The sequence below is a fragment of the Vicia villosa genome, linkage group LG2 (assembly GCF_029867415.1).
Source record: "Vicia villosa cultivar HV-30 ecotype Madison, WI linkage group LG2, Vvil1.0, whole genome shotgun sequence".
Lineage (NCBI taxonomy): Eukaryota > Viridiplantae > Streptophyta > Magnoliopsida > Fabales > Fabaceae > Vicia > Vicia villosa.
The window spans coordinates 58,833,327-58,905,415 of record NC_081181.1 but is presented as its reverse complement, the minus strand read 5'-3'; the positions used below and the strand labels follow the sequence as shown (position 1 = coordinate 58,905,415).

The window sequence follows — 72,089 nt, the reverse complement described above, 5'->3', positions numbered from 1 at the left end:
TATACCGCACCCATCAGTCACACACACACACACGCAGTAATAATTTATAGGCATTGTTCAAGATTCTGTTTCAAACACACATGCGCATACAATCATAAAAACACATGCTTAAAGAAGTTCATACTCTAGTACACAACCCACATATCAAAATATGTTCAGCAAAACGGAAAACATTGTTAAGAGTATTAGTTATTGGGCCACAAGGCCATTTGTGTACATTATATATGAAATCTATAATAATATTCGTTGTTAAGTAATAAAATTTAATTTCTACAAGCATGTCATAATCGTCAACAATAAAATTTAAGCTCATACTCTAGTAACGCACATATCAAAATACATTCAGCAAAACGGAAAAATGTTGTTAAGAGTATTAGTTATTGGGCCATAAGGCCATTTGTGTACATTATATATGAAATCTATAATAATATTCTTTGTTAAGTAATAAAATTTAATTTCTACAAGCATATCATAATGGTCAATAATAGACACAAGGATCATTTCTGTGCCAGTTCATATAAGTGTCCCTGATCCAAAGTTGTAATCTTACAAGGACTAACGTTAAAATTGACTACTTCTCTATATTCAGTAGCCAAAATACTGGTTTAGGGCCATAGAACAAATAATCTTAATATCCTAACTCACAACAAAATGTGGTTCCCAATCACTTGCCATAGGAACTATGGTTGAAGGTCGGAACAAAATAAGAGATTGTTCAAGGAGCCAACTATCAATCCGACTGATCAAGAACACAACCTAGATTCTTGTATTAAATATCAATTCATTGGACTGCAATCAGGTATCCTTCCATGGTTTGAGGAAATATCTTAGACATATTACTGTGCTTAAAACCTGTTTCTTTTTGCTTATACAAATCATAACCTTGAAAGGTGAACACTCAGTGTACTGGTATTAGTCTTAATCAAGTTTTTCAGTTACTTATCAAGGAAAAGTAAAGACCAGAAGTAGACCTGATATTATTGTCACGGTTTGACAAGAATCTTCCAAGGATATTGATGGCAAGTACGCGTAAGCCACCGTTATCTTCAATGCTCATTATTGTTTGAACACATTCATATAAAATGGCATTCCCTGCAACTTTATTTGACTCGGTTTTTGTAGCCACCTAAAACAGATAGCAAATTTGTAATTATTAACCTTAAATTTCAGAAAAGATGGCCACTTATAAGCAATAGAACATTAAAATTATTGACAAGTTTTTACCTGCATTGCATAGATTTCACAAGTAATAAACAAATGCAAAAAATATTGATGGAGTGATATAAATCTTTATGACTACAATAAGTGGTTAACACTATTCATGAAGACAATTTAATTGGTGAATTGGACTGTTGGAGCTTCCAAGTTCTAACAGAAGTAAATCGTACATATAATAACTAGTTACTAGCCCCACACAATTCACATTTTTTCCAATTCAAATTTTATAAATTTACATATAAATTTAAGAACTTATATCGATCAAGACTTGAAATTTTGGATAGTTTCTTAGAATATATTATAATAATTTGGGTTATTTAGTGCTAAATTACAGAGATTATCAGAAATCGGGGATGTAAATTGAATTCAATGAGAAGATATTAGGAATAATTAGTTTAAATTTGAATTCAAGGGGGAAATTAGGAATTTAGGATAGACTCCAATTGGGATGAATTTTATATAAAAAATGGGGAAAAGGGAAACTATTATTAACTAAAGTGGCACTAATGACTATTTTACAATAGCCCCCAAAGGAATTAAGATTTGGTCCCTGAAGTTACAAGGATGAGCTCACGTCTCATAAACATAGAGAACAAGAGAGACCGCCTAAATGATCATTTAAATTTAATATATAGGAGCAAGTTACAGGTAAACAAACATTTGAGTAATCCCTGACAAAAATAAAACTTCATTTATTTGAGTAATGTACAACTAGACAAAAATAAAACTCCTGTTCCAGATCCAAATGCAACAACCTAGCCTTACCCATTTTTGTTCTATTTCAAAGAATACATTTGTAACAACCTATGAACTTAATGAATTACAACTTGAGGGGGGAGGGAGACTGGTAAATGATATGCAAGTAACTTATCATATCTTGATATTTATTTCGCGCATCTTAGATTACCTCATAGGACTAGATCCTTATTTTAGAATATCGTAAGATTATATCCTAGGACTAGTTTTTGTACTTTGTTATTATCATGATTTGTTTTCCTATTAAATTAGGATTTCAAGTCTTGTATTAGTATCTTTCATTTATCAAAAACATAGTCATCAATCATGTCAAACCATATATGAACAAACCGAAGTTTTTATTTTCTCTCTCTCTCTCTCTATATCTAAAACCCTATAATTGTAATTTTAACGCCAAGGTTAGCCATAACCAAAACACATGGAAGTGGAAAAATATCCTGAAACCATGTATGATTTTTAACATACAATGTCATTTACACTGCAGAACTGTGCAAAATGACAAATAAACAACCATTGTAGCATAAGCATTATAATAATATTGTGTCATTAAAATAACAACTTACACATAACTGACCTGGGCAAGTATGTCATTCATAGAGTCACTAGCATCTACATCACCTTCACCCAACACTCTCAAAAGTTTAAGCAACCTAATATGGAGAAATGGATCTGTGATGCCAGCAATATCATACTCTGGTGAATAAGGACTGTTCGCAAGATCTTTGAGAGTTCTGACCAAACCATCTGTGCATTTCTGTAATAATTGTTAAGAATATTTGTCACAACCAAAGCTGGCCTACAGTCAAAGGTGTTTCTCAAACAAAAATGCCATGAGAGTAACTGTAATATCATAAAGTCGCTTTTACAGTTTTTATAAACAAATGCTATTTATACAGACAGGTTTGCTTGCAAACTAAAACTCAGTGGTGTGCTCATTGAAACGATAAGATAGTCACTGAAATCACGAGTTTTATAGTGATAATTAATGATGATGATGATGATGATAATATTAGTGATAATGATGATAATATTAGTAATAATAATGATAATAATAGCTCATGACTCATGAAAGTACCTTAAACACTACATTAAAAATTAAAAACATTTCAAATTATATTAAGTGGTCAAATATTGACTAATCATGAACTCCAGAAAATAACTTCATTAAATTTGAGACAAACGTTCCCAAACCCCAACATCATTTCGGAAGTAAACATGCAGAAAAACATATTTTGTGTCATTTGGGAGTACTATGTCGTCCCAAAGCACACTTCTGAAATCATGTGCGGTTTTTCAAAAATGTGAGGGGTGGGAAAGTATCCCAAAAGCTATACCACCTAGGTGAAGAGACATGAATAGTTTGGTATTATTATTGGTAACACACCCTTTCACACAAGAGCCCGTTGAACTTGAAGTGGGGATAATGAACAGGCACCACCTACTTTGTGTATAATATTATTAGCCTACTGCCCCAAATGCCCGCGCTAATAGATGAAGACATGTGAATGGTTTCATATTATTTTTTCTATCACAAACATTTTCAAGAAGCAAATTCAATAATTTATGGATGCCTTTAACTGACAAAGAAGTAGAAGAATACACAAAAATATAAACGATTTGATATTGTAGAGCGCAGAATATTTATCCAGGGTTATGCTAATAGTAGGCAAGTTTACTTTAATTAATATCCAAAGTGGGTTATGGAGAAATACACTATGTGATTGACAACATAAATCATAAAGAAGATGAAAAACTACCTTCCTAATATGTTCAAGAGCTTCAGTGCTAGTTTTACACAAATCTGTACAAAGCTGAACCCCAGTGATCAAAACTCCATGGTGTTTCTCCCTAAGTAAGGAAGTAGCAGGATTGATAAAATTTTCTGCCAAATCTGGAACTTTCCTTATGATCCTTATAGAGCATAATGCTGCCTATATGACAGTGGGCATAGTTAATTTATGAGATTTATAAATGATAACTCAAGCAGTTAAATGGAAAAGGTTTCTTAAATAAAACAAAAAATCAAATTACATAACATGTAATTATTTAGCAAATGGGAGTAAGGATATAAAAAAAACGTGAAATGACAACTATATTAGGCAATGCAACCAGCTTGTTGGATGTCAAGTTCTTAAATGCGTGCTAATAAGTAGAATTCAATTCAAAATGAAATAACATGGAACAAGAAAACAGCATTAAACAAAAATAACAAAAATCATGAAGAAGAAAGATAAAGGTGATATCAACAACCACCTTGCTTTTTCATATTCAATCCCACAACTCCAACATTTTTGCTGTTATATGATCATGCACTGAGGTTTATTACGCATCAGAATTTTTTATGTTTGTTGGAAATTCTGCCTTCATTGCAATCCGCCCCTGGTTGCCTAACTGCAGCATTTGGCTTGCCATCATTGTAAGCAGTAAGCACCAACACCTAAATTGTGTTGGGTTTGAAGAGGTGGATTTAGTCTCACATTGCTTAGAGATAAGACACGTGTAGTGTTTATAAAGCTTCGGCAGTCCTCACCCTACAAGCTGATTTTGTAGGGATGAGTTAAGCTCAACTCACACGATCTAAGATGGTATCAGAGCCTATACTATATCTGTTGTTGGACTTCTCACATCGTCCACGCTACGGTCTCAGTGAGACCTAAGTGTGAGGGGGTGTGTTAGAAACTCCGCTTTCATTGCGGTCCACCCCTAGTCACCTAATTGCGGCATTGCCTTGTCTTCATTGTAGCTTCCAACACCTGCACTGTGTTGGGTTTGAAGGAGTGGATTTACTCCCACGTTGCTTAGAGATATGGCATGTCTAGTGTTTATAAAACTTGGACAGCCCTCACCTTACAAGCCAGTTTTATAGAGATGAGTAAGGCCCAATCCACACTGGTAGATTTGGAAAAGTTTAAAAAAGGACACGCAAGAGAGAGAAAGAGGCGATAGCTGTCAAATAGGACAAATTCTGTTAGTGCAGCACATGGCAGAGCCAGGTGTCAGGCACTGAGTGGAGAGAGGATCTTAGTGAGTGGAAATAAATAGAGAGGAATGATTAGTGTCAGTATGCAAGATTTTGGGTACTGAATCCTAGGGAGAGAATAGGCCTCTCGAAGCTCCCTAACCTATTTTCTTCTTTGTATTTTCTTCTTTTCTGTTGCTATTTTCAGTACTGCTTCCTTGTACCTACTAGATCCCATTTGAACTCTAGTAGAATCTGCTTCAATAATCAAACAGTTTCCTTATTCTTCTGTGTTAGTTTCTATTTATGCTGCATATACTAAATTGAACCTATCACACACATTCTAAGAATATTAAACAGTTGTTGGCACAAACCACCATAAGGTGAGGTTATCCCACTATCCGCTATCCCGCTATTCCCATTTTTCCCATTTTTAGAGTCTGTCGCTCCGCTATCCGGGATTAATAACTCTGTATCACAGTTCACGACCATATAATGAAACTGCAAACTCTTTAAATGGGCACTCAAAATAAAGCATCATAGTTTGTGTGTATGAGAATTACTCCCTTGAGCAAAATAAATTGAAAATTTATCTTCTCAAAGGCATAGTTTTAGGAATGATTGAAAATCATATATTAGCCAGAAAACACCAAAACAGAACAAGCATTCTTGTTTGACTGGGAGCCTTAAATATATGGCAACTCATGTCTTTCCATTATTTTCCTATTGGAAATAGTTGGGTAGATGAAAGCTGTCCCATGCATCTAGACTCTTGACAATTTAAAAAAAATATATAGAGATCACACCAAGATGGATGCAAGTAACTTCACTATTGTACAAGGATAAGGATCATCGTCTAATCTTATGGGATATTTTATTCAGTAAAACCAAAATCCAGTATTTGTTGGTTGCTAGATGTAAGTAAGAAAATTAAATAACATGGGTTGTTAGATGCACAGCAGTTCGAAAACTAATCCCTATAAGTGGAGAGAAGTAACAAGTCACTGTCTTGATGAAGCATCCGAGACCACTTCTTCCGCAATATATAACAAACTAAAAAACAGCATCTATACTGTAGTATCTAATGAAATGTATGAAATACATTGAAAAGTTCACCTTCTTCCGAATATTGGGGTCACGAAATTGTAGCAATCTCTCAACCTCTGGTGCAAGATCACGAGCCATTTCTGCTGAACAAATGTTTCCTAAAGCACAGAGTGCAAGTCCCACTATATACTGATTTGTGTGATTAAGATCTCTGCAGTTTGGTTAAGGCTTTACAATATAAACAATTATTAACATTATCCCCTCGTTTTGTTTCAGTAGAAGACCAATATCAATAACACTTTATAAAGTAGAATAGAAAAATCAGGGAATAAAAAACAAATGAATTAAGAAAAGGATACTGTTTCAAAGAATTGGTGACCAACATTAGAACTTCTTGTCTTTCATCAAGAAGTAACATGAGGCCAAGATAACCTATTCTCTTTTCCGGAAATCCAGGAGACGCGATCAACTTGAGGCACTCCATTTGACCAAAATGTGTCGGGTATCCAAGCATGTGGATGAACATAAGCTTAGCCATATTCCTGTGCCTATAATCTTGATCATTTTCATTTATTGAAGCACGGATGGCTGCACATTCTTTTCTTACAACACCACGCTCTTCTGCTGCAGTCTTGCAAGCACGTATGGCCCGAATCATGTCCCTAAATATTGAGGATATGAACCAGATAAGTTAAAAGCGATTATTATAGTTTAATTCCAAAAGAAACTCAATGTCAAACATTTATCATCTGTAACTTTCCAGAAAACATATTAACCATATATGATTTGGCAAACAAAAGGTATTTTGAAATAAAGTGTCAATCACAAATTACAATTAAACAAACACACATAGCTGCAGTAATATGTGGAAAATAAAAAATCCTGCTTGATTCAGTGGCGCTATAGTAGAATTGTAGTCCCAATTCAATAATGCAATTCTTTAAACTTATCTGATTGGTTGTGGTACTTAATACATATATCGGGACAACATTGGTGACAATCTACATATGAAGGAGAAAATAATAATCTATTTTATAATGTGTAAGTCAGGCACTCTCTTGAATCCAAATCCCGCCACAAATTTCATCACAACACTCAGTTTTTGACGATATTAGAACATGTCTGTATGCTAAAGCGAAACAATTGACATAGTAGCATCGTTAATGAATAATTCATATAGTTGACCCCACCTAGTGCAAAAAAAATCTGGCTTCTTTTATAATATCCAAAATATACAATGTTTTAGAGATATAAATTAAAACCTCTGAAGATGTACAATATTAAACTTAAGTTTAAGTTCAACGGTACATGCAATAGTTGAATAACTGCAGCAATATGTATCGGTAGACTAAGCTGAAATTTCAATTTAAAGGTCTGATTCAGATACTGTAAGAATCCTAACCCAGCTAAGCAAGTCTAAACCAGAAACCAAGTAAATTCTCAACACACATCACTAATTTTAGCTTAAAATTAATAAAATCTAGAAGCTAGAACTCAAAAAGAGACATAAACTTCAATTAGATACAAAAATACGGAGATAATCGAAGATATTCCGAAACTACTCAGCTACAAATTCAGCATGAAAAACAAGCATCTAAAGCCATTGCAGATGATAAAAGAGTGTGACGCTGATCCGATTCCAAGAGAACAGAAGAAAAAGTAGGATTCAATTGTTTACCTCAAACGCGTCCCTGAAGAGAAAGGATTCATGATTGGTGGTTGTGTTCGGCGGGAAGGTTAATCGGATCCAATTGCGGAGGGAATGAATCGGTGAATCGAGTCGTCGGAATCGGAGATCCGAATCGAAGAAACGGTGAAGAAAGCGAAGAGAGATTCGGATCTGATACGAAGAGACTGTGTAGTGAGTCTCTGAGTTCTGTGAATTTCGGGGAACGACTCAACGCCAACGCACTTTTTTCTATTTTGCAATGTTTTTACAATTTTAACGTTTCTTCCTCTGAATTTCCGAGAGAAAACAAAATGAAATTCAGTGTGAAAAAAGGACCGAATAATGAATAAAGTTAGAAAAATAGGGACTGTATCGTAATAATTATAATGTCCTTGCCAAATTGAGATTAATTAATGGAAATATTTTCCTCAGCTGGAATATTGTAAAGAAAGATAATGATAAATGCTCCATTCTTATAGGTTTAGAGTTTTAAATGATAAAAAAATTTAGTCAAAATTTTAAAAAACATATAAATAAATTTTGTGTGAAATTTCATTAAAATAATTAACATTTTTTTTTCTAGAATGTTGAAATTCTTTAATATTTAATTAAAAATTTTCAAACTTATAAAAAATTCAAAAACAAAAACTAGATTTTTTCATGAAGTGAATTTAGATAAAATTTTTGAAAGTTTCTCAACCCCCACCTATAGGTCTTTTACGCACCAAGTAAATTTTCATTTTTACTCCTGTTTCGTAGATGTATTTTCGAAAGCACTTTATTTTTTTAAAAAATTGATTATTTTCGTAGATACATTTACGGAAGCGTATAAATAAAAGAAAACATAGTTAACTTCACCTTATTTTCATTTTAATAATACTTTCGTAGATGCATCTACGGAAGGTGGTGAAATAGAGTGTTCCGTGGGTGCATCTACGGAACAGGTTGTTTTTTTAATTCATGTCCTTTTCATGACGAAACTCCATGTTTAAAGACGTACATTTTCAGATTCAGTAATGCAATTTAAAGACAATAGTAGGTAGACCAAAAAAATACAATATATAAATAATGTCGCTCAAAGTGTAGAGTACATCATAAAATACGAACAAACATAAAATATAAATACACCATCAAATAAAACTACTGAGTATGCCGAGCATCCTCCTACGTACCATCATGTGCATCTCCTTCGAATCCACTAAGGGATCTGCTGGCTTTATCCCTAACATCAAGCGTCTCATTGGTCTTGGCACGATGAAGACTGTACAGAAATACACTCTTTGCCATCCTGATCATATCATCCAGCACACGCCTAGAAGCAGTACCCTCAGGGAATAAACTCTCTGCAATGGCTCCGATGCCCCTGTCAGCTATCTGCCGACACAGAGGAAGAAGATCCTCAATGTAGTCCAATTGAGCCCGATGCGCACGGAGAATCTCCTCGTGGGCTGGTCTAGGAGGACCTCCCTCTGCAACTGGAAGCATGTATAGATGTAAGACTCTATAGTACCATGTGATGTACCCCTCGGCATAGCTCCAGTCGTGCTCTGCTAGCGTCGTCCGTGCCCGTGCTCATCATAGCAGTGGTATCTGATGTCCTCAGCGGCCATGCGGCCAAGAGAGCGCCTGTAGGGATCTGGAACCCGGTTCCCTCTAAGGGGGTGAAAGCACTGGCATGTGGCATGACCTCTGTGTACTCCTCTACCTCTCCCTAGCCAATAATGTTCGGGAAGTGTTGTAGTATCCAACCCTGAAAAAAACACGGTTATTTTCAAGTAAAATAAAAAAACTATAAAAAAAAGTAGAAAAGTGTAAGATTGTTACCAGCAAAAGAGTACAGCTATCTGCAATTGTCCTTGCCTTCCACATGCATCCCTCTCCAAGTCTATGATAATTGTACGCCAGTACAGCTGCTCCCAGTTGTACTCATGGATACATGTTATATCTGATAAGTACGTCATGTAGACGACGTCTGTGTACGTCGAGCTCGTGTCCACAAAGAGTTGAGTGCCTATCAAATATAGGAAGTAGCATCTCAGCGCCCGCTTTCTGTGTGTAGCCTGCTCCAACTCATCCCCATCAGCCTGCAGTGCCGTAGTGAGCTCCACATCATACTGTCTCTGCAGGGGATCTAAACCTGACGTGGGCCCCTCGTGTCCTCTCCACCTCCTTAAGGGCGTCATCGGGATTATCCCCCAGCTCAGCAAACAGCATCTCCCAAGCTTCCGCCTTCGTCAGCCTACTGTGACAAAGGAGGGTACCCCTGATAGAAAGATGAAGTAGGCATGCCACATCATCTAGGGTGATGGTAATCTCACCGTGGGGGTAGATGAAATGAGGATGTCTCAGGATGCCATCTCTCTGCAAAAGCCGCAAGCATACCATTATGCATGGTATCATAGCCGAGCATGCAGAGGTCCCTCATGCCTGAAGCTGCCAATACCTCCTGAAACCATGGCTCGTCAGGCTGTGTGAGGTCTTTAATCTTTCGCCCATGGTTGTAGAACCTCTAGGGATCCCTACTCTGAAATTTTTTAAAACTTAAAACATTTAGTAATAAGTAAGGTAAAAAATGACGCAAATAAAAAGTAATTAACAAATAAAATGTACCTCTCTATCCCATATATGTCTAGCCGCATGCTCGTCATACCCTGTCAAAAAGGATGTGTCTACAGGAACCTCAGGGTACCAAATAGGCTCCGGCACCAGCTCATCCTCATGGCCCTGCGTAGGTGGCACATCAAATCCGACATCCGGAGTAGAAGTAGAAGTAGTGTCACGAAGAAATCTGTGGGGTGGTGGCATCTATGAGGAACCCTCAGGATTGTCCCGAGGCCTCCGTGGTGGAGTAGTAAAGGGGGAAGGAGATGGTGAAGGCCTGACGGGTGAAGGAGCAAGCCCAGCTGAAGCGAGTGATGGAGAAGGTATGGCTGAGGCGGGTGTATGAGATGCCGTAGGTGAATCAGGTGGAACAGCTGCTCCATCTGTGACCTGAGATACTATACGCGTCTGTTCTCGTCGGACGAATGCGTTGTGCGGTCCTCCCATGAATATGTCTTTATCCGGGCCGTGGATCATGATGTCTACATTATGGTACAAAAAATCTTGATTTAGATACTGTGTATTATTAAATAAACATCAAAATAAAAATAGAAAATTACTCTTTCGTAGATGCATCTACGGAAGTACCTTTGTTTCAAAACATTGGGTGCTTCCGTAGATGCATCTACAGAATGCCCCAACGTTCATCTCTTTCGTAGATGGATCTACGAAAACAACTGAAACTGAGAAACGCAACAATGGCGTCTGAGTACTGTTCCGGCCACTACAAACTCTATTTTTGTGGCTTGATCGTCCGTTTAAAACATCAAACAAACCCTACATTGTCTCTAAATACTATTGCTAAACCTATCAATTCATTTCTACACCTAAATATCACATTCCAATTCAATTTTAAAACTACTCTAAATTAAATAAAATTTGGAAAAACTTACCGATTAAAGTTGATGTTGATGTTGCTAAACCTTGTTTGAAGTTGATATTGACAAGAAATTCGAAGTAGAACTTGAAAGAGATTTGAGGTTGAACTTAAAATAGATTTGAAGTTAAGAGAGTATGAGGAGATTTTGTGTTTGTGTTTGAGCTTGAAATGAAGAGAATGAGGTAGGGAAAGGTCTGGCGCGAGTTATAACACCAAACCTTTCCGTAGATTCACTTACGGAAGACTTACGTAGCTGCATCTATGGAACAGAACAACATTAAAAAAAATGCTTCCGGAGATGCATCTACAAAAGCATGAGGACAAAATAGACAATTCGGTGGTGTGTAAAAGGGTCATGGGGTTGAGAGAGAAATTCTCAATTTTTTAGGGTGTGTTTGTTTCAAGTTTAAAAATAAGATTCCCAGGAATATATGAATAGGAAATGTGTATACCCATGTTTGTTACAAGATTGAAAATAATTATTTATAGGAATAAAGATTCCAAAGAAAAAAATAACTTCATGTAACTTCTCATATTCCCACGAAATTATTCTCATGTAAAAATGGGAATGAGATTCCAATGAAATTTCATAAACTTTTTTAAAAAATTTATTAAAATCATAAATTTTCTTAGAAATATCAAAATGTTTGTCAAACAACTTTTTCAAATAATTCCTTGGAATAAGTTTCCTATCTTTATTTTCCCGGGTAAGTAATTCATGGGACTAAATTATGATTTTGTGAAACAAACTCCCCCTTAGTTGAAAATATATGGTGGAGTCTAGGGTGAACCACCAACTAAGTGCCTCGTGGTGGACCATGATTCTTAGCCATTAGATCAGAGGGTTATTATGATATTTATAATGTGTTGACCACACCAAATTTTTTATCTTCTCAATTGTGTCATTTTCATTGAAGTTCACCATTGAAATGCAATTGTCCCTCAATCTCCCGATCATCATTTCTAAATTAAGTTTGAACTATAAGATTTACTTGAGTAAAATATTATTGAACGGGAATTGTTATAGGGGAAATAGAAGTCACGAGATAAAAATTAGCAGTATCATAACTCATTCACAGATTGAACCCAAACAAATTTTTTGAAAGTAGAAGTTAAAAGGTTTCATTGTAGTGGCAGTGATGCTGAGTAGTGAATGAATAAGAAATAATTTTAATCTTATGACTTCAATTTCGTGTATCGCAATTCTCCGCCAAATGAATCTTATGGAAGTAAATCTTATCTTTTAAATTTAATAAATGATGAAAGGCGACAAACAGTGAAGTGGAAATGGGACAAGAAAGAGAGTCATATAAGGAGAATATTGTAATGGTGAACTTCATTAGAAATGACACAATTGAAAAGATAAAAGAATTTGGTGTGGTGAACCTATCATAAATCTCATAAGAATCATTTAATCTAATGGCTAGGAATCATGGTCCACCATAAATCACTTGATTGCTGGTTCACCTTAGATGTCACCGAAAATATATATTATACTTCCGTCCGGAAAAAGAAAAAATAAACCCATTCAAATTTTTGAGATTTTCTCAAACTTCTACAATAGTTTTTCTATCATCATTATGCTTTATTTTTATTTTTATTTACTTTATTTTTTATGTGATAATTTTCAATTAGCATTAGTTTATCAATATTAATAAATTATCATTATTTTTCTCTTATATTATTATTATTATTATTATTATTATTATTATTATTATTATTATTATTATTAAGATTGAATAAGTGGTGTTATTTTTTATTGTTTGTATTTTATATTAATGTTTTCAAATGAAATATTGTTGTTTAAAATACTTTATCTTTTTAATTTAAATTCTCAATTTTTAAGCTAACATCTTCATTTTATTTTTATAAATTTTATAAAATTTGAGATGAGAATATAAATATATATAATGAAAAGTTGTCTAAAGTGAGAACTTAGAAATATTTTGGACAAATTTAAAAAAAAATGAAGGATCAATTTCAAAATATTAAAAAATATGGACTAGCAAAATTTTAAAGTTTCTAAGACTATTTTACAAAATTTAAAAATTTATCAAGATTAATTTAAAAAAATCGAAATTTTACAAGAATAGCGTGCAATCAGTGGCGAAGTCAGAAAAATTATAAAGCCTGGGCAAAATAAAACAGATTTTTTATTTTGTCAACAAAAGTATAACTTAAAATAAAAAAGATGAAACATAACTTTACAATGGCGTGTTATATAAAATTACGAGGCAAATGTCCTTTCCGAGACTTCTTTCTGGTGAATGTTCGAATAATATCAATATCATCAAGTGACTTGAATATCTCTCGCTCGGTGTAACATACCATCAAGTCATTGAACCACACATCGTTGATCTTATTGCGCAATTTAGACTTGATAATCTTCATTGCTGAAAATGCTCTTTCAACGGATGTTGTCGATACTCGTAATATCAAACCTAACTCAATAAGTTTGTAAACCAATGGAAATACCAAATGTTTCTCAGTTTGAACCATCTTCATAGCCAAACTTTGAACATCTTCACAAGTGAAAAACTAAGCATTTCTTTTTACTTGAAGAACATAAGTTTCAAGTTGATCCCTTATTATTCCACGATCATCATCAGAAAAGTCTGCATCATAAATATCAGCAAGACGAGCAAGTTTATCAACATCAAACTTGGAGAAAGAGTTTCTAGGATCAAGACATGAGAAGCAATCAAGGATAATGTTACTTCCTTCACTAAAGCGATGATCCATCTCCATACATATTTTGTCAATAGCAAAATAAAATATCTCTGCACGGTAATGATGAAGATTAGTGATAGTCCTCCCTACTACCCTTGAACGACCTCGAACCGGTATTTTGTCATCCATATTTGGCACGGGAATACATTTAGCAGCACAAAATTTTTGGACATTGGCAAATAAATTATCCCAACCACTATCTCTCATTGTGGCCAACCGAGCTTTGACAACATCAACTAATTCCATGACAATCATAATATTAAGATCTTTTCTTTTCAAGACATTTGAAAGCTCGTTTGTGATACCAAACAGCTTTAACATTAATTTCAAAATAAAAGCAAATTTAAAGCTCTCCATTTTTTCTATCAAACCTGCTGCTTAAGATGGTTCACGTCCATCTTCATCAACCATACTAAGCACATTTAACACGGAGGACCACATTTGATCCAAACGAAGCAATGTAGTATGATGTGAACCCCATCTAGTATCCCCAGGTCTAGTGAGACTAGATGATTGGTGCAAGCCCATTCCTCTAGATATCTGACCACTCTCAAGTTTATTCAAAATATCTTGATGTTGTGCCTTTGTCAAAGCATCCCTCCTCTTACAAGATGCACCTGTTGTGGTCACAATCAAGGAGATGTACTCGAAGAAATCATGAATAGATGAGCAACTACTAGCAACAGACACAACAACCAATTGTAAACGGTGAGCATAACAATAGACATAGAAAGCATAAGGGTTTTCATCTAGAATCTTTCTTTGCAAACCATTAAATTCACCTCTCATATTCGAAGCTCCATCATATCCTTGCTCGCGTATCCTTGAAATAGATAATGTATACTTATCAAGAATACCATAAAGAGCATCCTTTAATGACTCAGGTGTTATATCTTTGACATGATGTAGAGAAATAAATTGTTCCACAACATTCCCTTTGTCGTTCAAAAACCTAAAAAAACAACAAATTTACATGGCGACATAGAGAATAATAGGTAATTAAAATTAGAAATTGGAAAATACAACTACTAACATCAACATCACCGCCATTTGCTCTTTTACGGATATATCACGTGACTCATCAATAAGCACTGAGAACTTTTTATCACCAAGCTCTTCCATAATCACCAAGCTCTTCCATAGTCAGCGAAAGTCATTGTGCAATTTTTCCACCACGGTTGAAAGCATCTCTCACTTGTTCATTTTTAGATTTTACCCAATCTACCATCTCTCTAAAATTGCTCTTATTTAGAGAAATACAGGATTCATCATGGCCATGGAAAGTCATGCCTTGTGCAATGAGATACCTTGAACAATCCACAGAACAAGTCAAACGAATCTTATACAATTCTTCTGATTCCTTGGTTGCTTTAGCAAAGTTACTTGCCACACTTTGACTTTGATTATTATAATCATCATAGTGCTTCTCACATGAATTGTGCAAACTATTATGACTAGTAACGTGATCTTTCAAGCCTTGAGATGCATGTTTCCAATCTTTATGTCCGCTTTTAGTGAATACTTCAAAACCAAAGTGCTCGGCCCTTTCGGGTTTCTTAAAGAGAAAGCAATAAAAACAATAAGTTGCATTGTAACGCTCGTAAATGCGTTTTTCTGATTAATTGTGATGTTTGATGTATTTTCCTAAATTTTACCGTTTTTGAGTCGTGTTAGTCGGTAATAGTTCGGTATAGTAGATTATTATTTAATCGATGATTTTTACGTTTTCGGTAGTAGAAATATATATGACGTGTTACTTTGCGTTTCGGGGTTTTTCGGAGCAGTTAAGTTTAGACCGTAAAATAGATATTTTATTTAGATATTTTATGGATGAATAGGAAGTAGGGGGAGGTAGAAAGAAAAGAGATAAGAGAGATAGAAAGAAAGAAAAAAAAACCAGTAAAAAAAGAAGAAGAAAGAAATAGAGAGAAAAGTGAGGAGAGAAAGAAGAGAAAAACAAGAGAAGAAGAAGAAGAAGAGATTTTATGAGAAGATCAAACCAAGCTAGAATCTAACCAAGGTAAGGGGGTGAATCTAATTTATCTTGAATGTATGATTCTTATAGTTTTGTTTTGTTTTGTTTTGTTCTTGTTCATTTCTAAGCTTGACCAACAATGGTGGATTGGGTGTTTTGTGAGTTTTGAAGTTATAAACATGATTTTGTAGTGTGTATGTGTGGTATGATGATAGATATCCTCATTGATCATGTTTGTTTTTCATTTCTCCATGTTTTCTTGCTCATGAAAGAATTATTAGGTTATTGACATTTAGTGAATAACCCATGGATCATTAATTGTTAGAATGAATATATGGCATGTATGGATTGTGTAGGATGTGTAGGGAAGCTTATTTAAGGTTTTGAGATGATTGGGTTGGGTTTGGCAGGTCTGTTGAAGAACTGATTTTTCTAGGTTTGCGCAGGTCCGCTAAGCGGCCTGGGTCCGCTAAGCGGAGGTTCTTTTGCAGAAAAAACTCTGTGAGGGTCCGCTGAGCGGAGCTTCTGCATTTTTGACTAATAATTTTATGTCTGGGTCCGCTAAGCGGAGCTCAAGCGGACTGTGTAAAATATAGTTTTTCCAAACTTTGTTTTGTTGTATCTTTTGAACCGTAGGTCGTTTCTACGTGTCGTTTGAAGTGTTATTGAAATCCTTGAGTATGCTTTATGATAAATAAGAGTGTGTTGGTGGTTGTATGAGTTTTCATAAATATATTTTGTGAAATAATATTTACTAATCAGGTGTGTTTTGACGGTAAATGTGTGTTGTGTGATTATGAACGCCTGAGTGGCAATTTTGGTGATGTATCCGTGTGGATTAATATAACTGGTGTGATGTGGATACGTGATCGAGTTATATTGTTGTTGTTGTTATGTAATCGAGTCGTTTGGGTGCACACCATAACATTTCAATACGTTAATGGCGGAATGCTATTAACAGGTGGCCTGAATTGGCAATTTTTACCAGTAGAAGCTTAATGCTCGGTAAAGGTGTATTTGCCCGAGTGGAAAGAGGTCATCAGTGGGGGATAAATGCTCGATGAAGGTTAGTCGTAGCTTACTGCTCGACAAAGGTGTATTTTCCTGAGGGAAAGAAGTCCCAGCATAATGCTCGACAAGGTGTATTTGTCATGATGACAAGGAGGAGTTTACTCCAGATTTGGTACCACATGCATATGCATAGTTTGAGTCTCATTCATCATTGTCTGTCTTTATAATTTATGTTCTCACTCATTTATCGCATTACTTATATATTGATTGTGGTTGACTTAGTGGATTACTTTGTTGTATGGTTCTTGATGATACTTGTTGGCATTACTATATTTATCATGCTTTTTCATTATAAATTATATTCTCACCCTTCTTCCTTAATGTTACCTACTCGTGGGTAATATGCAGGTGATCCACAAGTGTAGGTGCTCTTTTAGTAGTCGTCCATTTTGGTGTCGTCCGCTCGTGATACGTAACACCTAAGGGTGATTTGAACACTTATTTTGTAGATGATGCTTATAGGATCCTTTTGATGTATTCATATTATGTATTTTGGATACCTTATCACACGTTGTATTTTGGAGGAATACTGTGGATATCCTGTTTACCGATATATATATATATATATATATATATATATATATATATATATATATATATATATATATATATATGATACTGTCAAGTGTTTATGAGAATCTTTCCTCTTTGATTATTTGAGTTACACATCTTTTGCGAGTATGTTATATTTTTGTGATGTGGTTCCTTAAGTGTAATACCCTAATTATTTATGTGAATTTAATTTTTATACTCTGATATTTGTACATAACAGCTTGGGTAGAATTGAGGTGTTACATGCATCCTTGATCTCACTGTATTCTAACTATGTATAATTCTTATACCATTATTTACTAAATGCTCTTTTAACACTTCCAAATTGAGTACGAGGAAAGCTTGACAAATCTGGTTGCATTGAACCTTTCAATATATATGCCCTCCTCAGTGTTGAATATCCGGAGCATACTCATTAATTTGTTTCCTACAACCTGGATCACGCATAATTTCATTTGGGTTAAACTCATTAATTACATTAGGCGGTGCTTCTAATTCGGCTTCCGGTTGCACAATGTTCACATTCTCAATACTTGCTCTATCAACCAAAAATCTTCGCATCTCTGAAATTAAATTAAATGAGACAAATCGAACAATCAAAAACAACAAATTAAAAATTTATATTCAATCCATTATATAATTTTAACACCACAATGATCACTTAAAAATCCAAGTAATACTGAAACACATTTATTCTTAAAAATCATATTGTATTATTTTAAACTAAAAATTTATATTGGGTTTTATTGTAGTATAATTTTAACACAATAAGTATCACTTAAAAATTAGTAGTACCACTAAATCAATATAGATTATTAAAAGGTGTAAATTTCAAGTACATAAAGCTTACAAAGTTACACTATCAAACAAAAAGATATAAATGTTTACAATAGAAGTTAAAATATGTTCACTGCCACTGGCCACATCTCACATGTCTCTTTCTCTGCAAACCACAGTGTCACAAAAAAAAAGAATAAATGTTACAAAAAAACAAAACAAGTTTTCTATAAAAAATTATTAATACTATTTGTCGATGTCACATATCTCCATAAAGCCACAAACCCACAAAATATAGGATTCAATCTCAATCTCAAACCTCTCTTTCTCTCTGCAAAATAACTTTACTCAAGGCTCAAGCTCCATAGTTTTTCTTCTTCTTTAAATTAACAATTAACAATCAAAAAAGATTTCCATTTTCCAACAAACAACAAACCCAAAAGAAGAATAGAAGAACAAGGATAGTCAAGAAACAAGAAAAGGAAAAATAAGAGAAGAATACTGAAGTTTCGTCGGAGGTTGTCGAGTGGAGATTCACGTTTGGAGGTGGTGGTACTGGGCGCCGTTTATTCTTTCGTCGTTTCGCGTTCTCACTCCTTTGTTTCTTTCTTCCTTTGTGTTACCGTTTTTCTTCTTCCACTCTTTTTAAATATTTTTTTTGCCCTTTTTTTATTTAATGTTTACCTATTTTTTTCTCTAATTAAAAAAAAATATTGGGCCAGAGCCTGGGCAAGTGCCCAGCCTGGCCGGGCCCTAGATCCGCTAGTGCGTGCAATATATGAAAATTTAGAATTCTATTTATTGAATCTGAAATATATGAGACATAGAGAGTATGTATTATTTTTTGAGGAAATATATATATATATATATATATATATATATATATATATATATATATATATATATATCAAATCTAAATAATTTGAAAATGTTACCATAATTATGGTCGACCACTTTGAAAGGGTTACTATCCTTCCAAAATCTCCCAGACACATAAGAACTATCCTACCGAGGATTACAGAGAATCTAAACTTTAAGTGTGTCCAACGACTCTTGCGATCCACGTCTGACAAATAGTAAGCTTGTTATTCTCTCTATTATAAATAGAGAATGTGCTAATTCATATACTCAATTTATAATCAATATCAATTCACTCTTCTCCCTCACATACTGACTTAGGTGTTAGAGTAATAACTTTGCAAGTCAGTCATCTATCCACCACATCGGAATCTCATATCTACCATTACCACCGAGCCTTATCCATTTATAGTTCCATAAAAGTGTCGCGTTTGTGGGAATTGACTTTTGATTTTTGCGTTTTCCACGATTTCACGTTCACTTTTCGATTCATCAGTTCAAAACCCTCACAAGTCATCTAATCAGAATACTTAAATTGAACATGAAGATTCATTGTGTTCAATCGAGTCAAGCATCATTTCAACCTCAATTTCCTTAATGTCCCAATCTTTGATTCATACGATTTCAAGTAATGGTTGGATCCAAAGCTACTCATTCCACTATTGAACGAGAAGTCGTTGTCGTTGCCATTGCTCAAATGACGATCAATCAATCATCTCCTCTTCAAAGCAACGTGAATCTAAAAACCATGGTCGGTCCTGAATTTTAAAAGGCCTTGGGCAGATAATAAAAATTGAGCCCTAATAAAATACTGAGCGACTAACCTTGAATTTTTTTTGTTTTATTTTTCCCTTTTATTTTAGAGAGAGGAGAATGTCACTGTGCCAGACTCAAAGAGAAGGGTAATGGTTGTGGTTGTCACCAGAGATGGCAGCGGCGCGGTGTGGTGGCTAGCACGTATGAGACAAAGGTTCGACGATGAAGAGTTAAAAGGGAGATAGATACATGAAAAAGTAAAAAAGTATTGAGGAAGGAGATGTGAATTTTATATTAGCATCATGCAATCAAATCAATCAATGTATTGAGTTAGAGACTATTACACAAATTGAAGATTCATTTCCACAGATGATAATGACTTATATTTAATCATACAAATTTGATAATAAATTATATGGTTATATGATGAATTTTTTAATATTTATTTATAAATAGTAGTAAAATTCATACAAAAAATTAAAATTAAATTTAAAAATTATAATAAATCATCATCAAGAACAAAGCTTGACTTGAGAGTCCATTATGAAACTTGAGGGCTCGTTATGAATTTCAAATAATTATATTAAAAAAGTCATTTGTAATTGAAAATATAAAACGAAGGAAAGAGCTAAAGTGTGCGAAATAAAATTCGTCACAATCACTCAAATGACTTGGCCAATTAAGTTTTTGTTTTCGTTTGACGTGTTTGTCCAATTTCTCTAGTCTTTGTCTCTCTATTAATTTATCCAAACACTAAATATATGAAGCACACACGGCTAGGAAGATATTCATTTCATTCTCAAATTTTAAAATATTTTTTATATTTAAATTATAAACAACATTAAAAACTAAAAAATAGTTTTAAGTATTCCGAAAGAGCCTCAAAACTGTAAGACATAACAGTAAGAGCATATAGATTTTATTAAAATTGATATATAAACATAAGGGAAATTAAAATAGTTAAAAAATTATAAAATCTTATAAATACTACATCAAATTATATTAACTCGAATCAAGTTGTTTAAAAAATTTGAATTTTAATAATTTAATTTATTATCTATTTAATTATGTTGAATTAATAAAAAATAATAGTGAATTTCTTATGTTTTAATTTATTATTATAAAATAAATTTTTATAATATATTTTTCTATAAAATAAAATAAAAAGTAATAGAACTAAACACATATAATGGTGTATTATATTTTATATATTTTCAATTTTTTAAAAATAAAATTTGAATTATATATATATATATATATATATATATATATATATATATATATATATATATATATATATATATATATATATATATATATATATATATAATCCATCATATAATAAATTCATTTATTATTAAATTTATATAAATATGAAATTGTAAAAAGAGTTGGATGGGAATTTTTCCTGCAGGAAATCAAACTCCACAATCTCTAATTTTGCCATGCTAAAGAGGTTTGAGGTTAACTTGAACCCTTCTAAAACTTTTCATAATGTTGATGTTCTTTGGTCGCCTCCTTTATCGGGTTAGATTAAGTGCAACGTGGATGGTATGGCTAGGGGTTCTCCTTGGAAATCAGCTTGTGGGGGTATCTTTAGGGACTGCCAAGCTAACCATATTCTCAGCTTTAGTGTTTATCTTGGTTGTGAACCTCCTGCTAAAGCTGAGCTGTTGGCTGCCATTGTTGCCATGGAAAAAGCTATGGAGCTGCAGTTCAAACGCTTCTGGTTGGAATCAGACTGAACCCATGTTGTCAAAGCTTTGTATAACCATGCTTTAGTTCCTTGGGATATCCGGTCTCGTTGGCTAGTTTGTTGGGTGTATATAATGAATATTGATTTCAGGCAATTTTTATGCGGATATTCTTGCTAGCATTAGCTTAGATTGTCACTCTACTCTTTGGTTCCACCATGTTCATGAGAATATTAGGAAGAACTACTTGCTATATAAGATTGGTTCTCCTAGGACCAACGACCACGCTTGTTACCACTAGGCCACTGCAGCGTATACTGTAACACCCCAAATCTACCCGATAAATTATACAGAAAATTAGAGTATAAATTTCAAACAAGTTCATTTGAGGTATCACATATTCGTCATCTCAAAAATATTTACGTAATTCACCCCTTCATATAGATACATAGCACATAAACATAAACGGACAATTGAAATTAATTCTCAAAATCACTGTATCAAAATAATTATTTTATCTCGCAGCGGAATTCACAAAACTTCACAATGATTTATTTTAATCATAGCATCTTCACAAAACAAGTTTGAGTCACAACCAAAATAAAACATCACTAAAAATTCATCAAACATAATAATTACTAAAACAATAGTTTATCCCCCCGAGTGCTACGTATCAGAGCAAGACACCAACTCGAATAACAGCAACTAAAGACTTCATAAAATCACTTCAAACTTCCACCGCTATCTTGAGTACCTGTCAATTTCCCATGGTAGAGAAACATCATTCAGAAAGGGTGAGATATCTACCAATATAAACAAACGCATGATAAACAATATATTAGAATTTAATCATACGAAATTATCACGTTACAGCTTTCAGACTACATTTATAATAACAATTAACCTGAACAGTTATAATTAACAAAAATAAATAACAACAACATATTAATAGTTATAACAACTATTTCTCATCTTCCAGACAATACCTGTCACAACACGTCATTAGTATAACAATTTATAATTACAACTCCATATTATCACAATTTAACAACAACTCAAGTCACATCACATCACAATTAAATCACACTCATGCCACATATAATGAGACTCTATCAAATGCACATGCATGTGGTACCTAGGGCTTCAGCCCCCATCGCCAATTGCCAGTTAAACAGAGGCATCAAGGCATAAGCCTTCGTCGCTAATTTGCCAATCCAGGCCGTCACCAAAATGCATATGTATATGAATGCAACAAACACACACTACAAACAAAACAACATCACCGTCACAAAGGCATAAGCCTATAGCGTCGCTATACCAATAAATAGAGGTATTCATCGTCACTGAAACATCCTGCAACTTTGCATAAAACCACGACGGTATACACATCGCTCAGAAATCACAAGGAAATAACAACACAACGTACTCATCATAATTCACAAAACAAGCCAAACACAATCACCTACTAACATATACGAACCACCTATACAATTTTCAATTAATTCCAGTTAATTAATTATACCGCTTAAATAGTCTAATTCGGCTAATCGATATTAATTTTATCTAAATTCAACGTACCACTTATACTGCTTCTGCTAATTTAATTAAACACTGACAACTAAATTACACCTCTAACAACTCTATCGAAATGGAAAATAATTAAAATTAACTCATTAATCTGATTATTTATCTCTAATTCCAAAAATGCTTAAAATATTATACTAATAATATTAACATAATATAATATTTAATTAGATAATCAAGTAAGAAAGTAACTGAACTAATAATATTAACATCATATAATATTATACTAATAATATTAACATAAGAAAGTAACCTGACGTTCATCACCACAGACTAATAATATTAACATAGGGCATCATGCCCATCGTCACACATCATGGTGACCGCCACCAACAAACCCCGCCGACCGTCACCGAACAACATGCCTATCGGCACGTCCTCTAACCACCTGTGCCGATTCAGTTTCTCTCCTCCATAATTTACACAGTTAATCATCAATTCCAGTCTCCAAGTATTCCAATAATTATTTTGCACCACAAATTTAACTACACTATCGATTCAACAACAACAAGATTCGACACAACAGCATAAAAATTATTGTTTTGCAACATAAATCACACACAATAAACCGGAATAATTTCCTACGAATTTAACCCCCACATATCATCCATCATGAGTCCGGTTATAGAGTTAGAACCCCACCCCTTACCTTGTATTCGGAGTCCGTTCTACAATTCTACCGATCGAAGCCATCTAGCCTTAGCTCCCAACCATTGCCTCTTTTAATCAAAATCAAAAGCTGAAAATGTTCCCAAATATGCAGCCACAGTACGATGATGATATCTCACAACTCAGACCTTATTTTGAAGATCCCAACGGTCAAAAGTTAGATATAGGTGTTGCGAACCTACCCACTAAATTTGGCGACGATCCAACGGTTAACGAATCGGGGATCTTCGATTTAGTGAGACTGCTGCAAGAAAAACGGGAATGAATTTCTCTCCTATTTTCTCTCTTCTCTACAACTTCCCATGACCAATTCCCCAAGAATTTTTCTCTTCTAATTAACCTAATCCTTATCTTAACCTAATTTCATTAAATCTATTGGGCCTAACATTCACACCCCACCTTTTACTATTACCATCACTTAATTAAGTCTATATAATAAATCTAGTATTTCTTCAATACTAATTCTACAACTTAATCAATTAATTAATCGACTAATTAATCATAAAAACCCATGTCAACAATTATCAACACTCCACAAATTCAACAATTAAATTCGAAATAATTTGAAAGTATTTAATTAAATAATTAACTAAATACCGAGTGTTACAACTCTCCCCCACTTAGAATATTTTCGTCCTCGAAAATTTATCCGATACAACCATCATCGACTACACTTCCATGTCCAACCATCCAACATAACAACCCATTAACACATCTCAAATCGACTACACATATGTCGACCATTCCGGTACTTCTACAACATAACCGTTACTAACTTGCAAACTATTCCAACGCTATTCGAAAGTGCGAACATCGACGCCATGCGGCGACACTCTTTACGGTATCTCCAAAACTTCTCAAATGGTACACTAATTCTTAAAATTTATTTTCAACAAACCTATTAATTACTCCTTAAATTAACTCAACTCTGACACTAACGTCCAACGCGACACCAACGTACAAGTCTGGTCCCAAGGACAAGCGTAACTGCAAACTTCATCTCTTTCCAACATCATCTTGTTACAAATAATTCTATTAAAGTTGCTGGAACCATTTTTTAAATAAATTTTATTTCGTTAGCTTTCCAACGCTTCAAACGGGGCTCAAATCGGATGTCCAGAACTCTAGTTATGAATTTTTGAAGTTTCACAAAAAATTCAGCAATTTCCTGCGTTTTGCTTACGGAAATTTCACTCCGAAACCTGTCTTTCTTCAACTTAAACATATTCCAATAACTCTTAACATATCTCCTCACTCCCAAACTTTTTATAACTCGAGAGGCACATTCTTTCGCCAAAATTCAGTTTTCGAAACACCCAGACAACAATCCTCTTTGCGAACTTGCAACTGAACCACATCCGAGAAGCAAAGCTTCTCCCCCACTTCGCTCAAACTAATTCATGCAACAACCAGAAAGCAACAAGTACCGACAGTGTTGTACACACTTGTCGCATACAAAAGGATAAACAATAATTAGACGACTCTGGCCGGACGGACCAACCAGGCTCTGATACCACTAATGTAACACCCCAAATCTACCCGATAAATTATACAGAAAATTAGAGTATAAATTTCAAACAAGTTCATTTGAGGTATCACATATTCGTCATCTCAAAAATATTTACGTAATTCACCCCTTCATATAGATACATAGCACATAAACATAAACGGACAATTGAAATTAATTCTCAAAATCACTGTATCAAAATAATTATTTTATCTCGCAGCGGAATTCACAAAACTTCACAATGATTTATTTTAATCATAGCATCTTCACAAAACAAGTTTGAGTCACAACCAAAATAAAACATCACTAAAAATTCATCAAACATAATAATTACTAAAACAATAGTTTATCCCCCCGAGTGCTACGTATCAGAGCAAGACACCAACTCGAATAACAGCAACTAAAGACTTCATAAAATCACTTCAAACTTCCACCGCTATCTTGAGTACCTGTCAATTTCCCATGGTAGAGAAACATCATTCAGAAAGAGTGAGATATCTACCAATATAAACAAACGCATGATAAACAATATATTAGAATTTAATCATACGAAATTATCACGTTACAGCTTTCAGACTACATTTATAATAACAATTAACCTGAACAGTTATAATTAACAAAAATAAATAACAACAACATATTAATAGTTATAACAACTATTTCTCATCTTCCAGACAATACCTGTCACAACACGTCATTAGTATAACAATTTATAATTACAACTCCATATTATCACAATTTAACAACAACTCAAGTCACATCACATCACAATTAAATCACACTCATGCCACATATAATGAGACTCTATCAAATGCACATGCATGTGGTACCTAGGGCTTCAGCCCCCATCGCCAATTGCCAGTTAAACAGAGGCATCAAGGCATAAGCCTTCGTCGCTAATTTGCCAATCCAGGCCGTCACCAAAATGCATATGTATATGAATGCAACAAACACACACTACAAACAAAACAACATCACCGTCACAAAGGCATAAGCCTATAGCGTCGCTATACCAATAAATAGAGGTATTCATCGTCACTGAAACATCCTGCAACTTTGCATAAAACCACGACGGTATACACATCGCTCAGAAATCACAAGGAAATAACAACACAACGTACTCATCATAATTCACAAAACAAGCCAAACACAATCACCTACTAACATATACGAACCACCTATACAATTTTCAATTAATTCCAGTTAATTAATTATACCGCTTAAATAGTCTAATTCGGCTAATCGATATTAATTTTATCTAAATTCAACGTACCACTTATACTGCTTCTGCTAATTTAATTAAACACTGACAACTAAATTACACCTCTAACAACTCTATCGAAATGGAAAATAATTAAAATTAACTCATTAATCTGATTATTTATCTCTAATTCCAAAAATGCTTAAAATATTATACTAATAATATTAACATAATATAATATTTAATTAGATAATCAAGTAAGAAAGTAACTGAACTAATAATATTAACATCATATAATATTATACTAATAATATTAACATAAGAAAGTAACCTGACGTTCATCACCACAGACTAATAATATTAACATAGGGCATCATGCCCATCGTCACACATCATGGTGACCGCCACCAACAAACCCCGCCGACCGTCACCGAACAACATGCCTATCGGCACGTCCTCTAACCACCTGTGCCGATTCAGTTTCTCTCCTCCATAATTTACACAGTTAATCATCAATTCCAGTCTCCAAGTATTCCAATAATTATTTTGCACCACAAATTTAACTACACTATCGATTCAACAACAACAAGATTCGACACAACAGCATAAAAATTATTGTTTTGCAACATAAATCACACACAATAAACCGGAATAATTTCCTACGAATTTAACCCCCACATATCATCCATCATGAGTCCGGTTATAGAGTTAGAACCCCACCCCTTACCTTGTATTCGGAGTCCGTTCTACAATTCTACCGATCGAAGCCATCTAGCCTTAGCTCCCAACCATTGCCTCTTTTAATCAAAATCAAAAGCTGAAAATGTTCCCAAATATGCAGCCACAGTACGATGATGATATCTCACAACTCAGACCTTATTTTGAAGATCCCAACGGTCAAAAGTTAGATATAGGTGTTGCGAACCTACCCACTAAATTTGGCGACGATCCAACGGTTAACGAATCGGGGATCTTCGATTTAGTGAGACTGCTGCAAGAAAAACGGGAATGAATTTCTCTCCTATTTTCTCTCTTCTCTACAACTTCCCATGACCAATTCCCCAAGAATTTTTCTCTTCTAATTAACCTAATCCTTATCTTAACCTAATTTCATTAAATCTATTGGGCCTAACATTCACACCCCACCTTTTACTATTACCATCACTTAATTAAGTCTATATAATAAATCTAGTATTTCTTCAATACTAATTCTACAACTTAATCAATTAATTAATCGACTAATTAATCATAAAAACCCATGTCAACAATTATCAACACTCCACAAATTCAACAATTAAATTCGAAATAATTTGAAAGTATTTAATTAAATAATTAACTAAATACCGAGTGTTACATATACGTAAATAGCAAACTTTATATTATTATAATATTTTAATTTTTCTCCCCAATTTTGAGGTTTTCATTTTTTTAGGTTTTGGACCATAAGCCTGGTTGCCTATATCAAGGTCGACCCTGCCAAAAATGGAAGTTTCATTGCATTCAAGTATGATGAAAGCTTCTCATGTATCCAGATATGTCATTGCAAATTGAGATTAATGAAATATGTTCCTCAGGTGGAATATAATAAGGAAAGATATAGATCATTGTTTCATTTTTATTCGTTTCAGAATTTTAAATAATAAAAAAAAATTGTCAAAATTTAAAAATAAAATTAATAAATTTTGTGTGATATATAATTAAAATAATTAAGTTTTTTTAGAACATTGAATTTCTTTGATATTTAATTAAAAATTTTCACACTTATAAAAATTCAAAAGTATATAAATTGTAATAGATTTTTTCATAAAGTGAATTTACATTAAAAATTTAGTTGAAAATATTCAACAATCTCATAAAAAATTGTGAATTTTTCTCAAATTCTTTAAAAAAAAATCCCATCAATCATGTTTTATTATTTGTTTTTATCTTTTTATTCAGCTGACTTTTCCAATTGTACAACATAATAAGTTACTATTATTATTAATTTAACTATTTAACTATACTAATCAATTATTGTTATTAAGATTGAATAAGTGGGTGTTATTTTTTATTATGTGTTTTTTATTAATATTTTTAATTGAAATATTGTTTGTTTAAAATATTTTGTATTTTTAAATTTAAATTAACAATATTTAATATAGCATCTCCATTTTATTTTTAAGAATTTAAAAATTCTAGATGAAAATGTAAGTATTTAATGAAAAGTTGTCTAAAATAAGAACTTTATGTTGCTTTGATCAAATTTGAAAATTTAAAAGATTAAGGAACCAATTTCAAAATATTAAAAAACAATGACTAGCAAATTATAAATTTTTAAGACCATTTTACAAAAATTTAAAATTTAACAAGATCAATTTACAAATTTTTAAAAATTTATGAGAAATAGTTTGCAATATTAAAAATTTAAAGATTTTTTTATAAAATCTGAAATGATGTTTATGTTAATATATATGTATTGTTAAAACAATTTGAAACCAAAATTTAAATACGTTGAGCGAATTACTATGACAAGTAAACATTTATTTATTTTTTATAAAAGAGAGGGTCTAAGTGCAACAACAAAGAAAAATTATGAAAAAGCCTCCGGAGAGAAACCAACACCAGCTTTATAAATATCCAAAAAGGACTTCAAGAAATTCATAGTTTCATCATAAACTTAGAACGACATCCTCACGCGTCGTATTTTAACTAACACATATTCGTCTCTCCGAAGACATGCGCCATTAGAACAAAGTCGTGATCTTTTTGTAAGCCTCCGAATCTCTGTGATTAAAGACAAAGACTCTAATTTTCTAATCTTCCCCTCCTCATTAGCTTTCACCAATACCAAGGAGTCCATATTGAGCTTCACTATCCTCAACACTAAGGACTTGGTAAGCTTGAGTCAAAATATGATGCACTGGCGCATCCGGTCTCACATGAGTGTTGTCATGTTCTTCCTTGTTTCTCCACATTCAAAAAGCATGACCCGCCATAACACACACACTACTCCACCTCTTGTTGTTGTCTCCATTAAACTTGATGCTTAAACTTATTCAATCCTTTAAACCCACAGTGACGAACTCTACCATTATGACAAGTAAATGTTATTGTTTACTAAAGATAATCTTATTTGGAACATGTCTGACATTAAATATAGATATTATTAAATTTGAATTTTTGATTCAGTGCATAATAAAAGTTTAACTCATTCTTCTTTTGTCAATCCTTATTGATAGTTATAATTATAGATATTTTTGTTATTATGATAAAATAAAATAAAATTATAATCTTAAAAATAAAATTCTTACAACATCTGCTACAATAATGTTACTCGATCTCAAAGGATGAGAGTTATGAATTAAAAGATCAACCTTATCATATGCACCGAGCTTTTTCATAAAATCAATACATTAATTGTCTTCACGAAGGGTATGAATAATTCGAAACATAACATTTTCAAGCAAGATATCTCTAACACTATGGACTAGCAGTTCATGTTTGTGATACTCATTCTTTGAAGTCTCAATGATATAGATATTGAGAGATAAATATGTGTAGCAAGTCAACTCAATAATGCTCATACCTTTGTCTGGACAGATCCTTTTGTTTTTATGTAGTGTTGTGGGTTGGCCCTAAGCCCAAATTTTAGGAGGTTCAATTCGTCGCATCTCACAAATACCATTAATGCCATAAAAACATGCATGATTTTTATTATCCATAAATCACTCCATCTCCATTACTAAAAAAGTGACTTGGATGTTGGAGTGCTAAAATTGCAGGTCCACCTTGCACCACCTTGATGGAGCAGCGTGCATCACCTCATCATGGAGTTGCATCTACCATTTTGGTTCCAGCACATAACAATGGTGTCGTCTCTAAGAATCGGCCAATGATTTCTATGAGTTTCAATAGTTAGATCTCAGATCTAACCAATCTTCTGATTTAATCAGATCTTTTATGATTTAGAACCAAACCAGTTCGACAGTCACGTTCAGAAGGACACAATCTCAAAGTGTCATGGATTGATATCTTGTTCCATCGTGAAAGGTTTGTTGCGTAAGCAATTGTAAACGTTATTACAGGGATCCACAAGGAATTATGAGTCCATATTTCTATCATCTTTTCCTTCTCCCATGGATACATTAGTTCAATGTATCCTCAAGAACTGATTGTCGTATCGTTGAACGCTTGCAAGTATGACCCTTCATATGACCACAAATTTTTCTTCTTGAGGATCATCTTCTATAACATATATAAATACATTATATAGTAGGGGAAGCAACCATTAAATATGTCAAAGTGGTCGGTTATGGCAGTTATATCCAAAGGGAAGATATTATTTGGGATTCCTCGGACTTTTTGTTATCCCGAAATTTGAGCATTGGTCTATTCGAGGGTCTTGGCTGAGGTGCTTGTCTTTCTTATGGAAAATCATCAATTTTGTAATCTTCCTCTTCATCATCCATTTTGACGAGACGTTTGCCTAGGGGTACCCCAATAGTGGTTGCATGCAATGTGTTGTAGTTTTCCCTAACTCGCTTCATTTTCTTTACGGCTAGCCTATTCACTGTTAGTCATGACACCAACCCCCTTGACGAAGATTTGCTCTTCACCAACTATTCTCGATTTCCTATCACAGCCCTTGGAATATTTAGACAAGCGTGATCTTTATTAAATATTCAATTGCATCCTTTAGTTGGATGTGGTCGTTAGTGGTGTGGTTGTGACTCTTGTAAAAGTGGTAATACTTTTTTTGTTGGTTTTGGAGGATTCTCTAACTGGAAAGGGGTTTTTGATCTCGGTATACCAGAATTCAGTGTTAGGACACTCTTGGTATATTTTCTCCCTAAAATTGTTGAAGGGAGTAAACTTGTCACACCCGTCGTAGGTCCCGCGGTCGGACTCTTTCCTTTGTTGGTTGGACTCATTTCCAGATAGCCAGCTACACCCTGCATCTGTTTCCACCCAGTTATCTCCCTGACGATGAGTTTTTCTTCAAGATTAATGAAAAGTTGTGCCTTGTTTAGTAGCTCCTTAAGACTATTGGCTTCCATGTTCCCTTACTTCTCCCTGAAGAAGTTGTACTGCTTCAATCCACTCTCAAACATCCAACACTCGAGGCTCTCGTTAAAGCCTCCCACTTCCAACACCACTTGTGTGAATTCAATTCAATTTCCGATTTCAATTATTGAGTTTGTTAGCTTTTCCATTTTTTCTCTCTTATATTTCTTCATCTAGAAGAACTTCAAGAATTCACATCAAGAAATTCAATTAGTAATCGTGGCTCTTAAAGTTTTCAACAAACACTTTTGTCTAAATTAATTGCAAAAGAAATAGATGCAATAGGTAATAAGACTAGTAAGAGGTCCACATTAAAAAATGATATAATCTAAATAATAATAGATACAAATGGATGAAAATTCCCACCTTAAAGTTTAGAAGCCAATTTTGTGAAGATGAAATACTAACATGCTCCATGAGGTAGAGTTATAACAACCGATGTTTGAATGCTACTAAGTACCAACATCACAAGTACATAGCACATAAATGTAATGATAGTTATTATACTTCTAAATGGAGGAAGAAAATTTTCCCAAGAAGCATTTTAGATTTTTCATGGTATATAATTTACTACTAAATATTTAACCATAATCATCAGAAGGAAATATCATGCCAAAAAATTTTGATCTTGCCCTTCAAATTAGCTCAATTTTCAATTTGTTTTCACACCAGAGCGACCGACCGAAAATTTGGCAAAACCGAACAACCAAATGACTTTCTGATGAACAACTTTCCTTGCTGAGATGAGATCCTACCATTAAAAAGAAACCATTATAATTTCTGTACTTGATTTAACCCTCCTCTATTGGGGATTCATTACTGCAAGCATATTTTTTTATTGTATATATACTCAGTACTTTGGGATGTAACCAATGGAACTGATTCGAGACCGCATATTGTGATGATCATAGAGACAATCGCCATAATCTAAAGGCTTGATAACTGCAGACTCCTTATCTTGTTCCTGCACTGCACCAAATACGATCTCATTGGTTTCCTCGCGACTTTGCTCATAGAAAGTGTGAGCGACTGAAGAAAGATACTGGTGACGATAATGATGTTTTTGCAGTTGTTGCTGTTGAAGATCTCCATCCCATCCACTGTACAGATGTTTTTGTTGTTGTTGCTGCTGAAGGTCGCCTTCCCATCCACTATAGAGATGTTTTTGTTGTTGTTGTTGTTGTTGTTGCTGCTGCTGCTGTTGATGATGTTGAAGATCTCCGTCCCATCCATTATAGAAAGCTCGACCTTGCCACAGTTGTTGCATTTTTTCGGCATCTTTAGACATGAAAGGATATGTTTTCTTAGGGGTTGGAGTTCTCGGGTCAATAGAAGGAGGCTCATCTTCGTTTGGAATTACAAAACTTTCTTGCACAGGCCAACCATTTACTTGCTTTTCAGGTTGATGAAATAAGGGTTGCCTTTGAAATTCGTAGCTATGCGGTTTTTTCTTGAAACCCATTATTTCCACTACTGATGCCCCGGCGTTGGTAAGAAGCTTCCCAATGGATCCAAAGAGACCTTCTTCTTGCTTATAGGATTCATCTTCAGATGGAATCAAAGGAGGCCTGACATATTTCAATGGCTTTTGGTATGGATTCGGTGAAATGCCCGACATTACTTGGCCCTCAGCCTACAAAAGCATGAGAACAATTATTGGCTATATTCTATGCAACATTTCACCGACATAGACATTGGACACGCCATGCACGCCGGTAATGATTTTTAAAATGAAAGTAATTGAATGTATGCGGTTTAGTGTCAGTGTCGTACACCAAGACAAACATTGATTTGAAGTGTCAGTGCTACATAGACTATATTTATCTTATTTAATATAATATAATGCATAAGGAGAGGACAAGACAAACACTCACATGAGTCACATCTTGAGATGCGACAATTGTACTTAGTCGGCGCTGCAGCAATGCCAGCATATAACCAAAGAAGCCAGCTCCAACAAGCATTGCAATTCCTACAAATTGAAAAGCAAAGACATTGTTAATTTGTAACTAATAAAAAAAAAAATCTAAAGATAAGCTCTGAATTGATTCAGTTTACCAAGTGGAAATCCACTTTCGTATTGATAAGCACAGTCATCAAAGCGCAGTTGGATCTCCCGAATGGCTTGATTTCCCCTGTCAATAACAAGTAGAGAACAACTACTTCCAACATAAACCACATCAAAGTCATTAGAGAACTTAGCCTCTTCACTTGGTCCATCAACATGCCCCCCTCCACGGCTTAATTTTCCTCCCGCAATTGTTGTGACCCCTGAAAACAGATATCTTAATTCAATAAAATGTTCTAACTAAAACAGATATCCAGTATAGCATGAAGTTAACCTGAGTCGCTAATTTTCCTAATAGCCATATTCATAATATCTGCAACATAGATATTTCCTCGGTCATCAACTGTAATCCCCTTCGGGTGATTCATCCTAGCCTCTCTTAATCTTCCATCAACATGTCCCGAATATCCTTCAGCCGATCCCGCTACTAGTTTTGGTCTGCTATCTGCAAATTCGTAATGTAAAATGTAAATGATATATTTGAAGTGAAGAAAATACACACATGCCGATGGTTTCAAGTAAGGCAGATAAATCACATTTAAAAAGTAGCCAATAGTAAGCACGGACACCGAAAACACGACACTGCCACTCTGACAATCACAGATAATAACTTGAAAAAATAAATAGCCACTCTGACAATCACAGATAATAATTTGAAAAAATAAATAAATTAAAGGTAATCACAAGTGTTTCGGACACTGACACACTTTTTCCGAGGTAACAATTAGTGAGATCATAAGATTAAGCTGCAGCATTGTCACACTTACACAACGAAAGTGAAGATGAGATCTTATAAATGTTACTATTAGCCGAATCCAAAACCAGAAGCTCTCCATTAGACAAAACCTCAACTGCATAAGGCTCAATTCCAAGCTTGCTTCCATCAAACACAGTTTCCACAGTATATCCACTCTCAAATTTCATCATTGACTTCCCAGCAACCGCTGCAATTCAACATTCAACATTCCAATTCCACATCACAATCAAAACAAGAACAAAAATGGGAAAGATTGGGATAGATCTGTACCTTTTTTGGTGGTTGGTTTAAGAGAGAAGACCCATTTGGTGAAAGCAGGAACAGCATTTGAGAGAAACCCATTAACGATTTCTAAAGAAAGAAACAAACTTTGAGTATAAAAAAGCAAAAGATAGATTAGTTGGGTATGTGAATGAATGAATGACTTACTTGCAGGTGAGATGGTGGAGGGTAATGGTGGTGCAGCTGAGACATTTGTGAGTAGAAGCAGAAGAGAGAAACCCAAAGCAAAATGGAGGTGACCCATTTTGCTTAGAGTATTCAGAATGAGATTCAGGGGGTGGGAATGTGAAATGAGAAAGAAGAAGAAGCTAGTTCATGGAAGAAAAGAGGGCGGTTTTTTTGGATGAAACGGAAAGGAGTGTTGTTGAGTGAAAGGAGTGTTGTGTTGTGTGTGTGGTTGAAAGAGATGAAAGGGAAAAGAGAGAAGAAAAAGAGAAAAGAGAGAAGAAAAAGGAAGTGAAAATTGTGGGTCCGTTTCATTAGAGAGAGAATTGTTAACCGCCATTAGTATCTTTAAATATAGATTTTGTATTGGATGTGCTTATGTTATGTATGCTACCAAATATATATATATATATTCTTCAAGAATGAAATGGTGATTGGATAGATACATTTGATCTATATTTTGATATGGTGAATGAGTCCAACATGTAAGGTTATTATATGAAAAATAAGATTGAAATGCAATTGTATTTGAATGTGAGTGATTATACATGTTGTGAAACTTTTTGTCTTCCAAAACATAGTTTCTCTTTTAGGGGAATCAATATCTTCTTTCCTTTTTTGAGTTTTCTTTTTTCTTGTTTAAGAGTCTAAGTGATTCGCTTTTTGAGTTTTCTTTTTTCTTGTTTAAGAGTCTAAGTGATTCGCTCTTCTGCCTTTCATTTCCTACAACTACAAAGTTAGTGTATTATGATTAAAAAATAATAGAAAAGTATTCACAATTCTCGAAAGAATATTTCATCTTCTTGGATGGATCATGTTTATTCTAGCATCGCTTCTATTTTTGCCAAACCAGGAGGTCTTGACGGTGCTTTTACATAAGTTGTTATATCTTCTTACTAGGGAATTGTGAGTCCTTTTAAGGACAAAAGAATATGTGACAAATATGGAGCTCACGTCATTCCCTTTTATGAGTGTTCTTTTTCCATCACGAGCCTTCATTTCCCTTTCACTACTTTTGAGATAGAGGCTCTAAAACATCTGGCTATGGCTCCTTTGCAACTTCGCCCTTCATGCTAGGTATACATGATATTCTACTAGTATTGGTGTGAACATGTGAATGGAAGAACCTGTGTGTTCCTCTACTTTCACCTTTTTAATTGTCTTTGTGACTCGACATTCCAAACTAGGGGTAGAACATTACTCTATCTCAAGTTGATCTTTCATGGTTTCAAACCTCTTACGGAGCTCCCACCCTTTGAGGATCGGTTCTTTTTTGTAACCTTTGTCAATCTTAAAGCTCATTCTGCAATTTGTAACGTTGGTAACTGTGAGATATTGGATCGAACTCTAGTATGGTCGAAGGGTAGCTTCTTGGTTCGACAGTTCGACAGGGTTAAGCATGACGTCGAAGGTTGCTCACATGCTGGTGTCGAAGTGTGCATGTTGTAGTCGAAGATGGGTCGAGCATGCAGGTGTCGAAGATGCTATGGTTGTTAGCATGTTAAATTAGGTTTTAGTGTTTAAACCCTAATTTGTTAAGTTAGCTTGTTTATTAAGTTGGCTTGTGTAATGGGCCTTGCTGAAAAAGCCCATTAGTTAGTATGTTAGGTTTTATTATAAATAACATACTAGTCTCTCATCATTGCTAAGCTGCAAATCCTAATTTAGGGTGAGAGATGTTATTTGTTATTCTTGTAAACTTGTAATCTTGTTTTAAGAGAAAGTGAAAGAATAGCAGTTATAACCAATTCTTGTGTTCTTCTTCTCCTCTCTAATTCCCCATTATACTTTGTTATTGTTATCATTTTTCACAACAGTAACAAATTGGAAGGCAAATGTGTCGACATGTTCTCTAAGTATTGGATCGAGGGTCACTTTCTTTTAGGGAATAACTTTTTCATATATAATGAAAAAAATATTTTTGAAGAGGCTCGGTATCAAAAAGGTCAGTTTGTTAAGTTTATCAATAATATGGGATATGTAAGGGGAGCTACTCCGGTGATAGAGGTTGATAAGAAACGTTTAAAGCATCTCATTGATGTCTAGCTGTTGATAAAAGCTCACTATCGGGGGAAGAGAAAAACTATTTTTGATAAGCTTTGAACTTTTTGAGTTTTATGGTATTTTTAATCTGCATGCGTCTGATGTATATGTTTATTCGTTATTACGCATAATGCTCCGATAAGGAAGAGCAGTTCCAACTTCTAAGCCGGGGAGTATGGCTGGTCAAAAATAATATTGATGCTGAGAACTTGTCGACTTCATTAAATGCCCTTGGTCATACTGCTCGTTCTTTACTAATGGGATCCGACTCTAGCTCTATTCAAGGTCGTCAACCCCCTTCTTTTGATGTAGACTGCGCTTACTTGGATAGACTTTCTGAGACTGTTCTAGAGGAAGAAATGGTAAAATTGGTCAGGTATACCAGCGTGCTTCACTTGCTCTAGTCCTTGGCTGCAAAGAAAGCTCTAACTATCTCTTTGGGGTGAAGAATTTTTTGCTTCCCTAAAAGCTCGTTGTTTCTCTTTTCAACCAGGTGGCTCAGGTACTAAGGATAGTGGCAATGAAAAACCAAGCTAAGTCTATTGTTCGAAGAAATGTGGGGACTGCTCAAAAGGAATTAGAGCTCTTACTCCCTTAAAATGCTTTGTTAATCCAACAGTTGGCTAACTGTATGAGTTCCACCCTTGAGGCGATTTCATAGACATTTGAAAATGATTTGGATCAAATAGAGTATTTTCACCATCCTTTGAACCTTTCAAAGAAGCGAATTCAACCGAATTAAGTTGTCAGAGATGAGAAGCTCATTTCTCTACGGAAGTAGGTCTGATGTGGTCCTTGTCCAACTTTTTTTTATAGTACTTATGTGATAATACTTCATAATGGAAAATTATGTAGGAAATACATTCTTATTGAATGAAATGCCTTTGTTACCTATTTAAGATGTTTTTGTATAATCCTGAGTACTTGACTTCAGATTTTAGGGAATTTACGAGGTCTTCCCTCGAAGTTAATTAGACGTTATCGTTTTAAGGCATTTGTCACGATCTCGGGTACACAACTCCGAGTCTTTATGAACTTGCGTGGTATTCCCTCAAAGTTTATAGGAAGTCGTGATGACAATGAAAGCATGAATACAAGTTTATTATTATTTTGGTACCTATTTTGAGGTATTCGACAGATACTGAGTGCACAATTCGGGATCTTTATGAATTTGTGAGGTCTTCCCTCGAAGTTTATTGGACGTTACTAGGGTCGTTCCCGATCAACGTTCGGTTCCCCTTTTCCATACCAGATGAAAACCCGATCAGAGGTAAACGTGTGGTTAACCTACTATAGTATTCAAAGTGGCTAGTTGCCAGACAGGGGAGGGTCATTACTTCCTGTGAGGTATTGATTACTTTAGTCAAACATACAAAGCGTTTCCAACAACACCCCTGACTTTATGAGGGGAATTGATTGTTTTAGTCGGATGTACAAAGCATCTTCGACATCACCCCTGACTTTATATGGGAAATTGATTGCTTTAGACGGACGCACAAAGCGTCTCTGACTACAACCTTGACTTTATGTGGGGAATTGATTGCTTTAGCTAGACGTGCAAAGTGTCTCAGTCAGCACCCTTGAATTTATATGTGAAATTGATTTCTTTAGCTAAACGTACAAATAATTTCCGATAATACCCTTAACTTTATATGTATCGGGCATCAATATCTTTGGTCGTACCCCGAATTTCCTGTTGCTATGCATAGTCATAAGGAAAAGAGTTTCTTAGAAAATATCACTTTATCTTGCTATTAATGGAGATATATGCATACAAACAATAAATTGTTTAAACATAACATATGGTATGAATGAAGAATAGGAAACACAACCATGTGGGATGGTGGATGCTTATTTATTTGCTCTTTATGGCCTATTCAACCACTTTTGGAGGACGAATTCTCATCTTGTTGAGTTTCCCAACGAGGGAAATGACGTCGAGCTTCATGGCCATGCCTTCTCCATACTCTTTTTGGAGAGCCAAGTATATTATTTTTACTCCCTCCAAATTGACATTGATTGTCGCCGGTTCTCCCTATAGGTTGTGGTATTTAAGCTTAAGGTGGATCAACAAGGCAACGGCGTCTAGCATGGCTGTAAAGGGTCGTCCCAAGATACAATTGTAAAATTCCTGCAAGGAACAACAAGAAATTTAAAGTTTATCACTCTGATGTTCTCTTCATTGCCAACATAAAATATTAGTTCCTTATATCCCTAGGAACGATTGTGGTCTCGTTGAATTCTTGGAGATCTAAACCTTCATATCATAGCAAGCTAATTCGATTCAAGTCCATTTTTTGAACAACTTCGAGTACATGACCTCACAGGAACTGCTACCATCGATGAGGATCCGAGATACGTCAAAATTCCTAACTATAGTAATGATCACGAGGGGAAAATTTTCGTTGGCAATGCCTCCAATTTTTTACGAGTCTCGGAGTCCCAACATATGAAAACCCCAGATTTTTGCTGATATGCTGCTCTCCGCGTGGTAGATAGCCATCATCTCTGTGATTTTTCTGTTAGAACAAGATTTGTTCTGATCAATTATCTTAGTTTTGATGATAACAATAATATGAATTTTGCTTAAGATAATATGGTACTCTAATCCAATGCAATTTCCTTTTCAGGAAATATATATAAAGAGTACGCATAATTCAGCGCTCAGAAGCTTTGTCTCAAAGGGTTCAGCATGCAACATCAGAACATGGTCTGGCAAGACATCAGAAGATGGTCGAAGCAGAATCAGAACATGGGTCTATGGAAGCATCAGAAGAACAAGAGAACAGAAGCACTGAAGTTCTGATGGTATCACGCTCAGAAGCACTTCAAGGTCAGAAGATCAGAAGATGCTATGCACCAAGCTGTTTGACTCTGATGATATTCAAACGTTGTATTCACAAACATCAGATCAGAAGGAAGTACAAGTGGCAAGCTACGCTGACTGACAAAAGGAACGTTAAAAGCTACTAAAGGCTACGTCAGTAGACACAGCGTGAACAAGGCTCGAGGTAGTTGACAAAAGCGTATAACATTAAATGCGATGCTGTACGGAACACGCAAAGCATTAAATGCACTCAACGGTCATCTTCTCCAACGCCTATAAATATGAAGTTCTGATGAGAAGCAAGGTTAACGATCCTAAACAAGATTATTCAAAAAGACTTGCTGAAACGCTGTTAAACTCAAAGCTCAGAATCTTCATCTTCATCAAAGCTCACTACATTGCTGTTGTAATATATTAGTGAGATTAAGCTTAAACGATTAAGAGAAATATCACAGTTTGTGATTATCGCTTTTAAGAAGCATTTGTAATACTCTTAGAATTGATTACATTAAGTTGTAAGGAACTAGAGTGATCGTGTGGATCAGAATACTCTAGGAAGTCTTAGAAGTTATCTAAGCAGGTTGTAACTAGAGTGATCGTGTGGATCAGTATACTCTAGAAAAGTCTTAGAGGGTATCTAAGCAGTTGTTCCTGGAGTGATCAGTGTGTGATCAGAAGACTCTGGAAGACTTAGTTGCTGACTAAGTGGAGAACCATTGTAATCCGTGCGATTAGTGGATTAAATCCTCAGTTGAGGTAAATCATCTCTGCGGGGGTGGACTGGAGTAGTTTAGTTAACAACGAACCAGGATAAAAATAACTGTGCAATTTATTTTTATCTGTCAAGTTTTTAAAGCTACACTTATTCAAACCCCCCCTTTCTAAGTGTTTTTCTATCCTTCAATTGGTATCAGAGAGCCGGTTCTAAGGTGCAAGCACTTAACCGTGTTTAGAAAAGATTCAGGAAGAGAAAAACGCTTCAGTAAAAGATGGTTGATGAAAGTGAAAAGTCTACACCTGCATCTACATCTGGCTCTGCTGAGCAATACAACGGTAACAATGGTTATACTAGACCGCCGGTATTTGATGGTGAAAACTTTGAATACTGGAAAGATAAACTGGAAAGTTACTTTCTTGGTCTAGATGGTGATCTATGGGATCTTCTGATGGATGGTTACAAACATCCAGTAAATGCCAGAGGCGTAAAGCTGACAAGGCAAGAAATGAATGATGATCAGAAGAAGCTTTTCAGGAATCATCATAAATGCAGAACTGTTTTGCTGAATGCTATCTCTCATGCTGAGTATGAGAAGATATCTAACAGGGAAACGACCTATGACATATATGAGTCCTTGAAAATGACTCATGAAGGAAATGCTCAAGTCAAAGAGACTAAAGCTCTAGCTTTAATCCAGAAGTATGAAGCCTTCAAGATGGAGGATGATGAAGACATTGAAAAGATGTTTTCAAGATTTCAAACTCTTACTGCTGGATTGAGAGTTCTTGACAAGGGATACACCAAGGCTGATCACGTAAAGAAGATCATCAGAAGCTTACCCAGAAGATGGGGTCCTATGGTGACTGCATTCAAGATTGCAAAGAATCTGAATGAAGTTTCTCTGGAAGAGCTTATCAGTGCCTTGAGAAGTCATGAAATAGAGCTGGACGCAAATGAGCCTCAAAAGAAAGGTAAGTCTATTGCATTAAAATCCAATATCAAGAAATGCACTAACGCTTTTCAGGCTAGAGAAGAAGATCCTGAAGAATCAGAATCTGAAGAAGAAGATGAACTGTCCTTGATCTCCAGAAGGCTAAATCAACTCTGGAAGACCAAGCAAAGGAAGTTCAGAGGCTTCAGAAGTTCAAAGAAATTTGAACGTGGAGAATCTTCCGATGACAGAAGATTTGACAAGAAGAAGGTCATGTGCTATGAATGCAATGAGCCTGGACACTTCAAGAATGAATGTCCAAAACTTCAGAAGGAAAATCCCAAGAAGAAGTTTCATAAGAAGAAAAGTCTTATGGCAACCTGGGATGAGTCAGAAGATGATTCAGACTCTGAAGACGAGCAGGCCAACTATGCGCTGATGGCGACAGAAGATGACGGATCAGAATCTACATCAGAATCAGATTCTGAAGAGGTATTTTCTGAACTTACTAGAGATGAGTTAGTTTCCGGTCTAACTGAACTTCTGGAACTCAAGTCTCAGATTAGTCTCAAATACAAAAAGCTGAAAAAGCTATTTGAATTTGAAACAAAGAAGCTTGAGTTGGAGAATTCTGAATTAAAAGAAAAACTTTTAAAATTATCCAATAATGTTGGATCTCCTTCTGATTCAGAACAATCCACTCCTAGTCTAAACCATATTCTGAAAGAATATGATTTAAGTTTCAGGAAGTTCTTATCTAGAAGTATTGGCAGAAGTCAGCTAGCTTCTATGATATATGCTGTGTCTGGAAACAAAAGAGTTGGCATTGGTTTTGAGGGTGAAACCCCATACAAATTTGAACCTGTTGATGAAATGAAATTCACATACAAGCCATTGTATGATCAGTTCAAGTATGGCCACTCCCATGATATTAGGCACACTTCACATGCTCAAAGTTTTCACATAACACACACCCAAAAGCATGTGACACAACCTAGGAAATATCATGAAACTCACATTAAAAATTATCATGCTGTTCCTCCTATTGCTTACAATGTTAAACCCAAGTTCAATCAGAACTTGAGAAAATCTAACAAGAAAGGACCCAAAAAGATGTGGGTACCTAAGGATAAGATTATTCCTATTGCAGATATCCTTGACTGCAAAAAGGACAAAGCACAACATGTCATGGTACCTGGACTCTGGATGCTCACGACACATGACAGGAAGAAGGTCTATGTTCCAAGACCTGGTGTTTAAGTCTGGAGGAGAAGTCAAGTTTGGAGGAGATCAGAAGGGCAAGATAATTGGCTCTGGAACTATAAAGTCTGGTAACTCTCCTTCCATTTCTAATGTACTTCTTGTAGAAGGATTAACACATAACCTCTTATCTATCAGTCAATTGAGTGACAATGGTTATGATATAATCTTTAATCAAGAGTCTTGCAAGGCTGTAAATCAGAAGGATGGCTCAATCCTATTTACAGGCAAGAGGAAGAACAACATTTATAAGACAGATCTGCAAGATCTTATGAGTCAGAAGGTGACTTGTCTTATGTCTGTTTCTGAAGAGCAGTGGGTCTGGCACAGAAGATTAGGTCATGCTAGTTTGAGAAAGATTTCTCAGATTAACAAACTGAATCTGGTCAGAGGACTCCCTAATCTGAAATTCAAATCAGATGCTCTTTGTGAAGCATGTCAGAAGGACAAGTTCTCCAAACCTGCATTCAAGTCCAAGAATGTTGTTTCTACCTCAAGGCCATTAGAACTCTTGCACATTGATCTGTTTGGCCCAGTCAAAACAGCATCTGTCAGAGGGAAGAAATATGGATTAGTCATCGTAGATGATTATAGCCGCTGGACATGGGTAAAATTCTTGAAACACAAGGATGAGACTCATTCAGTGTTCTTTGATTTCTGCATTCAGATTCAATCTGAAAAAGAGTGTAAAATCATAAAGGTCAGAAGTGATCATGGTGGTGAATTTGAAAACAGATCCTTTGAAGAATTCTTCAAAGAGAATGGTATTGCCCATGATTTCTCTTGTCCTAGAACTCCACAGCAAAATGGAGTTGTAGAACGAAAGAATAGGACTCTACAAGAAATGGCCAGAACCATGATCAATGAAACCAATATGGCTAAGCATTTCTGGGCAGAAGCAATAAACACTGCATGCTATATTCAGAATAGAATCTCTATCAGACCTATTCTAAATAAGACTCCCTATGAATTGTGGAAGAATAGAAAGCCCAACATTTCATATTTCCATCCTTTTGGATGTGTATGCTTTATTCTGAACACTAAAGATCATCTTGGTAAGTTTGATTCCAAAGATCAAAAATGTTTCCTTCTTGGATATTCTGAACGCTCAAAAGGCTACAGAGTATACAATACTGAAACATTGATTGTAGAAGAATCAATCAATATCAGGTTTGATGATAAGCTTGGTTCTGAAAAACCAAAGCAGTTTGAAAATTTTGCAGATTGTGATATTGATATATCAGAAGTTGTTGAGCCAAGAAGCAAAGCATCAGAAGCAGAGCTTCTCAGAAGCAAAGAATCTGAAGATCAAGTATCAGCTTCTCTGGAGAATCTAAGCATTTCTGAAGTACCATCTGTCAGAAGATCATCCAGACTCATCTCTGGTCATTCAGAAGATGTCATTCTTGGAAAGAAGGATGATCCAATCAGAACAAGAGCATTCCTTAAGAACAATGCAGATTGTCAATTAGGTCTTGTATCTTTGATCGAGCCAACTTCTGTTGATCATGCTCTAGAAGATCCAGACTGGATAATTGCTATGCAAGAAGAATTGAATCAGTTTACAAGGAATGATGTTTGGGATCTTGTTCCTAGACCAGATGGATTCAATATAATTGGTACAAAATGAGTCTCTAGAAACAAGCCCAAAATTAGAAGATGAGAAGTTCTTATATATGGGTATCTTCTGAAATGAAATCTTTTTCTTAAGATGTTCTGATTAAAATCAACTAGAAATTGTGATTCAGTTACTACTAACGTTTCATTGTCTAAGTTGATTCAGAATCTCTTTAAAAGCAAAACAGCTGTAACTGGCAATCCAGATGGTAAACACGTGTTCACTACTCCTGGACAAGCGTGCGTGCAGTTGAGGGGACGTCTACTTAGGTAACTGTGCAAATCACGTCTTTTGTCTTTATTATCTCTCCTCATGTCACGTAACATTAAATGCTTTTCATCATTAACTCCCTTTCAGTTTTCTTTTTATATTCTTCAAACGTTTCTTTTCCCTCTTATATTTCTCTCACTTTGCATACAGTTTCTTTTTCGTTCTCTCTCTTTACATTCATATCATAAACCCTAGCAGTTTCCAATATCTGCAACTTCATCATGAATCCATCGTCAAGCTCTGGGAATCAAGATAATGATCGGAAACAAAAGAGAAAGGCAACTGCTGAACCAGAAACCAAACCAAAAAGAGTAAGGATCACCTATGACCCTCTCAAAGTGTATCAACCCCTTGACGGTACCCCTCAATCACCTCCCTCTTCAAAGACCTCCACCACCTTTTCCTCCTCATTCATCCTCTCGGAACCACCTTCTTCACCATCTGATATCTCCTCTCCTTCAACCCTTCCATCAGATATTTCTTCATCTCTCTCACACCCTTTTCCCACCAGAACACCTAATCCCTATAGTGTCGTTCTTCCCGACTCCAGGTTCACCGTCAACCCTCCAACCCCTACCACTCAATCATATCTGGAGCTTTTACATTCTGATGTAAATGGCTGGTTGGAGATTCTAGGTGCTGCTCACCTTAATCATCTGGATGAGTATGCTACAAACAACCTTTGGAATACCTTTCGTCAGGATTTTCTGGATAAGGCTACAGACACTCAGAGAAGGATTATGTCTGAAGCTCCTGGTGTTCGTGGTCTCCGGTTGGAAGTTGGTGAGAGCAGCCATCACCATCTCATCAGGAACAGAAGTGTTCTTGAAAGGAAGATACCAGCAGATGAGTTGGAAGAAGAAAATCTCTGCAGAGACATCGTGGTGTGGAGACCATGGTTTCCTGTGCTGACTGGAGATTTTCAGTGGCTGTTCAACTGGTTCAGAATGAACCCTTCTGAAAAAGCACCTCACATGGTCTTTCCAGTAGTGGTTTATCGTGCTGAAGTTGCTGGTCCTACTCCTCCAACAAACCTAGCAGCTATTCTTCAAGCGTTGGAAGATGGAACTTCTGAGCTGCCTGAACCAGAATATGCTAAGGCTACTTCTGAGTCAGACTCAGATGAGGAAATGGAAGATGCACAAGCTGAAGATCTCCCAGAAGATCACCCTGCTGAGATTGCTGTCCCTTTTGGCAGAAATACTGGTGCCTCTTCTTCTGGTGAAACCTCAGCTCTGATGGAGACCTTGGAAACTCTTCATCAGAATCAAGCTATGCTGGCTTCTCGCTTGGACGCGCAAGAAGCAGCCAATGCTGAGTTTCGCTCCTTCATGACAAGGCAAGCTACAAGCACTGACGGGATTCATGATGTTCTGGCGCGGATTTTGCGTAGGCTAGGATCTTAGTCTTTTGGTCTTTGTAGTTTTCTTTCCTTGTTGCATCTGTTTTCCTGCATTCCTCTCCTGTAATCCTTCGTTTGATTATCAATGAAGTTTCTTTGTTTTTACATTCCAGTACTTTTTATTTGTCGTTTTATTCATCTGAATCTTTTGAATTATTCTTTTTGATGTTATGACAAAAAGGGGGAGAAGATAAATGATAAATGATTTGATTAATCTATCAGTTGCTGGGTACAGCTCCCACACATTCACTAACAAGAACTGCAAGTTCTATATGGTTTAAGTGTTTTGCAGGTATAAAGAAGTGAAGAGAATCTTCAAAGCAAACACAAGAAGCAAAACCATGGAAACTGAAGCAAGCCGAGTGCTATCAAGCTTCAGAGATCAGAAGCACTGATAATAGAATTTGATCCATATTTGTCTATTTGTTCTGACAAAATTCTATTTGCTCTGATACATTATTTTAGCCTATATGGCTCTGATACATATAATGTGTTCGAATATACATTTTATGTTCTAACTCGTTCATGCTGACCTTTGTCGTTTAGTTTTTGTTCTGTAACATTTCAGGATGTAGAGATGCTCAGATGATGCTCTGGTACATTCAACTATGTTCTGATACAAATCTAGCATGAAGTGATGTTGGTAGAAATTCAAAGCTCTGAAGCTATCCGAGGGAAGCAGAAATCAGAAGCTGTGAATGTTCTAAAGATCATTGAAATTCAAGTTCTGAAGCTGTCCTAGATGGAAGCAGGAATCAGAAGCTGTGAGTGTTCTAGGAATCTAAAGAAATTCTAGTTCTGAAGCTGTCCAATGGAAGCAGAAGTCAGAAGCTAGGAATTCTCTGAAGACAGAAGCTTATATGATCGTCTCTACCGAAATAATCAGGGAAGTCTTTTAAAGTTCTTCGAGTATTTATTTCAGGGGGAGATTATTTATCTCAGGGGGAGATTGTTAATCTCAGGGGGAGACATATTCATATGCTTATGCTATAGCTGTGTAATTTGTCTTTTGCCGTCTGTTCTTTCTGATCGCAAATTCATATCATTTATATATGTTTTTGTCATCATCAAAAAGGGGGAGATTGTTAGAACAAGATTTGTTCTGATCAATTATCTTAGTTTTGATGATAACAATAATATGAATTTTGCTTAAGATAATATGGTACTCTAATCCAATGCAATTTCCTTTTCAGGAAATATATATAAAGAGTACGCATAATTCAGCGCTCAGAAGCTTTGTCTCAAAGGGTTCAGCATGCAACATCAGAACATGGTCTGGCAAGACATCAGAAGATGGTCGAAGCAGAATCAGAACATGGGTCTATGGAAGCATCAGAAGAACAAGAGAACAGAAGCACTGAAGTTCTGATGGTATCACGCTCAGAAGCACTTCAAGGTCAGAAGATCAGAAGATGCTATGCACCAAGCTGTTTGACTCTGATGATATTCAAACGTTGTATTCACAAACATCAGATCAGAAGGAAGTACAAGTGGCAAGCTACGCTGACTGACAAAAGGAACGTTAAAAGCTACTAAAGGCTACGTCAGTAGACACAGCGTGAACAAGGCTCGAGGTAGTTGACAAAAGCGTATAACATTAAATGCGATGCTGTACGGAACACGCAAAGCATTAAATGCACTCAACAGTCATCTTCTCCAACGCCTATAAATATGAAGTTCTGATGAGAAGCAAGGTTAACGATCCTAAACAAGATTATTCAAAAAGACTTGCTGAAACGCTGTTAAACTCAAAGCTCAGAATCTTCATCTTCATCAAAGCTCACTACATTGCTGTTGTAATATATTAGTGAGATTAAGCTTAAACGATTAAGAGAAATATCACAGTTTGTGATTATCGCTTTTAAGAAGCATTTGTAATACTCTTAGAATTGATTACATTAAGTTGTAAGGAACTAGAGTGATCGTGTGGATCAGAATACTCTAGGAAGTCTTAGAAGTTATCTAAGCAGGTTGTAACTAGAGTGATCGTGTGGATCAGTATACTCTAGAAAAGTCTTAGAGGGTATCTAAGCAGTTGTTCCTGGAGTGATCAGTGTGTGATCAGAAGACTCTGGAAGACTTAGTTGCTGACTAAGTGGAGAACCATTGTAATCCGTGCGATTAGTGGATTAAATCCTCAGTTGAGGTAAATCATCTCTGCGGGGGTGGACTGGAGTAGTTTAGTTAACAACGAACCAGGATAAAAATAACTGTGCAATTTATTTTTATCTGTCAAGTTTTTAAAGCTACACTTATTCAAACCCCCCCTTTCTAAGTGTTTTTCTATCCTTCATTTTCTCTACATAGTACCTTTGGACGGGAGTGAAGGTAGAGAAAAACACAAGAAAAGGGGTTTGAATTGGATTTTCTAAAAACTGTTCTTCTTAAAAATACTATTCACAAAAATAAATGAGATAGTTAAGAGGGAGAAGAATAAGAACACGTTTGGTTATACAAGTTCATCTTAGAAAAGGCTAATCTTGTCCACCCGTCAAGGTGATTTTGCCTTAGAAAAGGACTTAATTCACTAATATTGAAATATTACAAACAACCTCTAAGAGTCTATAAAGACACCTTAGCCCTCTCAAGTATACAGACTAACAACCTAGTCACTTGAAGAATACAAATCTCAACAGATTTACAAATGATAATATTTACAAGATTTTGCTTCTAAAAAACATATTGAAACATAAACTCTTAAGCACAAATGTTAACACAATCTAATGAGCAACAACTCTTATGTTTTAGAGATTCTTAGAAACTAGATTTCTCACAATGGAGTATTTAGTACAATTTCTCTAAGATATTTCTATCTCTTTTCTTTGAAGTTTATTTGTTGAGTTCGAAAATATAGCTTGTGAATGTTCAGCGTGTTGATTAACGACTTGTGAATGCGCAACTTCTTCAAAAGAGAGTGTCTCATATATATATAGTCCCTTGGAGATGACCGTTGAGAAGGACAAGTGTATCTTTCCTTGTAGCTTGATGTAACGGCTCCAAAAAGATCATGGGGGACAAAGAGCACACCAAAATCGGGTTCGTACGTTATGTCTTGCAGTAGTTGGATAAAATTGATGTAATGTTGAACCATATTGCTTCTATTGCAAGTTATCATATCATTCTTTTTGAGATGTAGTTCTATTCTGAAGTAGAGAAAGCGTGGAAGAGATCAAGTAACGTAGACATCCCAAGAGAAAATATTCTTTAGAGTCAAAGTGAAGTGTTCAGAGTTGAAAGTGGCAGCTTATCTGAACGACACGTTCTTGATTTTTGAGCTGGAAACAAAAGCTTATCTGAGCTTGAAATCTTGATTTCTGATCTTAAAGAGTTGCTTAGTTTTAGAACATTTGTAAATCCTTTATTTGATGAGCCATTCAACATTCTTCAGAACTGCTGATGTAGCTTCATAATTGAGATGAATAGTTCTTCTAATGTGTGTTATGCTGATTCTGATGATTATTTGGACAACAATTTTATTAACCTAAATAGTAAATCTGCACACTTAAGAAACTATTAGAGTACAAAATTGATACATAACAAATATATGTATTGTTATCATCAAAACTTAAAGATTGAATGCATAACCAAATCTTTTTTTAACAGGGAGGTTTGTCCATGGTGCTCCTCCGGTTATGGAAACAATGTATGGGTGGTTGTATTTGCTTGCCTCTTTCCTTTCTCCACTTGTCCAGAACATTGCGATATTCGAGGAATACTTACCTTTATGTGCCTCCTCTCTATTCCTCTTTCCTCTTTTCATATATTCAACTAGCCAACCCCTCTTTGTAAGCTCTTCGATGGTATATTTCAACTAGATACACTAATTAGTATTATGATCATGGCTTCTATGGAAGTGACAATATTTTGACTTGTTTGTCCAAGATGTCTCTTTGATGGGGTATGAGAGTCAGACTCACGATTTTCGAAATTCAATATTTATACAGTCTTGGTAAATCTTCTCACTGGAGAGCATCACAAAAGTGTACTTGTTTTACTTTTCTAGCACTCTCGGGTCAGAGTCATCCCTACGCCAATGGGATTCCTTCCCAACGGGGCGACTAGAATGAGAATCGGCGGAGGCATGATTATCAAAACATGTAGAAATTTTCTCTTCCAAGATCATGTAAGGCTCGACCATGGTTAAGATTTCTTGCACACCTTTATCTTTCCTAACTTTTGCCTGAAATGATGGTCCATTAGAAGACTATTCTCGAAGATCCAACAATAAAGTGTTGATAATGCTAAGCTTATATATCCTTGAGGTTATGGTATTGGGCTTGGATTACTCAAATGTTTGTAGTACCATATAATATAAAGGTCTTTTAAAGCCTTTTTACCGCATAGGAACACCCTGCCTAATCAAACCCTTCATGTTTGTGAACTTCCTCACCATTGTAACCAACATCATTCTAGAATAAATATAGGTAATGAAATTTCTTGAATTGTTTATAATGATCGGATAAACAACTAAATCTTTCTCAAAATCCTCGAATATGAAATTAATATAGTGGGTTGCACATGGGGTCCAATACAAGTAAAACAAAAAGTAAAACTTATAGGAAATAAAACCTAGCTACATGTGCATTTTGATGATGAAGAAGAGTTGAAGGCGAGTTTTAAACGACATATGTTGGAGGAAGAAGATGAGTTTTAGGCATTGAAATTGGTAGATTTGAGGAGGAATAATGAGTGTTAAAGGTCGGAGTTTGATATAAGAAAGATACATATTCTCTCTCTTGAAGGTCTGAGTTTGATACAAGAAAGATAAATACTCTCTCTCTCTCTCTCTCTCTCACACACACACACACATACAAAACACACACACATACAAAACACACACACACACATAATTGGGGTGGACTTCAATTTTACTAAATAAAACTTTTTAAATTTGATTTAGCATAAACTTCACACATTCACATGTAAAATAGGGTGATTTTACTAGTAAGCACATAATTTTGACAACCATGCCTCCCGTAGTATATGCGAGAATGTTGTTTGCAAGCTTAGTGTGATAATAAAGCCAACTATGAAGGTGAGAATGTGATACAACTCCATGCTTGAAAGGACTGGTCTACCAATATGTTTCTTTCACAATAAATATGTTGGAAGTACAATCATCTTATATCAAATGTGAGATATGATTGAAGCAAGATGAAGAGAATTGAAATCATCACTGATGAATTTCTAAGCAAATAAATAGTTTGATTCACACACCACTAGGGGTGGAAATAGGCCAGACCGACTAACAGGGGCATACGGCCTAGCCTACATAGGCTCAGGCCAGGCCAAGCTTTTTTTTCAAATAGAAAAGACCTAGGCTTTTTTAAAAGCATATTTAGCTAAAAAGGCTAGGCCACAGGTCATACAAAAAGTCTTTTAAACCTAGTAGGTTGAACTATTTAAATATATATGAATAATTTAATTATTATTATAAAATTTTATTCATACTTTGAATTAAAATACAAAAATCAAGCTTAGTCATTTAAATGAGCGAATGGAAATTAACTGCAAAAACTTTATGAACAATGTCATAAGTTGTTTTCTTAAGTTCTCTCAAACAAATAGTATCAAAAAACTTAGGTTAATAGGTAAACTTGAATAAGTCAACGCAAATAAGCATTTAGTCAAGTTGATCTTTTAATTTGTTAGTCCATTTAAACATTAGTTAAATTTCTTATTTACAAATGCTCAAATAAAATAGGCTTTTATGTAGGCTCTTAGGCCAAACATGTATTCGAAAAGGCCAGGCTTAGGCCTAAAAATAAGCCTTTGATAGGCCATAGGCCAGACTTAGGCTTTGAAATTTTTGACAGGCCAGGTTCAGGCTTGGCAAAGCCTAGCTCATCCCAACCTATTCCCACCCCTACACACCACGTAAAGATAGCCCATATGAACTTTAGTTTTTTTTCTTCTTTTAAGTAGTCTAGTGACCATGATTTCAATATCCTTAAAGTGTAGATTGTCGCAAATTCAAACTATCGCCTTTTTAATTTAATGTTCTTGCCGTTACCTATTGATTGTGGATTATCTCAAAGAATGTACACAATAGATTCAAGTGAGATAATAAATCTAGTGCAAGAAGAATCGTTAGCAACATGTCTATCAACACAAACATAATTTGGTGTGAGACATTCTCACATGATCAATTGTAAAAGATGTGTCATATTCTCTTGTAATCAGAGACTCTATAGATTTTTCCAACTATCAATCTGATCATGGTCAACCCGAAGATCTAAATGCAGAGAGTGTAAAATATTAAATTTAATAAATAATTCTAATCATATCTAAATAAAATAACATACTTAAAAACTTATATTTTACTAAATTTTTATTGTCTGAGTGCGTTTAATTCGCTCGCAAAAGGGTAAATACTGGACAAAATAGTACAATACAAATCTTTAAAGTACTTGACAACTTTTTTGTCTTGTATAATGTTTGATGCACAATGGACATGATAAATAAAATAAAGTAAAATTTACTATGATACCGTTTATAAATATAAATACTAATAGAAGAGGAGGAGAGTTAATATTTTTTAATATTAAATAAAAAAGTGTTTTTTTTTTTAATTTTAAATAACATGTATTGAGGACAAATTGGGTGTTTTTGTATTATAAATATTAATAGAGGAGAGAAAGAATATATTTTTAATATAAAAAAATATTTTTATATTTTAAATGACTTGTAATATGAACAAAATAATATCTTTCACATTTTTCGTATTGTAAATATTAACAGAGGAGAGAGAGAGAGAGAGAGAGAGAGAGAGAGAGAGAGAGAGAGAGAGAGAGAGAGAGAGAGAGAGAGAGAGAGAGAGAGAGAGAGAGAGAGAGAGAGAGAGAGAGAGAGAGAGAGAGAGAGAGAGAGAGAGAGAGAGAGAGAGAGTATTTTTTAAATAAAATTAAAAATGTATTTTTGTATTGTAAATAACTTGTACTAAAAACAAAAGAGTATTTCATATTTTAAATATTAATAGAGGAGGATGAGATACATAAAGAAAAATATATATATTTTTAATAGAAAGTAAACAGGTATTTTTCATATTTTAAATAACTTACACTAGAGTGTATTGTAAATATTAATAGAGGAGGACAAGAGGGGGGGGGGGAGAGTATATTTTTAGTAAAAAAATTATAGTTTTCTAGGTTAAATAATTTGTACTATGAACAAAAAGTTATTTCATGGTTTATTAATCGTAATTTTATATTCGGTGCATATTGACATGTTATTGTGCGTTAATTTCCCATCACAAAGGTTCATGTGTTCATATCCATTGACATTATCAATGTTCAATTATGCAATATGACCTCAACTTTTTTACTCACTTTCCTTATTTACATCACAATTCACATAATTTGTGTTATGGACATGTCTAATGGTTGAGCATGGCCTAATCCATTTTTGAGTGCAAGACGGTTCAAAAGATTTGGCCCAGTATGTTCGGGCAACGAAAGGTGTTTTTCCCTTCTTCCCTTCGGAAGGGCACGCGTGATCGGTTGACCCTAAGGCCAACCAAACCACTGCTGCCCTCAACTGCATCTATGTCCGCATCAACGACTAATTTTTACTCTGCCAGGGCATCCCTCCAGGATGATGAGCACGAGCTTCCCACCCATGCTTTCACGTAAAATTCCTAGTAGTTACCTATTTTTGGGTCTGGATTCTAGATTCCTAACCCAAAAATAGGGACCAATGGTCATGCGCTGGTGGCACGATAAACACCTTTTCATTTGAGAGGGTCGGGTATTCAAATCGTATCCTAAAACACTCCCACGTATCTCTGCATTCTTATTAACTTTATCATCGGAGTGCCTTGCAGGTACACCTCATCCTCTTTAATTCCAACATTATGAACAAAGTCTTGGCCCACTTCAAGTTCTGATTCCAACATTGGAGTGCCATGCAGGTACACCCCATCGTCTTTGATTCCAACATTGTGAACAAAGTCTCTGACCCACTTCAAGTTCTGATTAACCTGTAAGATTAGTGGCGTTGTCAGTAGGAACTCTGTTCTCCCCATCTTTCTTTCCCCGGAAACCAAATATCAAAGCATCTTTTCAAGATTCCACTCATGGCCAGTCAGGATGACGACAATAATGTTCACGAAACCAATATCTCGTCTGAGCACAAGACTATATTTAGCTTAAAATCCATAGATATTTATAGCATTTTCCATTTATTATGTTAATTTATTATGATATTACGCGAGTATTTGCTTTGTTTCAGGTTTTACACTCTAATCACGACTATTTGCGAAAAGGAAAGAAAATGGAGCTTAAATGACCAATATCTATGCCTAAAAGATGAAAAAGGGTGCTGAAGTGAGAAGGAGGTGCAAATAAGACCTAAAGGCCCAATGAAGCAATCCAGCCCACGAAGGAAGGCAGCCCAAACCACACAAGCTAGTGGAGACGCACGTCTCCAACGTTCCAAAGGTCACCTCAGCAAAAGGAGACGCACGTCTCCAAGCCTTCCTACATCTTCTCCACTTGAGACGCACGTCTCAAGTCAGTCAAGGCCGCTTCCTGAAGAAACGGAGACGCACGTCTCCACACCCAGTCTGCAAAGTCCCCACTTTTCACGCAACGTCACAGCAAAACCTCTCCTATAAATAGAACCTGCTGCCTCACTTCTAAAGAGTCCGATTTCCTGCCAACGAAGTGCTGCCGAAATTGTACCGCGAACCGTATTTCTTTATTCTGCTTTCATTCAAACACTTATTTTCTCACAACGATTTCTACACTGGAAATTGTTGTGAACTTTTTATAGATCTAACCTTACGTTAGATTTATCGCTTTTATTTCCTTGTTTATTTTTTCTGTCCGTTTAAATTCCGAAGAACGATCCAGCCAACCTGTGGTGGAAGTTCAGTACTTGAAGATCCAATTACCATTTATTTAATTCAGGTTTTTATTTACCGCCTTTATTTATAATAATTTGCATGATATATTGTATGCCATTTACTATGCCTATTATTATGAACCGAACCGATTTATGCATGTTTAACCATATTAATATGTCTGGCTAAATTACTAAGGTGTCGGTATGTAGAGTAAGTTAACCGAGGGATCCGAAATAAATTGGCTTAATTATGTTTTATTAAATATCACTTATTTTTGGTTTGTATGTCTAATTTAATTAGTAAGTCTTAAAATCAATAGAGCGAAAGTTTGAGGTCTTAAGACGGTCAAAGGTTAAAATCAATAGAGCGAAAGTTTGAGATCTTTAACTGGATAGTAGACATAGGACATTAGTTTTAAGGATGGCGAAAGCGTATTAAAACTAATTGGGACTTATTTATTTTCAAAAATTGTTTTTACACCCGATGGGATGGCGAAAGCGTACGTTAGGGATATTAGCATGTTCCGAGTCAACAGAGCGAAAGTTTGAGATTAGGAGATTTAAATAGATAACAACCTCATAAAATAGGCATTTTATTAATTGCGTTGTTTTCAAAAAGCTCTTCTAAAATCTAATGGGATGGAGAAAGCGTACATTAGGATTAGGATAGTAATCTGAATCAACAGAGCGAAAGTTTGAGACGAGGATTTTTAATCAATTTAATTAGTAAAGATTTTTTGTTAAATTATGCAAAAGCCAATGGACCTTCGGATTACCTTAAGTTAAACGAAATACATACTGATACCTGTCTTTTATTATATTCTTTATTTCTCACTATCACTCTCCCTTAGAAACAATCGAAATTTTAGTAGCCCTAGCTTTACATAGTAACCTTAGATAACGGTAGATCGATTCATAGTCCCTGTGGATTCGATATCTTTTAAAACTACACGACATGACTGTGCACTTGCAGTTATCAGATTTATAGACACGTAAAGTCGCGATCAAGTTTTTGGCGCCGTTGCCGGGGACTATTTAAGTCGATATCGTAACTCACTGTTACACCGTAGAGACTAGGACAATTCTTCCTTTTCTTTCTGAACGATTGTATGCCAAATACTCGTTCACAAGGAGGAGATTTAATACAACGAATTAACGAGATCGAACGTTTCATTAACGTCAAACGTCGAGCTCGCAATCTTCCCGAAGTAGCACCAATTCCTATTAATCAGGAATTGACTTTTACTGATCAAATCAATCAAATTATCCCGAAGTTAGAGATGGCTGCTATTCGTCCTCTTAGAGACTATGCCGCTCCTTCGCGCGCTGAACCACATTCAAGTATCGCACCACCTGCGATTGAGGCAAACAATTTCGAACTGAAACCTTCGCTGGTCCAAGCTGTTCAACAGAATCAATTCTCTGGAAGCCCTGTAGACGACCCTAACCTCCATTTATCTGTGTTCGTGCAATACACCGACACTGTCAAAGCTAACAACGTTAGTCCCGAAGCTATTCGATTACGTCTCTTTCCTTTATCCTTGAGAGATAGAGCTAGAGCGTGGCTTCAATCCCTGCCTTCCAATTCCATAACTACATGGGACGAATTGAAGAGAGTATTCTTAGCGAGATACTTTCCGCCTAGCAAAACTGCTATGCTTAGAGGTCAAATCAACGGATTTACCCAGAAAGATAACGAATCACTCTTCGAAGCTTGGGAACGTTACAAGGACATGCTTAGAATATGCCCTCATCATGGACTCGAACCATGGCTGATCATCCATACTTTCTATGGTGGTCTCTTATATAACACCAAAATGACTATAGATGCCGCTGCTGGCGGAGCATTAATGGACAAACCCCATGATGAAGCATACAAACTCATAGAGAACATGGCACAAAACCATTACCAATGGGGTGGAGAACGAGCTGCTCTAGAGAAAACCCAAACCAAAGGAGGAATGTACGAAGTAAGTGGTATAGACCGCGTTAACACTAAAGTAGACGCTTTAATTCAAAAGATCGAGAACTTAACCATCACTCCTTCAGCCACCGCTGCCGATGTAACACCTAACTGCGAGATTTGTGGATTGACTGGACATGTAGTTGCCGAATGTCAACTCTTGACTGGAATTCCATCTGATCAAGTAAACTATGCTCAAGGAAACCCTTATTCTAACACGTACAACCCTGGATGGAAAAACCACCCGAACTTTTCTTATAAGAACAACAATGCATTGTACGCGCCTGGACAAGCACCTGCTGTACCACCTGGCTACCAAAAAGCGCCTGTAGCTGCTCAAAACACCCCTAGGAAGTCGAATCTAGAAATCATGATGGAGAACTTCATAGCTTCCCAACAACAAACCAATAAAGACTTCCTGAACCAAAACATCCACAACAGCGAGCAACTAAAACAATTATCGAACAAAGTAGATGCTTTAGCTACTCATAACAAAATGCTAGAAACTCAAATCTCACAAGTAGCTCAACAACAAGCACCTACTGCTGCCCCTGCTGGCACGTTTCCTGCTCAACCTCAACCCAATCCTAAAGGACATGCGAACGCAATAACACTACGAAGTGGAACGAATTACGATGGACCCATAGATCCTAGAACTCAAAACATACCCATGTCACAACAAGAGCCAAAGGAAACCCAAAAGAAAACAACTGACGAACAAACTGCTAAGACTGATGAGAACAATAACGAAGTGGAACCTGAAAAAGAGAAACCTTACGTTCCACCACCACCTTATAAGCCACCAATTCCTTACCCTCAGAGATTAGCTAAATCAAAAACCGAAGCGCAATTTAAAAGATTTGTAGAACTTCTGAAGCAATTAAACATAACCATACCATTCACAGAAGCCATAACTGAGATGCCTTCGTACGCTAAATTCCTAAAAGAAATCCTATCAAACAAAAAGAAACTCGAGGATAATGAAACTGTAACACTTACCGCTGAATGCAGCGCTATCATCCAAAATAACATGCCTCCAAAACTGAAAGACCCTGGTAGTTTCTCTATACCCTGCGTAATAGGAAAAACCATCATAGAGAAAGCCTTGTGCGATTTAGGAGCCAGTGTTAGTCTGATGCCTTTTTCGACCTGTAAGAAACTCAATCTAGGTGAGCTTAAAGCAACGAGAATGTCTCTTCAACTAGCTGACCGTTCAGTTAAATACCCTGTAGGAATGTTAGAGAATATCCTTGTTCGTGTAGGTCAATTCTACATCCCAACTGACTTCATCATTATGGATATCCAAGAAGATTCTAACATCCCGATCATATTAGGAAGACCATTTTTAGCAACCGCTGGTGCAATTATAGATGTAAAGCGAGGAAAGCTTACTTTCGAAGTAGGAGAAGAGAAAATAGAATTTATCCTTTCCCAATTCCTAAAAGCACCTTTTATAATTGACACATGCTGTTCTGCTGACATAATCGACGATTGTGTCAAAGAAATAAAATCCGAACCAAATAAGGAAACCGAGATCCTAAGAATTCCTATGCCGCCAATTCTTGAAGATGACAACTGGCGTGAGGAATATCAAGATGACCACCTGAGTGAATGCTTAGCTTTAACTCCCGATCCTATACCTGGACCTAAGAAACCTGCTATAGAGCTGAAAACACTTCCTACCGATCTTAGATAGGAATTTCTAGACGAAGAACTAAACCGACCAGTTATAGTGAACGCCAACTTAGGACGAACCGAGACTGAAAAATTACTTAATGTCCTAAGAAAATACCCAACCGCTTTAGGATATAACATATCAGATCTGAAAGGTATAAGCCCTTCTCTGTGTATGCACCGCATTATGCTCGAAGACGATAGTAAAACCTCTAGGGAACATCAAAGGCGAATAAATCCTATTATGAGCGATGTGGTTAAAAAGGAAATCCAAAAACTGCTAGAAGCCGGAATAATATATCCTATATCCGATAGTAAATGGGTTAGCCCTGTTCACGTCGTACCAAAGAAAGGAGGAGTTACTGTAATCACTAACGCAAAAGGAGAATCTGTAGCACAACGTACCCAAACTGGATGGAGAATGTGCATTGACTATAGGAAGCTAAACAAAGATACCCGAAAAGACCATTTCCCTTTACCTTTCATAGATCAAATGCTCGAACGCCTAGCTAAACACTCACATTTCTGTTATCTGGATGGATACTCCGGATTTTTCCAAATTCCTATCCACCCTGACGACCAAGAGAAGACCACATTTACCTGTCCTTATGGTACATTCGCTTATAGACGAATGCCTTTTGGACTATGCAATGCACCCGCGACCTTCCAAAGATGTATGATGGCAATATTTGCCGACTTCCTAGATGGAATAATGGAGGTCTTTATGGACGACTTCTCTGTCTGTGGAGGAAGTTTTGAAACATGTTTAGAAAACCTTGAAATGGTACTTAAATGATGCGTAAGCGTAAACCTAGTCCTTAATTGGAAAAAATGCCATTTCATGGTTCGACAAGGAATTGTACTTGAACACATCGTATCCGATAGAGGAATCGAAGTTGATAAAGCAAAAATTGAAATTATCGAAAACCTTCAACCTCCCAAAACCGTTAGAGAAATAAGAAGTTTTCTGGGACACGCTGGTTTTTACCGACGTTTCATTAAGGATTTCTCTAAAATCACAAAACCCTTAACTGAACTACTTATGAAAGACGCCGAATTTATTTTCACCGATAAATGCACTGAAGCATTTCAAACGCTTAAACGAGCATTAATCTCTGCGCCAATTATGCAACCTCCCGACTGGAATGAACCTTTTGAAATAATGTGTGACGCAAGTGATTATGCTGTAGGAGCCGTTCTAGGGAAAAGAAAGGATAAGAAACTACATGTCATATACTATGCGAGTAGAACCCTAGACGAAGCTCAAATGAATTATGCCACGACAGAAAAAGAGTTATTAGCTGTCATATTTGCACTAGACAAGTTCCGTTCTTACCTGGAAGGAGCCAAAATAATCATATACACTGACCACGCCGCCATTAGGTACCTCCTAACCAAAAAGGACGCCAAACCAAGACTTTTGAGATGGATCTTGTTACTACAAGAGTTCGACCTGGAAATTAAAAATAAAAAGGGCACTGAAAATGTCGTAGCAGATCACCTCTCTCGATTGGAAAATCTAAAACCCGAACAAGTACCAATTGACGATGATTTCCCTTATGAAAGACTCATCGCTCAGTTAGAAGCCAATGAATTCGAACCATACCGTCCAAACTCTGAAACCAACAACTTAGCTGAAATAGCTTTAGCCCGATCTGACACACCTTGGTATGCAGATTTCGTAAACTACCTAGCTGCTGGTGTGCTTCCTCCTGATCTAAGTTACCAACAGAAGAAGAAATTCTTCCATGACCTAAAACATTACTATTGGGACGACCCGCTCCTGTTCAAAAGAGGCCCCGATGGAATCTTTAGACGTTGTGTACCCGAGGAAGAGATAAGAAGCATAATAACACACTGTCATTCTGCACCGTGTGGAGGACACCATAGCACATCTAGAACCTGCGCCAAAATCCTTCAATCTGGACTCTTCTGGCCCAACCTGTGGAAAGACGTTTATTTTGCTGTAATAAGCTGTGATAGATGCCAACGAACCGTAAACATTTCAAGACGCGATGAAATGCCTCAAAAAGGCATTCTAGAAGTAGAAATATTTGACGTCTGGGGAATAGACTTTATGGGACCGTTTCCGTCATCGTTTGGAAATCAATATATACTCGTAGCTGTCGATTACGTTTCAAAATGGATAGAAGCTATTGCTTCTCCTACAAACGATACACGAGTAGTTATCAAACTTTTCAAAAACGTCATCTTCCCTAGGTTCGGTGTGCCAAGATTGGTAATTAGCGATGGTGGGTCCCATTTCATTTCAAGAATACTTGAGAAACTCCTTCGAAAATATGGAGTGAATCATCGAATAGCCACACCATACCATCCACAAACAAGCGGACAAGTAGAAGTATCTAACCGCGAAATAAAACAAATATTGGAGAAAACTGTCGCTATATCTAGAAAAGATTGGTCAACCAAGCTGAATGAAGCTTTATGGGCTTATAGAACAGCTTTCAAAACTCCAATAGGAACTACCCCATTCAAACTCGTTTATGGAAAATCATGCCACCTCCCGGTAGAGTTGGAACATAAAGCCTATTGGGCCATTAAGAACTTAAACCTAAACTACACTGCCGCTGGTGAGAAACGACTTCTAGACATAAACGAATTAGAAGAACTTAGACAAGACGCTTATGAAAATGCCAAAATCTATAAAGAGAGAACGAAAAAATGGCACGACAAGCGTATATCTAGGAAAAATTTTAGCATAGGCGATAAAGTACTTTTATTTAATTCTAGACTAAAATTATTTCCTGGTAAGTTACGATCTAGATGGTCTGGCCCTTTCGAAATAACTAACATATTTCCGAGTGGAGCGATAGAAATCAAAGGAGAAACCGTCAAACCTTTTGTCGTAAATGGGCAACGTCTTAAGTATTACCATCATCTCGAACACGATGAAAACATCGAAGTTTTTAAACTTGACGAACTGCCCGCTCTTTCGAAAAAATAGTTTTCTATTTTTAAAATCGTCGAGCTTACGACATAAAACAAAGCGCTTGGTGGGAGACAACCCACATTTATTTACTCTTTTATTTTATTTTATTTTATTTTAACCTTTTAATTTTCATTTAAATAATCTATTCTATTTTTAATTATTCTAATTTTAATCATTTTTTACTTTTTTCACACATCTTATAATAATTATTATAATTATAACTGCTATCTTAATTCGAGAAAATATTTCCTTTTTATAATTATATTTATTATTATAACTTGTTACTTAATTTTATTTCATTTATTCTATTTTATTTAATTTTTAAAAATAAACACTAGCCTAGTTCTAACTTAATCTTAATATTTTCAACTTCTAGGTTTTTCATTTAACTACTAACTACGATGCAAGAAGTTGATAATATGGAAGTTGTGTTCCGTGGTAGAGGACAAGAAGCAAGATTTAATAAGCTGGCTGAAAGACACATGGATTTGACTTGCTATCCTCACCAACCAACTATGGTGAAACTTGGTATCGAAGAAAGCGTCCTGCACATGCTAAACCAAATTGGTTGGACTGGTTCTCACCTGTTCCGCAAGTTTAGCACTTACCGGAAGCTCACTTTGGAATTCTTGAGCTCCCTGACCTATCTTCCAAACTGTGGACAAGGACTGAGAAAAGGAGTTATTCTCTTTAGACTCTTTGGTATGGAGTTTAATTTCTGCATCCGAGATTTTGCTGAAATGCTAGAACTACCTCATGGATCAGATGCATACACCAAAGTAGCTGAAGACAATCTTGCTTACTGGGAGTTGGAACGGTATTGGGGCAAGATCACTGGAAACGATAACCCTGAAGAGAATGAATTTCAATCTGAGAACATCCATAACCCCGCCTTCAGATACTTCCATAAGATCCTTGCTCACTACATTTTTGGTAAACCCGATAATGTCACTGAAGTCTCTAGAGAAGAGTTATTTATCATGTTTTGTACCTCTCAGAATCGCCCGGTCAATGCCATCGCTTTCATGCTAACAAACTTCGAGCGCATCACGCAAGACGAAGTTTCACCTATTAGGATCGGCGGATTCGTCACTATGATTGCTAATGCTATAGGAATGAGAGTACCTTTGCTTAGATTGACACCTCTTGGTTCCCACAACTCTATGGACATTCACTTCTGCTTTAACCGAGGTATCATCGGTAACCTTGGACCTGATCAGTTTGATTTACTCATTGATAACAAAGTATTGGATCAGTTCACCCTACCGAGTCCTAGGATGAGTGTGCACAACCCTGCCAACTGGCTTTTCTTTGATCAGATTCCTGAAAGAGAACCCTCACCTGAAACCCCTCAAGCCTATGAACATTTTGATGAGGAAATGCATGTATCAGAATCTGAGCCTGACACTCCTCCTGGTTACTATGAACCTAATCCTGAAGATGAACCCATTCCTGATTACGAACCTCTTTCTGTAGATGAACCTATATCTGAGTATGAGCCTGAAACTCGTTCTGAAGATTCTGTTGATGATTACACTGTTGATATGACTGATGTCGAGCTCGAGCAACAACAACCCGCTACATCCACCGCATCGGTGAATCAAAGAATGCCTAATCTGAACACACACGAGCAAGCCATCACTGCACTACAACAAGATGTCCAACATGTGCGTAACGAGCTACACACTTTGCAAATGCAGTTCTTTGATTTTATCGACACCGTAAATGCTCAGTTCGACGAAGTTTTCAAACACATTCAGTCTAATGAGCACACCAATAGACGTGGCTAGATGTTACCGTTTAGATTATTAGATTTTATTTCTAGTTTTAGCAATTTTTATTCATAAGTTTAGGTTTTAATTTTTCTGCATTTTACATTCTGCTTATGTCAACACTCGGTACCGGTTTAATTTTAAATGCAATATTCTTTTGATTACTGCTACTGTGTTATATTACACTGCCATTGACTGCTATATATTTGCCTGTTTATCACTTTTTGCTGTTAATAGTATTAAAAAGACACTGCTCTGAACTGATGGACAATTTATGGTATCTGTCAGCACTGTCTGGTCCCTTGCATGCGTGAACCACTTGCCTACAACAGGAGACGCACGTCTCCATCTGTGTGGGACCAGCAGGAATCATTCAGAGGACAGGAGACGCCCGTCTCCATGCTTTGTCCCCTAGCAGACTGACTGCCTGAGACGCGCGTCTCCCAAGGGCAGCAGTCTGCATTGTTGACCATGCTGCAGCACCCCAATAACTCCCATTTTGAATTTTGAATTTGAATTTCAAAATTCATCTTTCAATCTTCCTCATTCTTCCCCTTATTTATTCCATTTAAACTCCATAAACCTCATTCATCCTCCATCATTCACCTCTTAAACTCTATTCATTTCCCACTTCTCTACCCCATTCAAACTTCAAACACCACCATTAATCCATTTTAATTCTCCATTAACCACACCACTTTCAAACCTCACTATAAAACCACACCACCACCACTCTTCTTCCTCACAACCTTCATACCATTCTCTATTCTTCTACACTACATTTCTATTTTTCATTTTCATACTCACCATGCCTCCACGTTCATTCATCCGTAGTGAGCGTCCCGAGAGACCACCTCCCGACCTTTCAAATATTATCTTCCGAGATGATGACAATGATGCTCAACGAACAAAATATGTCGCCTTCTACGAACGTTCGGTCGTTCCCACAAAATTTGTGAACACCGAGTGTCTAGAAACTCTGGGTCTCATTGATGGTGTTACCCGTTTGCTCACTAAATCTAGCCTCCACCATCTTTGTACCGAACCCGTACCTACTTATGAGCCGCTCGTCTTAGAATTTTTGAGTTCTTTCAACTACGACACTCCCTCTAATCAACCACTCTCAACCGGTAGCATCCAATTTCGGATGTTTAACCGTGAATATACTCTAGATCAAGATGTCGTAGCTTCATATTTGCATTTTTAATCATGCACCAAATGCTCACCGCTCAATCTTTCAAGAACTCAATGGTCGATCTTGGGAGGAACTCGCTTTTGAATTTTGGTTCAATCTCACTGGCGAAATTCCTACCGGTTGGAGAGCTCTTCATGCTTCTCACATTCAAAACCCCGCTATACGTTATTTTCAACGTGTTTTGGGGCATACTATTTTTGCGAGATCTAACAATCACAAGATAAACCAAAATGAACTATTTTTCCTTTACTGTGCGCTGAACAATATCCGTTTCAATGCCGCACCGTTTATGTTCCAACACATCCAAGGCTTAGTCAACGCCCCCGCTACAAACCCATTCTTGCTTGGCGGAATTATTACTTCCTTGGCCTGTGCTTTAGGTCTTGGTGATGAGCTCCTCTCCCTCTCACATCTCATGAAGCCTGCTCAGTCACTCGATCTCACCTACTGCCGTGACTCCCACTTGGTTTCACCCCGCCATGATGGCCGATACACTTTGGTCGTCAACAAAGTTCTTATTCCTTATGTCATCCTTCCATGCCCTGAAAGAATCAACATCCGTTATGTTCAACGTTGGAGGCTTATTGAAGACAACCCTCAAGATAACCAACAAGAACATCCTAATGAACCTATGGATGCAAATGAAGAAGAACTCAACCAAGGGCAAGCTGATGTCAACCAACCTCCTCCAAACAACCCTCCGCCTATCACTCTTGAGGCCATGTATGCTGCTATTCTACGCCAAGATCAACTCGTTCAAGCTATGCAGACAAACCAAACTGAAACAATTAGGCTCATCCGAGAGATGCAACTGGAGCACCGTGACTATGCTATTCGGAACGAAAGTCAATACACTGAAATTGCTACATATTTGCATGATCTTGACATTCGTGTGAATGACTCTCCTCCTGATAGACATCGCCGTGTTCGTACAAGAGGCGCAAGCAGTTCTCGCAACCGCAACACTGAGGAGTAGTTCTCATGCATTGAGGACACTGCATCATTTAAGTCTGGGGGAGTCATATTATTTCTATTTCCTTTAGTTTTATTTTCCCTTCAGTTTATTTCCCTTCCTTGTAATGTTTTTCTAATTCAATAAAGAATATTTATGGAATTTAAGTCTTATATGTATAATTCCGTAGTTATTACACTTTCTTCCATTTTCTTGAGCCATAACAAAAATTTTGCTCTTAAACGATAAACGCAAACCCCACACGTTTGAGAAATACGAAGCTACTCAAACACTCAACGCATTGAAACTGAATATAGTCAATATCCTTATTGTCCCAACACTCTAAAACCCCCAAGTATGCGTAACCGATTTGAATACCCGTTATACCAAAACCATCGACTTTAATTTTTGAAGTAACCCTTAGTAGTTTATTCTAGCAGTCGGCACCGTCTTAGATACAAACTACGCAGAGAGTCGATGAATATAAGTGTATGATCCTCATAATAATAATTATGTGCTTAACCATAATAAGAAATGTGCCTACTAAGTAAGGTGATCCTCACAAGATCATTTAACCTAACGGTCGCGAATCTCAAATACAAAGAATTTAAAAACTCATTGTTGATTGGTTCAGAAGTCATCTGGTACTGAACTTGGTAGGAAGGACTATTGTCCGATTCCCCACAATCTACAAGTGAGTGCTAAGGAGTATACCACATATTGTGCCAGAACTCCATGAGAAGGATCATAGTCACTAACCGACTACTCTGCTATGTGCGTGTCAAGATAATGGGCTTAATGTGATTGCGCACGAATGAAAAGGGTAAAACATGATGACGAATCAAAGATAAGCTATAATGGCATGATTCGGATTGGTATGCATACTGGGAGTTGTTTAATGTTGTTACTATAAGTTTATTGCTAGGATCATTATCATTATTTTCAAATAAGAACACTATGTAGCTGAGTATGACCGAACGACGTGGTGGAAGTGTGTTTCATTTATTTTTATCTTATTATTTTGCTTGAGGACAAGCAAAGGTTCAAGTCTGGGGGAATTTGATAACACGATTTTATATCGTATATTTAGCTTAAAATCCATAGATATTTATAGCATTTTCCATTTATTATGTTAATTTATTATGATATTACGCGAGTATTTGCTTTGTTTCAGGTTTTACACTCTAATCACGACTATTTGCGAAAAGGAAAGAAAATGGAGCTTAAATGACCAATATCTATGCCTAAAAGATGAAAAAGGGTGCTGAAGTGAGAAGGAGGTGCAAATAAGACCTAAAGGCCCAATGAAGCAATCCAGCCCACGAAGGAAGGCAGCCCAAACCACACAAGCTAGTGGAGACGCACGTCTCCAACGTTCCAAAGGCCACCTCAGCAAAAGGAGACGCACGTCTCCAAGCCTTCCTACATCTTCTCCACTTGAGACGCACGTCTCAAGTCAGTCAAGGCCGCTTCCTGAAGAAACGGAGACGCACGTCTCCACACCCAGTCTGCAAAGTCCCCACTTTTCACGCAACGTCACAGCAAAACCTCTCCTATAAATAGAACCTGCTGCCTCACTTCTAAAGAGTCCGATTTCCTGCCAACGAAGTGCTGCCGAAATTGTACCGCGAACCGTATTTCTTTATTCTGCTTTCATTCAAACACTTATTTTCTCACAACGATTTCTACACTGGAAATTGTTGTGAACTTTTTATAGATCTAACCTTACGTTAGATTTATCGCTTTTATTTCCTTGTTTATTTTTTCTGTCCGTTTAAATTCCGAAGAACGATCCAGCCAACCTGTGGTGGAAGTTCAGTACTTGAAGATCCAATTACCATTTATTTAATTCAGGTTTTTATTTACCGCCTTTATTTATAATAATTTGCATGATATATTGTATGCCATTTACTATGCCTATTATTATGAACCGAACCGATTTATGCATGTTTAACCATATTAATATGTCTGGCTAAATTACTAAGGTGTCGGTATGTAGAGTAAGTTAACCGAGGGATCCGAAATAAATTGGCTTAATTATGTTTTATTAAATATCACTTATTTTTGGTTTGTATGTCTAATTTAATTAGTAAGTCTTAAAATCAATAGAGCGAAAGTTTGAGGTCTTAAGACGGTCAAAGGTTAAAATCAATAGAGCGAAAGTTTGAGATCTTTAACTGGATAGTAGACATAGGACATTAGTTTTAAGGATGGCGAAAGCGTATTAAAACTAATTGGGACTTATTTATTTTCAAAAATTGTTTTTACACCCGATGGGATGGCGAAAGCGTACGTTAGGGATATTAGCATGTTCCGAGTCAACAGAGCGAAAGTTTGAGATTAGGAGATTTAAATAGATAACAACCTCATAAAATAGGCATTTTATTAATTGCGTTGTTTCCAAAAAGCTCTTCTAAAATCTAATGGGATGGCGAAAGCGTACATTAGGATTAGGATAGTAATCTGAATCAACAGAGCGAAAGTTTGAGACGAGGATTTTTAATCAATTTAATTAGTAAAGATTTTTAGTTAAATTATGCAAAAGTCAATGGATCTTCGGATTACCTTAAGTTAAACGAAATACATACTGATACCTGTCTTTTATTATATTCTTTATTTCTCACTATCACTCTCCCTTAGAAACAATCGAAATTTTAGTAGCCCTAGCTTTACATAGTAACCTTAGATAACGGTAGATCGATTCATAGTCCCTGTGGATTCGACATCTTTTAAAACTACACGACACGACTGTGCACTTGCAGTTATCAGATTTATAGACACGTAAAGTCGCGATCAGGCGGGCAGCTCGTGCTCGTCATCCTGGAGGGCTACCCGGACAGAGTAAAAACTAGTCGTTGGTGCGGACAGAGATGTAGTTGAGGACAACGGTGGTTTGGTTGGCTTTGGGGTCAACCGGCCACGCGTGCCCTTCCGAAGGGCAGAAGGGAAAAAGACCTTTCGTTGTCCGCACGGATTGAGCCAAATCTTTTGAGCCGTCTTAGAGTCAGAAGCAGATTGAGTCATGCTCAGCTATTGAGGCTTTACAAAACAGGTCTTACCGGTTGATCAATTTCTAATTAAAAAAACAAAATTAATTTTTACTATTAACCTAAGCAACACAAAACTTTTTTTTATAAAACTTTTAAACTTTTAAAAAAAATCATTAATATGACTTCTAGACTAGCTAGTATAGCATGTTCTCAATCAATGGGTTTTGCGGTCCAAACAAACATGCCGCACCAAAATACATATAAAATTTTTTTCCTTCCTTCCATCATTACTACATTTTCATCTATTTTAATTTTTTAACTAGTAGTGGAATCTCTACCCTAATAAAAGATTAGTGCTGTGATTAACTTGTAGAACCACAGTCCTTAATTATGACAAAATTTTCTCTCCACTTTGTGCGTGGCATTATCAGCAGTTCAATTGCAACTTATAGCCCTTGGAAAGGGCAAGTAAGTAGTAGTCACAATCCACGACTCATGTGATGATAATTTTCAAGACCAATCTATGCATCATGGCAAGCTGGCAATTATTCCATGCCACGTGATGATGAGACTATTGTGCTATATTGCCTTCAAGTGGTTCTTAAATTTTCGACATCAAATTGAACATTATGTGCAATATGTAGCATGCATACATATATAATAATCACAACAAAATATAATAAAATAAATAGTGACAATGCAACACAAATGTGGCCAATTTTCTATTCACCTTTGTGGAGAAAAAACAAAACACCTTATTTTCTTGCTATCTTCCTAGTTCTTAATGTATTTTAAAGAAAACATAGTGATCAATGCTGAATATTAACTATAGGTGACCCAACAAAAGTAATGGAACTGTACAATTGTTGGTGTTGCTTGTTAAATGCAGATAGCTATTTGTGGCCACAATTCTAAACACAACTACAGTAGCTCTCTAGGGTGACATGATAAATGCAACAACTGAATTAATGTTACCATGTATGTGAGATGAGTTGTGGTCTCATAATTCACTCAAGAACCACAATATGAAACCAATAAAAGAAATGCTTCTAGAAGCCACAGAAACTAGTTCAGGTGCAAGTAATCATACCTACATCATCAAGGACCCATCATGTGGCAGGTAATAGCTTATTTTGATTCACGTATAGATTTTGTTACACAATTATTTGCATATCAATGGTATGTGGATGTTGGTTGAAAATATAGAAGTTGAAAAAGTTTCATATCACTTAATTTTGTAGCAAGATGGATTCAAATGCTATTATAATGAATTCAAAATTTTCATTATCAAATTTACCGGTTAAAAGTATTTTAAATTTATATTTGACTTTTTTATATTTTCTCTTATATTTTTGTGATAGTGTAGTGATGAATAGTTAAATATTTGTTTAGAGTGTGTGAGTGTATAGGTTATTTGGGGTGGTTGAGGGTAGTCTATTTGTTGTAACAATTTTTACACAGTGTTATTCTCTTGTTATCATTTGATAATGGTCGATATTTTTTCTCTAGTTTTGGAGTTTCCACGTTAAATGTTTGTGTTGTTATCGTGTTCCTCTTTTTCTCTATGCATTTGTTTTTCCTAACAATTGATATCAAGAGTCTTGATTTGGTGGAGTATAATTTTTTAACTATGCTCTGTGGTTGCAGTTTTGTCTAATCTTCCATATCAGATTTTTTTTATACTCTGTGTTGGTTGGAAAAAAATTGTTGCGGAAAATGTTTTGCCTATAATATCAAGTTTTTCAAGTGTAGTGAAGCTTGATTTAGAGAAATTTGATGAAAGAATCAATTTTTTCTTGTGAAAATTCAAGTTAAAAATGCCTTGATACAATTAGGATTACAGAAGATGTTGAAAGGAAATATTTCTAACATGGACAATGAGAATTAGGAGGAACTAGAATTGAGAGATTCAAGTACAATCCACATGTCTTTGGATAAGAATATTCTTGCAAATATTCTTGGTACATCGATATCCAAAGAGCTTGGGAAAAACTTGAAGGGGCATTTCAAATCGGTTGTTGAGCAGTTTCATAACCCGCATATCGATAGAAATACAAAAGTATCTGATTATTAAGTATTTCCAATGGTATTGTTTCTGAATTAGAAACTATTGGAGTCAAGATTGACGATGAAGATAAAACTTTGAGACTCATATGGTCTCTTCCATATTCTTATGAGCATATTAAACCTATCTTCATATATGGAAGAAGATTTTGAGTTTTGAAGAAGTTGCTCGTAAAATTATATCTAGAGAAAAAAGATTGAAGGGTAGGGATAATAGTTCATCAAACTTAATGTTGATTTTTAGAGGAAGAATTTATGTGAAGAAAAACAATGAAATGAGTGAGAGATGTTGGAAATATGGAAATATTGGGAATGTAAAGTATAAATGTCCTAATCAGGCCGCGTTAGAGAAGGGGTCTGAGTCAAATGCTAGCAATATCTCCCTCGCTATGGGAGATGATGATCTTTTCTAAAAATTGAGAAGTGTGTCCTCGTGACATTTCTCTTGTCATAGAAAAGGACGAGTTAAAGAGTTTATGTCAACGGTTAAAGAGTTTCCTGCCAACATGAAAGTTGTACCTTAAGTTTTCAACCTAATTTTAAACACGTGGACATTCTTGGAGTGATTTAACTTCAAGTGAAATATACTATTCTTTTGTGTAGTATGATAGTTATGAATAATGATTGTCGGTGATGACAATGTGAAAATTCTTGAAGTGATGTAGCTTCAAGTGACTATCCTCTTTATGGTGGAGTATAATAGTTCTTTTGAACTATGATTGTCAGTGAAGACAATAGAAGTTGATGTATTATTTTCAATTAAGGTGGAGATTATTAGTGTTGGTTGAAAATATATGTGTTGTAACAATTTTCACATAATTTTTTTCTCTAATTGTCATTTGACAATGATCATGGTCTTTTTATTCCGATTTTAGAGCTTCCATATTAAATGCTTGTGTTGTTATTGTGTTTCTCTTTTTCTCTATGCATTTATTTTTCCTAACATGGTCTATATAAGGCTTTTTATGTTAGAAAACCATAAATGTATGATGAAGTGATGGAATAGAGTTTTGGTGCGGCGGAAAAAGCTTTTGGTAAGATAGAGAAAGAATGAACTTGAAAGGTTAGCACTCCAAGCTCAGGTAAGTAAGTGATTAACAAAAGAGTTGAGCTAGTTTTTGTTAGAACACATGTCATGTCTCGCATGGGATTTCTTATATACGAATAATGGTTAGAGATAACATATGCTTTCTGGTGTGGAGCACAAGGAACCGTTAGAAAATATCCAATAGTGAATACACAACTACGTTAAGACCCTTTCACCATGGTTGGAAAAGGGATACCATCAAAGTTAACCAATCGTTGTGAGGTAGGTGCGGTTGTAAGTATACTATTTTCCACCACGAACATTTGACTGTAGTTATAAACTATGTAGAACGTCACCTATCACATCAGTTATCATAAATAACCGTTGTGATATATAGGTCATGGGTTCGAAACCCAGCAGCATTAATTTAATTAAAGAGCAAATAAAATTATTTCCAAATGAGTTTATATTCCAATCGTGGTGGTATGTATATGAATCTATTATAAAAAAAAATGTGAATTGCTTGTTTTTCTTCACCCCTCAATAACCATATACTACCATTCAAAATGATTTAGAAGATAATAATCTGAAAAATTAAATTATTCTTGAAAAACAACTTAGACGAGTCACTATTTTTAAAATTGGATGCATCTTGTAATTCATCTCTCGCTCTTTAACATGTAGAATTTGGTTCTATGTTCCAAATTCTTCAAAATAAACACTTCATTCTCTTCTATTTTATTTGACAAATCTTCTAGTTTATTTTGAAA

At 35.8% G+C, this 72,089-nt stretch overlaps 2 protein-coding genes, 1 non-coding gene and 1 pseudogene across 3 annotated transcripts in view; all 4 read right to left on the bottom strand.

The window, feature by feature from the left end:
- Nucleotides 1-7,984, bottom strand: part of LOC131650816 (AP-1 complex subunit gamma-2-like) — a 15,163-nt gene extending 7,179 nt beyond the window's left edge. The window contains exons 1-6 of the mRNA XM_058920530.1: nt 7,659-7,984; nt 6,340-6,642; nt 6,050-6,191; nt 3,732-3,905; nt 2,549-2,728; nt 972-1,126 (exon numbers count right to left, since the gene is read on the bottom strand). Of these exons, the coding sequence (XP_058776513.1) occupies nt 972-1,126; nt 2,549-2,728; nt 3,732-3,905; nt 6,050-6,191; nt 6,340-6,642; nt 7,659-7,690 (986 nt within the window). The 5' untranslated portion in view covers nt 7,691-7,984. The remainder of the gene's footprint in view (nt 1-971; nt 1,127-2,548; nt 2,729-3,731; nt 3,906-6,049; nt 6,192-6,339; nt 6,643-7,658) is intronic.
- A 5,363-nt stretch (nt 7,985-13,347) lies between these two features.
- Nucleotides 13,348-14,649, bottom strand: LOC131646199 (uncharacterized; annotated as a pseudogene).
- A 17,198-nt stretch (nt 14,650-31,847) lies between these two features.
- On the bottom strand, nt 31,848-35,146 carry LOC131650814 (uncharacterized). The gene is made up of 7 exons (XM_058920528.1): nt 34,802-35,146; nt 34,643-34,723; nt 34,383-34,559; nt 33,890-34,060; nt 33,606-33,818; nt 33,422-33,519; nt 31,848-33,180 (listed from the first exon to the last, which is right to left on the bottom strand). Exons 1-7 carry the CDS (start codon nt 34,896-34,898, stop codon nt 32,398-32,400), a joined length of 1,620 nt encoding a protein of 539 aa, XP_058776511.1. The 5' UTR covers nt 34,899-35,146; the 3' UTR covers nt 31,848-32,397.
- Nucleotides 35,147-56,387: 21,241 nt separating this feature from the next.
- On the bottom strand, nt 56,388-56,494 carry LOC131654305 (small nucleolar RNA R71). Its single transcript, XR_009299346.1, has one exon. It is a non-coding gene; the product is annotated as a small nucleolar RNA R71 (small nucleolar RNA).
- Nucleotides 56,495-72,089: the final 15,595 nt, after the last annotated feature.

Excerpts from the sequence above, each read along its gene's own strand:
- LOC131650814 (XM_058920528.1), bottom strand. The coding sequence starts at position 34,898 with ATGGGTCACCTCCATTTTGCTTTGGGTTTCTCTCTTCTGCTTCTACTC. Across the intron at positions 34,061-34,382 it reads CTCATCTTCACTTTCGTTGT|ATAGCAGACCAAAACTAGTA; the intron begins GTAAGTGTGACA and ends ACGAATTTGCAG. Across the intron at positions 33,819-33,889 it reads TAGGAAAATTAGCGACTCAG|GGGTCACAACAATTGCGGGA; the intron begins GTTAACTTCATG and ends ATCTGTTTTCAG.